The 70,878-nt window shown below is 32.0% G+C and overlaps 8 protein-coding genes across 26 annotated transcripts; 5 read left to right on the top strand and 3 right to left on the bottom strand.

The window, feature by feature from the left end:
• Positions 1–10,080: 10,080 nt before the first annotated feature.
• Positions 10,081–11,141, top strand: LOC140816714 (protein BIG GRAIN 1-like E). The gene has a single exon (XM_073176135.1). The coding sequence runs from the start codon at positions 10,140–10,142 to the stop codon at positions 11,046–11,048; it is 909 nt and encodes a 302-aa protein (XP_073032236.1). The 5' UTR covers positions 10,081–10,139; the 3' UTR covers positions 11,049–11,141.
• A 10,031-nt stretch (positions 11,142–21,172) lies between these two features.
• Positions 21,173–24,994, top strand: LOC140817400 (uncharacterized). Of its 8 annotated transcripts, XM_073177067.1 has the most exons (6): positions 21,173–21,299; positions 21,861–22,049; positions 23,078–23,161; positions 23,754–23,911; positions 24,389–24,464; positions 24,685–24,979. In XM_073177067.1, the coding sequence occupies exons 3-6, from the start codon at positions 23,113–23,115 to the stop codon at positions 24,897–24,899; spliced, it is 498 nt and encodes a 165-aa protein (XP_073033168.1). In that variant the 5' UTR covers positions 21,173–21,299; positions 21,861–22,049; positions 23,078–23,112; the 3' UTR covers positions 24,900–24,979. The 8 variants fall into 8 exon arrangements, with proteins under 8 accessions (XP_073033168.1, XP_073033167.1, XP_073033169.1 ...); XM_073177066.1 differs by lacking the exon at positions 21,861–22,049; XM_073177068.1 differs by lacking the exon at positions 21,861–22,049 and having other exon boundaries at positions 21,235–21,367.
• A 7,912-nt stretch (positions 24,995–32,906) lies between these two features.
• Positions 32,907–34,765, top strand: LOC140816758 (probable 6-phosphogluconolactonase 2). 2 transcript variants are annotated; one of them, XM_073176186.1, is made up of 3 exons: positions 32,907–33,702; positions 33,918–34,058; positions 34,143–34,765. In XM_073176186.1, exons 1-3 carry the CDS (start codon positions 33,530–33,532, stop codon positions 34,621–34,623), a joined length of 795 nt encoding a protein of 264 aa, XP_073032287.1. In that variant the 5' UTR covers positions 32,907–33,529; the 3' UTR covers positions 34,624–34,765. The 2 variants fall into 2 exon arrangements, with proteins under 2 accessions (XP_073032287.1, XP_073032286.1); XM_073176185.1 differs by having other exon boundaries at positions 32,910–33,702; positions 33,918–34,053; positions 34,126–34,765.
• On the bottom strand, positions 34,733–35,983 carry LOC140816759 (uncharacterized). Its single transcript, XM_073176187.1, has 2 exons — positions 35,526–35,983; positions 34,733–35,084 (listed from the first exon to the last, which is right to left on the bottom strand). Exons 1-2 carry the CDS (start codon positions 35,824–35,826, stop codon positions 34,873–34,875), a joined length of 513 nt encoding a protein of 170 aa, XP_073032288.1. The 5' UTR covers positions 35,827–35,983; the 3' UTR covers positions 34,733–34,872.
• An 818-nt stretch (positions 35,984–36,801) lies between these two features.
• LOC140817137 (cytochrome b5) lies at positions 36,802–39,670 on the bottom strand. Its single transcript, XM_073176744.1, has 3 exons — positions 39,459–39,670; positions 37,423–37,489; positions 36,802–37,282 (listed from the first exon to the last, which is right to left on the bottom strand). Exons 1-3 carry the CDS (start codon positions 39,543–39,545, stop codon positions 37,029–37,031), a joined length of 408 nt encoding a protein of 135 aa, XP_073032845.1. The 5' UTR covers positions 39,546–39,670; the 3' UTR covers positions 36,802–37,028.
• A 6,581-nt stretch (positions 39,671–46,251) lies between these two features.
• On the top strand, positions 46,252–50,699 carry LOC140816553 (cytochrome P450 85A1-like). Its single transcript, XM_073175896.1, has 8 exons — positions 46,252–46,442; positions 48,746–49,067; positions 49,149–49,538; positions 49,625–49,714; positions 49,933–50,011; positions 50,104–50,210; positions 50,290–50,414; positions 50,574–50,699. Exons 1-8 carry the CDS (start codon positions 46,252–46,254, stop codon positions 50,659–50,661), a joined length of 1,392 nt encoding a protein of 463 aa, XP_073031997.1. The 3' UTR covers positions 50,662–50,699.
• A 715-nt stretch (positions 50,700–51,414) lies between these two features.
• LOC140816551 (squamosa promoter-binding-like protein 6) lies at positions 51,415–54,719 on the bottom strand. Of its 5 annotated transcripts, none has more exons than XM_073175892.1 (4): positions 54,626–54,719; positions 53,306–54,008; positions 53,073–53,164; positions 51,416–52,948 (listed from the first exon to the last, which is right to left on the bottom strand). In XM_073175892.1, the coding sequence occupies exons 2-4, from the start codon at positions 53,884–53,886 to the stop codon at positions 52,272–52,274; spliced, it is 1,350 nt and encodes a 449-aa protein (XP_073031993.1). In that variant the 5' UTR covers positions 53,887–54,008; positions 54,626–54,719; the 3' UTR covers positions 51,416–52,271. The 5 variants fall into 5 exon arrangements, with proteins under 5 accessions (XP_073031994.1, XP_073031993.1, XP_073031992.1 ...); XM_073175891.1 differs by having other exon boundaries at positions 54,553–54,683; XM_073175890.1 differs by lacking the exon at positions 54,626–54,719 and adding an exon at positions 54,383–54,546.
• A 10,729-nt stretch (positions 54,720–65,448) lies between these two features.
• LOC140816705 (UDP-glucuronic acid decarboxylase 6) lies at positions 65,449–69,185 on the top strand. Of its 7 annotated transcripts, none has more exons than XM_073176116.1 (13): positions 65,449–65,537; positions 66,576–66,688; positions 66,974–67,060; positions 67,169–67,256; positions 67,333–67,424; positions 67,523–67,587; positions 67,673–67,761; positions 67,957–68,034; positions 68,114–68,207; positions 68,302–68,368; positions 68,456–68,519; positions 68,606–68,646; positions 68,766–69,185. In XM_073176116.1, exons 2-13 carry the CDS (start codon positions 66,599–66,601, stop codon positions 68,949–68,951), a joined length of 1,041 nt encoding a protein of 346 aa, XP_073032217.1. In that variant the 5' UTR covers positions 65,449–65,537; positions 66,576–66,598; the 3' UTR covers positions 68,952–69,185. The 7 variants fall into 7 exon arrangements, with proteins under 7 accessions (XP_073032217.1, XP_073032221.1, XP_073032220.1 ...); XM_073176120.1 differs by having other exon boundaries at positions 65,489–65,537; positions 66,589–66,688; XM_073176119.1 differs by lacking the exon at positions 65,449–65,537 and adding an exon at positions 65,594–65,808 and having other exon boundaries at positions 66,589–66,688.
• Positions 69,186–70,878: the final 1,693 nt, after the last annotated feature.

The following is a 70,878-nucleotide window of genomic DNA, read 5'->3' as shown; positions in this document are numbered from 1 at the left end:
TCCTGTTTCTTGACAAAAACGTGAAGGTTGTTGTGCTGGGTATTCAAACTTCCCTCTGAGTCGGCATTACGGTAGAGCTTCACTACTTGAGGATGAAGGTTTCGGAAATTATATGGAGGACGCTAGAGAGAATTTCGAAATTTTAAGGTGTGAATTTCGAATGAGGGGAGTCCTCCTATTTATAGGGCGAAGTAAAAATCGTATCATAATTTGGTTGATATTCCTCCCAAAATTGCGAGATAATTATTCCTTGATTTATCGATATAACATTCCATACTTAAATTGTGCCATAATTAATAAAAACATGTATATACATTGTAAATTTCGAATTTATGGCTTCTGGACTGGATGGTTGAACGTAGACAGCTTTCTCGTACATGTTCATTATATATCTAGACTGTATTGCAAATTTGCTAGCTTCCTTTGTTGAGAAAGATGTCTCGCATGCAATATACTCTTCTAAATAGGTTGATAGTCTTCCTAAATTCGAAAATAATGTGGATATTTTGTATTGAATTTCGAAATTTAGGTAATTATTGGCCGGGAAACTTTTTGAATACCATGTATTATTCATTATTTTCAAAATTTCTATTATTTACAATTTCGAAAAATAATATCCTATACATGCCTGTAAATAAATAAAATTTCACAATTTCCCATAATTTATGGGTTTTCACATCCCTCCCACCTTATTGGAAGTTTCGTCCTCGAAACAGAACGAAACTTGAGTTGGCTTGGTTTCCAAATAGGTAGGGATATTCCTTTCATATCTTCTCTTCAACTTCCCAAGTTGCTTCTCGCTCTATGTGGTTTGACCACTGCCATTTGACGTATGGAATGGTACGTCGTCTAAGAACTTGTTCCTTGGTGTCCACAATTTTGATGGGATTTCTTCGTATTTCAGTTCTTCTCCTAAGTTTCTTTTGATTAAGAGCGGTTCTACTTCCAACACGTTACTTGGGTCCGGAATGTACCTCTTTAGTTGGGATGCGTGGAACACGTTGTGGATTCTTGACATGCTTGGTGGCAGTCCCAGTTTGGATGCTAGCGTACCCACTTTTTCCAAGATTTCAAAGGGTCCGGCATATCGAGGGTTTAGTTTCTCGGCCTACTAAGTCAGACGACTCCTCTCATAGGCGAGACTTTCACATAAGCCTTCTCGTCCACGTTGAACTCTACAGGCCTTCTTTTCAGATCCGCCCAGCTCTTTTGTTGGTCATGAGATGCCTTGAGATTTTCCCAGACAATCTTAACCTTGTCCACGGTCATCTGTACTAGCTTGGGTCCCACCACAGTTTTTTCTCCCACTTCATCCCAATACAGGGATGATCGAAATTTCACTCTACAAAGGACTTTGTATGGAGCCATTTCAATGCTATTGTGATAGATGTTGTTGTAAACAAACTTAATTAAGGGTAAATGAGTGATCCAATTACTACTGAATTCAAGAACGCATGCTCGTATAATATCTTCTAAAGTTTGCGTGGTTCTCTCGGTTTGTCCATCGATTTTTAATATCCATAGCGATACGAGATCTTGACTCCCGTGATCGTTAGGTAATATTTATTGGTTTGAATAGAGTAATCACACTATGATCATATATATATATATATAACAAACAATAGAATTTTAATTACATTGTTAAACATATGTCGTGAATGTAATACTAATTTTTTTTAACCATGAAATTATAAAAATTTAACAATAACATTAATAATTTAGTTACATGATTTTAAAAAAATGTCAAAAATTGATTATTAAAATATAGTTATACAATCATAATTGATTCAATAAAAGATACAAAACTAAAAATATCACACTTCAATACATACACGATTAAAATCGACGTTACCTAAAATTTAAATATCCTATGACAAGGTTTCCAATCACCAACTGCGGTATAAAAAATAAAAAAAAAAAAAAGGAATGCAACTTAATGTTTTACCCTATACTAGAATCTAAGGGCATGAACTCACGGACCTATTTACAACAGGATATTCAGAAATTTTATATAAAAGAAAATATGGAATTGCCACCTCTCTCTCTTTTCTTTTTCTCCTTTTTTTTTTTTTTTTTGGAAATCATTCGAGCCTCTCATCTTGAGAGAAAAATCTAGCCGTCGCCTATTAACAAAACGAGCCTGCACACTTTCGTAGATAAGTCATTCAAGAAAATGGACCTAAAAGAACAAAATGACCCAAAGTCCAATAGCTATTTAGAGGTTGAATAAAAGCCCATGAGTAATTATATTTTTTTCAACAGTTTTAATAATCACTTTTAATCGAGGTTCTAAAAAGTGTGAAACATCTCGAAGCGTGAATGTCGAGGTCCAAGCTTTCCAAGCTTAAACGAGATTTGCACGAGCTTAAGCGTGAAAAAACGTTTTTTATCTTTAATGTAATTGTAATTATCTCAAATCAATAAATATGATAAATTTAAGTCTGATGTATTAATTCTCATATTTATAAAAACATAAAAATCTCAAAATTACAATCTTTATTTGTTTTTGCAACTAGACTATATTAAAAATTGCAAATTATTTGTCTTTGTTAACTCATTGTTAGACACACTTAATCATAATTAAAATTACAAAATAAACATCTAAATTATAAACTTAATTTATTATTTTAAAATAAAAAACATAACTTCAAAATAAAAAAAAAAAATTAAAAAATAAACAGATACGATTAATTGTGCTTAAACACGCTTAATTATACACTTTGATTACGTTTAATTCGATCAAACTACAGTTTCATCGTTTTTTTCGCTTTCCTCGAAACAAAGCGTTTTTGTCGAGTTTCAAACTTAAACGTATTTAAACGGAGCTTGCTTTTAATAACACTGCTTTTAATTACAAGGATCCTCATATTTGTTGTACTTTGTCGTCTGCAGAATCCGATCATCACCAAAACTCCACGATTGTTGATTACTTTTAACATCGACGTACGTGAGACATAAAGTACAACCAACGTGTCGAGTTCCCTTTGGCTTTCTAAATTCTACTCCTTGGGTACATAAATTTTATGTAAAAATTCTTATTAATGACATTAGAATTATAAATTTTATAAACTATTTTTTTATATATAGAAAAGTTTAAGATTTTTATCATAACTTTTGGATGAGTATTGATAAATTGTCATTTAAAATTGGATATGATTTGAATAAGATTGAGATAATTTATATGTTATGCGTATAGAAGGTACGAAAATATTATGTTTTTCTTACATCTAGTATAAGACAAAAATTTGTGTGAGACGGTTTCACCGGTCGTATCTATGAGACGGATATCTTATTTGAGTCATCCATAAAAAAGTATTACTTTCTATGCTAAGTATATTATTTTTTATTGTGAATATCGGTAGGATTGACCTGTATCACATCTTAGAGTTCATGAGACGGTCTCACATGAGATTCAATCCTTATATAAAATAAAATAAGTGTGTTAAATAAGAAAGCATACAATTATAACACCCACGTTAGTTAGCATAAGATGTTCATGTTGACTCATATATACCATAGAAGTTCAATTTAATAGCTCAAAAAATTTAACAATTTACATTACCTCCGGTGGTCAAACGCATTGAGGTAACCCAAAACTAGATGATAATAATAATAATAATAATAATAATAATAATAATAATAATAATATTATTATTATTATTATTATTATTTTATGTGTTGTATTTATTTTAGTAGCGTTGATATATGAATAAATAAACCTTCAATAACGTATTTTTATTTGTGTTCAGTCTTTATTAGACAAAATATTTTTCCGTAATATGGTACTAATATATGATTTGTAAGCACTTAGCTAGACATGTATAACAAGTATTTGTATTAATAACATTAGTCGTTATTGGATGAAAATCAATATGAATCGTTAAAAATTTGGTACTAATATATATACATTATTTCATAAATCAATTTTTCAGAACTGCTCCTAGTATATGATGTTTGAGTACCCAAACAAATGTAACAAATGTTCATATTAATATAGTTGTTCTAATTTTATACTCAAAATTTTATCGTTTGTATCATATATATAATAACTAGTATTTAAATATGGCAAAAACTTGTGTGAGACGGTCTCACGGGTTATATTTGTGAGACGGATCTCTTATTTGGGTAATCCATGAAAAAGTATTACTTTTTATGCTAAGAGTATTACTTTTTATTGTGAATATGGGTAGGGTTGACCCGTCTCACGGATTAAGATCCGTGAGACGGTCTCACATGAGACCTACTCTTTAAATATAATATATTAATATCAGTTTTTCCATATTTTGTATCAATTTTATTCCGAAAAATACTTGTGGACCTAGTAAAATGTAAATGAATAAATATTTTTTGTGTGAATTAGAAAATGCGGACATTTTTTTTTTGTCTAACAGAGAGGGAAAAAAACAAAAATATATTTTAATTTAGAGATTTAAAAGAAAATCTCATTAACATTAATAAAATTTTAAACATATTGAAACTTATTTTTATTTTGTTTTCAACATATTTATTTTATTGTTTAGTATGGGCCTTTATTTGTGGCCCAACATTGGGGCTAACGGATCGTGTCCATGGGATCTCGAACAAATAGTGTGTGTGCGTGACATTCTTTATAATCAAAATTAAAATAATTTTAATGTTTTCATGCTTTTTCCGGAGGTACGGAGAAATCTGAAATCAATAAGATTTACTAATTTTTTTTTTCCCGAAAAGAAGCGTGAAATTCCTTTTCTTTTCCACATAGATTATGAGATTGGATCTAACAGTAAGAAATATGTTTGGTATAACTAAATAAAAGAAGAGTGAGTCTCATGTGAAACCGTCTCACGGATCCTAATCTGTGAGGCGGGTCAACCATACTCATATTCACAATAAAAAATAATACTCTTAGCATTAAAAATAATATTTTTTCATAAATGACCCAAATAAGAGATCCGTCTCACAAATACGACCCGTGAGACCGTCGCACAAATTTTTGCCATAAAAGAATATGCAATCAAAATTAAAAAAGAATAATATATTATTGAGATGATAAAAATCAATCAATGATCGGGGAGGGTCCCAGGTTTTATTTTAAATATTTAATATTGAAATAAATATATTTAATATAAAAACACATAAATACACATTTTATTAATTATATAAAAATTGATGATTAATTTTTAATAGAATAAAAATTGATATATTTAATTTTCGATAATATTTTTATTAAATATTATTAAATAAATAATTTTTTATATTTTTATTTTGTATTTCAAAAAAATAAATTTTCTGGGTCCACGGATTTAACTCAGATTGGACCAACCGGGTTCGCAAGTTGGTACGAGGCGGGTCCCATGTTTGGGGGTGGAGTCTCGTGTTTGTCCAAATCTTATACGAACCCGGCCCGAACCATCCCTATCAATGTTATTAGAAGTAAAAACAAGAGATTTAAAAATATAAAAAAAAATATTGTATTTTACAAATAAGAAAATAATATTAATCACGAAAGCCGCATGAATTTTGAAGATTCAAACTAAACACCCAATAAGTAGTTTTATTTAATATAGAACTGAGAAATTGTATCGACGAGTTGAGATATCATTACCATTTTAAGATCAAGGAATAACTGAGGATGTTTTTGGCATTCAAAAATATTAAGTAGTTCGCATATGTGTGTGTTCGTGTGTATATATATATATATATATATATATATATAGACACACACGTATATATATACACACATATCTCGATTATTGATGATGTGTCTAATATTGTTACATGAATACTCGAGAAAATAACTAAAATTGCAACATTGAATGTGAGGACATAATACTTCTGTTAATCAACCTTGTAATTAATATTTTCAAGGAAATATTAGGATATTGGATTCTTGGCATAAATGTGAATTATATTGTAAATCTTTGTATGATTTAAGTGTCAAATTTAGCTCCATCGTCCTCCCCTATAAATAGTCAACTACTCCTAGCATTCACTACAGTAAAATTTGAAATCCCTTGCTGCAAAGTTTCGAATTCCAGCAGCTTTTACCTTGCCAAAACTCTGCTCAAAAATCGTCCCAAATTGAGATTAGAAATCGAGCCGAAGTGCTGCCCGAACGAGGAGCAAGAAGCAATCCAATCCAAAGCCGTGCAATCCATGTTTTTTTTGCATTCAAATATACAGTAAGTGAGCTTGTTTTAAAGATTAAATATCATTATGCATGTTTCTTCGTGTTTTTGAAAATACGGTCGAGTACACATTCTTTTCTCACTCCATTTTTTGTGTTGATTGTCATACGGTTTTGGGTACTGTGAGGAGTCTATTGTATATGGGTGGGGATCCCAACCATAACATGACCCTTAAGCGGTGGAGATATAACCGCTATATGACCTTGCTCCCTTAGAGGAGAAAAATTAGGGACTGATATCAGTCAACCATATAATTAGAGGTATTATGCATGTGATATGAATGATGTTATGCAAGTCATGTGATTTTCGAAATTATGCATGTTGTTATATTGTGCTCGATATGGTCCTCACTTGCTGAGTATTTCCCAAAATTCTCACCCCCTTACAATCCTTTTCTAGATAAACCTGAGGAAGAACTCGACAAAGAGATGTTGGACCAGCTTGGGGCTGGTGAAATTCGAGACTTGAGGTTTTAATATTTTAGATTAAGTTTAATTTATTATTATTATTCAGTTTTTAACGCTTCCGCATTAGATTCTGTCATTTTTCGATTTTGGGATTTTAAAGACAATTTTTTTTTTCGGTTTGAATTATGATATATAAACTGGTTTTTGTTTACAATGTGTTACGAGACTAATTGTTTTTGATTGTGTGATTGTTAAACAACACTAGAGTCAACCTTGAGTTCAGAGCGTGACATTGAAAATAAATTTATTACATTTAGATTGAGATTTGAGTGATTAGATGGCCAAAATCAAAATTAGGCCAATTTATAGTAGGTATTTTTAACACCTTGTTTTGTTATGGCCAATTCTATCCTACTCTGGGAGATTTACTCCCTGTCACTAAATAATATATATGTCTAGCATTTAAAAATAGCTACAATAATTTTATTAACGTTTATAAGTAGGTAGAATATAGAATTTCTTATAATAATTAAATTTTAAAATATTGATTTCTTACAATTTATATGATTCTAGCACAAAAATAAAAATAATAGAAATAAAAATCTCAAACCTCAAACGTAAAAATTTACTATCAAATAAAAATTTCACGTAATTTTTAAATATAAAATATTAAGTTTTAAAATTGAGAATAATAATAATAATAATAATAATAATAATAATAATAATAATAATAATAATAATAATAATAATAATATAATAATATAACACATGTTATATACATGAAACGAAATTAGTTTGGTTGATTTTTTGTTAAAGTAGTGTGAAATGTAATAATAATAATTAAAAAAAGACATGTGTAAGAAAAAAAAGTAAAGGGGAGTAAATCTCTCGGAGTAGGATAGAATTGGCATTTTGTTATTATGTCTTGTACGAAATCATATTTAGTTAGCTTTATAAGTTTTTGTTTGGATGCAATAATTGTTCTGTAGAGCAATCAAAACGTGGTGTTTCGGTTATTGTATGATTCAAAATATTTGAGCTACATTGTTACCACCAGCTATAACTTTTGGTAAAACAACTTGTGCTCGTTCCTACAATTGATATCAGAACTAAGATCACAAATTCAATTTTCATTGATCGTAACGAGTGCAATTATTTGGATGAAAATTTTAAGAGTGCAATAATTAACTCTTTTTGATGGAACAATTGAAACATGATGTCTGAGCTATTATAGGTTTAAAAAAATTGAGTTTCGCCATTATCGTCATCTATAACTTTTTGAAAAGGCTTGGGTCCTGCAATTTTTTCCCCCAAAATAGATATTACCTTTTCATCTTGATTTCTATACTCCATATCTAGTAATTTCCATATCATATACATATGGATTATATCTATACTATTATATAAAAAATTTATCAAATAGAGACAAAAAAATGACGTCATCATAGGTTTCTCAAATGAGTAGATCTCTGGTGAGACGGTCTCACGAATCTTTATCTGTGAGACAAGTTAACCCTACCGATATTCACACAAAAAGTAATACTCTTAGCACAAAAAGTAATATTTTTTTCATGTATGACCCAAATAAGATATCCGTTTCACAAAATATGACACGTGAGACCATCTCACACAAGTTTTTGTCTTTCCAAATTGTCCTTACACCAACATTTTTTCTCGAAATTACTATTACATGCAGCTTATTTTCATTAGTACCGTTCTCAAATTGCACCACGACCTTTCACAAATTTATATACTTATGATATGACCTTTATTTTAATATCAAATTAATTTTAAAAAAATATACATCGAACGCAATGCATGCGCGAATGCACTAGTAATTGATAAATTTGTAAAAATGTATCACATTTCACATCGACTCTAACTTCCAACGAGTATATACGACCTACGAAAATACTGCTCCTAACTTAGGTAGACAACGTTACAACTCTTTTTCCAAGGCATATCCCGTTTGGATCGGATCAAGATTGAGAAAGTTTTGGGATATCATGTTCGCCATTGTCCCATCTTTATGACAAAAAAAAAAAAATGGGGCCATGCTCAGCTGCAAGAATGGTGGCTTGATTTCAAATAAAAATCTTGATAAAGTCTCGTTTTGGGATTCTCTTTTTCTCTGGTTCACAATTTTGATCTCAACATATCCCCAAAGTGTCGTCTTTTGCTTTTAATATTCAAAATATCATGAAGGATATACAAAACCTGAAAATATAGGGCCACACATGGAAAAACTACAACCATTGAAATTTACTTTATGCGTACCAACTACATTACATTAGGAAATTGGATAGGAGGATATATAAAAAGATCTGTCCCAATCCCGATCAAATTGGTTAAAAGTTGATCTTGATATAATAAATTGACTTTTCTGGCATTTTTTTTCTTTTCAATTTTCACCCGAGCGATAGTATGACGCAAACTGTTGCTGATATCGTGCTAGATATATATTTATATCCAATTACGAAAAAACTCTGTGTATGTCAATTTACTGAACCAAAACTCACTTTTCTCCCAAAATTTATTCGTCGACTATTTTGTGAACTAGGTAGGGATCTCTCAACTTTGGAGATTATTGGGTAATTTAACTTGTGGCTAATCAAAATAAATGAAAGGATTGATTTTCAATAAAAGTATATTTTGGGAACAATGTCATGGTATGGTACGAAATTATCCTTCCCTTGATAGCCAACAATGTATTAATCCGAGTCTAGCATTCAAAATTTTTTATTCTTTCATCCCCACATTACACGACAACCTTTTAATTTGAAACAGGATAAGGGATAAAAAGCTATGTTTATCATTCTCCCCCACATCTTATATCACGTGTAGGTTCCCTTAAATCAATTGGGAATTAAAGAAATAAATAATATTGTCTCCTATAAAGTTATACAAGAGAATCATTATGAGTGGATTCTTTATTGCTATACATTATTATTATTATTATTATTATTATTATTATTATTATTATATAAAAAGAGTGACACCTACAAGCTCATTGTTCTTGATTTTTTTGAAGCACCTAGATCATTTCCACTTTTTAAGCTAAATATATCCTCCGTTTTTAAAAATCAAGCATATTTATAAACCACTATGTTAACAAAACTCAAGCACATTTACATTATTTTTAAAGGTTTTTATGTCTAGATTTTACAAACACGAGGTATTTTTGAATTTTTACAAGGAATGCTGATTCAGATTTGTCCCATTTTGGTAATTTTATAATTTAAAATGTTTGAATGTACTGTTATCAATAATTATAACTTTTGATAAAATAACAAGATATTATATCTTTAGTATATATATATATATATATATATATATATATATATATATATATATATATATATATATATATAATTTTTAGATTTCTTGCATTGAGTTAATTGTAGTTGAATTAATTTATTATGCAAACTCACAAGAGTTGTCCTTTTTTTATGCATGTATAATAAATAATGCACAACCCTTTTTTTAGTTATAAATAATCAATAAAAATGTCCTGACGTTCATAAACCTTTCATTCTTCCTCCTCTTTAGTACCAACTCTAAAGCCATGTCGACTACAGAATTTAACGAGATTAATAATTACTCGTTCCGCCGGAGGCATGATTCCGGGGAACTGGACGTTTTCGAGGCAGCCCGATATTTCTCCGGTGTTCATGAAAATTTAGACGATTACAATATGATCAATGTTTTTCCTCACAAATCCATCATAGAAGAAATTCAAAGACCTGAAAGAATGCGCCTCGACTCGATGATGCGCAATCCAATCCCTCCACAGAACCATGCAATGCATCAGAAGGAAATCAAGAAAAACAAGCAGCCAAGTTCCCCAGGTGGCAGGCTTGCAACTTTCCTGAATTTATTATTCAATCACACGAGTTCAAAGAAGTTTAAATCCAAATCAATCGGCACGATTAAGGATCTTGAAGAGGCAACCCAACTTCACGGTGGAAGAAGGATAGGAAGAAGCAGCAAGATCTACTCAAGAAACCCTAAGGATACTACTTCTGCTGCTGATGCTGTTGATTCGAAATCCATGTATTCATGTTCAAGTTCTGGTTTCAGAACACCTCCACTGCCATTTTCAAACGTTCCCACAAAACCAGACGAAGAATTTGTCCGCTTTTTTTATCCGAAAAACGGTGGGAACATGAAGCCGAAATCCCTGCATGATGCATTTTATTTTGACAAAATAAGCACGGATTATTTTGCCTTGAGTATCGAGGATAAACTGAGGATATTCAACATCAAGAATTCTGCGGTGAACTGGATTGATGATGAGTGTCCATCGGAAGAAAAGGGATTCAGGAAATTCAGTGATGCTGATGATGGAGCGGACACCGATTCGAGTTCTGATCTGTTTGATTTACCAAACCATGATTTAGATGTTCATGGAAATGGTCTGCCGGTTTATGAAACAACCTATATGAACATAATCAGGAGAGGTGCTCTTGTTTAATCACGTTTACTTATTTTAATGTTGTGATTTGCGTTTTCCAATTTCTATATTTCACTATTTGCTATCATAATTGAATTTTAAAATTGTAGCTTTAACTTTTTTTTTACAATTCTGAAAATTTATTATGCAATTTTAGTCTTTTGTACACGAACATGTTCACATGTGCACGTAGAAAACATACTAAAAATACAAACGAAAAAAAGATAATAGACTAAAACTAAAATTTCATCATATAAATTATCAAAAACGCAAAAGACAAACAGAAAATACATTACAAGAAAATTGATCTATAGTGACGGAAAATATTGTCATTAGATGTCCAAAATCTGTCGTAAATTAATTTTAATGATGATAAGTTTCCCGTCATATACTTTAATTATAGCCCTCTTAGGTAAAAGTAATTAATGACGATAAAGAGAGTCCGTTGTTTTCGTGCATACTAGGGGTGAAGGTTGAGCTCTATATATATATTCATGATTTATAATTAGCTATATAGAACTTATAAGTGTTCTAGTTAAATTGAATGGTCATTGAAATTAAATATTTTGTAGCTTAATAGCTTGAATTTTTTTTAAAAAAAAAAGTTATAAATGACATCATCATTCTATGATTCTTTTCTTTATTTTATTGTTGGAACGAAGTAATAATTTTAAAATTAAAGTAACACAAGGTTTGATTAATCCGTAGACCGTACGGTGGTCGAGTCATTAAAGACTTTAAGTCGTGTCATAAAAAAGACCAGCGCAACGTATCACCAAGTATATTTACTTTTCAGAAAGAGAACCAGTTAAATAAAATTAATATTATTTTATAATTCTGGAATTCTCATATTGTATTTTGTTAAACTTATGTATTTTCACATTATTCCAAATTATCATGATTATTTTATATTCAACATTTTAATAACTCCCAAAAACTATTTTATTATGATTCTATATTATTATAACATAATAATAAATTTTCAAGTTCTTAAAAATTAATCACATAATTCGATATAATCATTCTTTTAGGTTACTCTTGTTATAATTTTTGCGATTTTATATAATAATGATATATACTTAGTTTATTTTCTTCGATTTTCTTTCATTTATATTATTTAAGAGAGCTTTGTCTCATATTGCATTGTGCTTTACTTATTTCATTTGCAAATCAGAAAATTCGAAGGTAACTTTTTTTATTAATTAAGTTATAATAATTAGTACAATATAATATGAGATTATGGCAAAACTTACTCGTTAGTACTAGTATTTGAATGTTCGTTAACGTGTAATCAAATGCCGAAAAATCTTGTTTTGAATCTTCGTGTTTTTGTTTTATCGGTTGAGTTTGTCGCATATAATTATACAATATAATTTATCTAGTATTAAAAAAATGTCGTACGTGTTAAAATAATTTGTAATTTCTAGAGTCACATTCTAGAATATTTTCTAGTACTTTGAAAGTCATCTAGGAAGTTTAATAACTAGTTAAAGTGTGGAGTTAATAAGCCTAGAAAATTGTGAGACTTGGTCTATAAATATGCTTATGTAATCTCCATATTTGTTAATCCAAAAAATACAATCAAGTGTATTGCATCACTTTAATTCCTACTACAAAATTTTATTCCGTTGTGCCCTTCAAATTTGGTATCAGAGCTACCATTTAAGAAGATCTTTCGTTCCAGAATCTCCTGTTGCCTCCAACCTCTTCTCACGTAAGCAAATTCCATCAATTTACTTGCAATTGGTTGCATCCTTGCACGGGTCCCGCATAGAAGAAATTCAAAGTCCACCTTGTTCTCATTTAACAGTAGCAATTCCAACATATGGCTGGAAATTTGCAGATCACGATGTTCAAATATTCTTCGACGGAAGTACCTATATTTGAAGGAGAGCATTATGATTATTGGAGCACCGAAATGATGGATTTCTTCATCTCCGAAGATTTATGGGATATCATTGAAAATGATTATCCAGAACCACCTACCGAAGATGGTGCAGATTGGAGTGAAGTTCAACAAAATAAATACAAACAAGATCAGAAGAAAGATGCTACTGCACTTCGATATTTAAAGCAAGGGGTTAGTAAATCTATCTACCCTAGAATATTCAACAAAATAAAAACAAAAGAAGCTTGGGAAGTCTTGCAAAAAGAATTTCATGGAAATGATAAAGTTGTGTCTATCAAGCTTCAATCTCTATGGAGAGATTTCGATAATCTCTTGATGAAAGAAAGCGAAAATATCAGAAGTTTCTTCTCCAGATGTTGCAGAAATTGTGAATAATATTCAAAGCCTTGGAGATAATATTCAAGACAAACGAGTGGTCGAGAAAATCTTGAGAAGTTTACCACCAAAATTCGATCATTGTGTTGCAGCAATCGAAGAATCGAAGGATCTTTCCAACTTGTCGATGTTTGAATTAATGAGCTCTCTTCAAGCACATGAAGAAAGAATTAATCGGTCATCAAAACAACCTTTGGAGCAGGCATTTCAATCCAAAGTTGGATTTTCTGATAAGAAACCGAATAATTTTGGAGCTTCAAAGAATTCATGGCAGAATAAAAATCAAAGTGGCAAAGGAAAGTGGGAGAGAAATGATCGAGGAAAAGATGAACAAAGAAGTGAGGTGCGAAAAAATTCTCATGATGGTCCTTATTGCATCATATGCAAGAAAGATAATCACAATTCGAAAGATTGTCGTTTCAAGTGTACAAGATGCCGGATTCCTAATCATTCTCAAAGAGATTGTTGGCATCAAAAGAAACAAGGAAAAGAGCATGCCAACATTTCAAAGGAAGAAAAAGAAGATATCATGTTCTACACTTGTATGAGTGCTGAAACTGAAGATCAAAATGTTTGGTATATTGACAGTGGTTGTAGTAACCACATGACGAGTAAGCTTGACAGCTTTGTGGAACTTGACAGAAATTTTTCTTCTGAGGTAAAGCTTGGAGATGGCAAGATACAAAAGGTGGAAGGGAAAGGAACCATCGAGATTTACTCCAAGCAAGGTAACAAAAAACACATCTCAGATGTTCTTTATGTGCCAAATCTAGCTCAGAATCTGCTAAGTGTTGGTCAACTTATTCAAAAGGGTTATTTGGTTCATTTTGGTGACGATGCTTGCATGATTATTGATAAGAAGCAAAATTTGACTGTTGCTAAGATTGACATGGCTAGAAACAAAGTTTTTCGTCTCATCATGCCTTTCGATAAGAGTTTTGCACTTAAGCATGAAACATGTCATGATTCTTATTTGTGGCATTTGAGATATGGGTACTTGAGTTATAAGGGACTACATTTGCTAAAGTCAAAAAATATGGTTGTTGGAATTCCGAGTGTTGAGAAAGACAATAAAATCTGTGAAGGGTGTATATATGGGAAATTGCACAGGTTTCCATTTCCCAAATCTGCTTGGCGTGCAAAAACTCCATTAGAATTGGTTCATGCCGATATTTTTGGTCCTACACGGACTAGTTCAGTAAGCAACAAGAGGTATTTCTTATTATTTGTCGATGATTTTACTCGGATGATGTGGATATATTTCTTGAGTGAAAAATCAGAGGCATTCTCAGTTTCCTTCAGTTTAAGGCTCTTGTTGAACGTCAGAGTGGTTATTTGATAAAGACTCTAAGGACAGATCGTGGTGGAGAATTTATATACAATGCATTCATGAATCACTGTAAGGAGAATGGAATTCAAAGACAGCTCACAGTGAAATACACTCCACAGCAAAACGGTGTCGCAGAGAGGAAAAATCGAACAATTGCTGAAATGGCTCGAAGCATGCTTGAACAAAAAGGTTTGCCAAAAAAATTATGGGCAGAGGCTGTTAATACAGCAGTGTATATTCTTAATCGTTCACCTACGAAGGCGGTTTTGAATAAAACACCAATTGAAGCATGGAGTAAGAGAAAACCACAAGTCGATCACTTGAAAATTTTTGGGTGCATTTCTTATGCATTAAATCAATCCTCTAGCAAAGATAAGTTTGATAAGAAAGGTGAAAAAATAATTTTCATTGGTTATAGTGATGAATCAAAAGGTTATCGATTGTGGAATCCAATAAAGAATCAGCTTGTTGTGTCTAGAGATGTTGTGTTTGATGAGATGGCTGCATGGCAATGGAATGAAGATGTTTCTCAAAGTCCACCAATTCACGACTTCGTAGCACCACCATTTTTTCAAAATCGTGAGTCACATCCAAGCACTTCTCAGCAAAGTCCTCAACCTACTACAGTGGAGTCAGATCCCGAAATCTCGGATCCAGATTCTCCAGTAAGAAAGGTACGATCCTTGCAGGAAATTTATGATTCTTGCAATCTTGCGTTATTCTCTAGTGAACCGCAGTTCTATGATGAAGCAAAAAATAATGATGTTTGGATTCAAGCAATGAAAGAAGAGATTGCAGTTTTTGAGAAAAATAAAACGTGGGATTTAGTGGATTTGCCAAAAGGAAAAGATGTGATTGGTCTAAAGTGGATTTACAAGACCAAATATGGTGAAGATGGGTCAATAAGAAAGCACAAGGCTCGTCTCGTAGCCAAGGGTTATGCTCAACAGTCTGGAGTGGATTTTAATGAAACTTTTGCTCCTGTGGTTCGAATGGAGACAATAAGATCAGCTCTTGCAATTGCAGCACAATTAGAGCTCAATGTGTTTCAGTTAGATGTTAAATCAGCTTTTTTGAATGGGGAACTTGAAGAGGAAGTTTATGTTATCCAGCCACAAGGTTTCGTGATTGAAGGAAAAGAAGATAAGGTTTACAGACTACGAAAGGCCTTGTATGGTTTGAAGCAAGCCCCTAGAGCTTGGAATTGCAAAATTGATGGGTATTTTCTCAAGAATGGTTTTGAAAGAAGCAAGAATGAACCAGCTCTATATGTGAAAAAGGATGGGAATGATTTCATGGTGGTATGTTTATATGTTGATGATTTGATTTACTTTGGAACTAACAAGATTTTTTTGAAGGAGTTCAAGGAGAAAATGATGGCATATTTCGAAATGACTGACCTTGGAATGATGAAGTATTTCCTTGGTATTCAAATAAGACAAGCTAATGGAGAAATTTTTCTCTCACAAGAAAAGTGCGTAGAGGATTTGCTCAAAAAATTCCGCATGGGAAATTGCAAACATGTTAGCACTCCAATGACTCCGAGTGAGAAGTTGCAGCTCGATGATGGGTCTGGAAAAGTGGATCCAAAAATCTATCGAAGTTTGGTTGGATCACTTATTTATGTTACTCATACGAGACCTGATATTTCATTTGCAGTTGGTGTTGTTTCAAGATTTATGCATGATCCTTCCAAAGTTCATTTCACTGCAGCTAAAAGAATCCTGAGGTATTTGCAAGGAACAAAGAAGCTTGGACTGCATTATGTCAAAGATCAAGACAACAAATTGGTTGGGTTTACTGATAGCGATTGGGCAGGATGTCAAGATGACAGAAAGAGCACTTCTGGATACATATTCTGTCTTGGCTCAAAAGTGATTGCTTGGAGCTCAAAGAAGCAAAAGACGGTTGCTCTATCATCAGCTGAAGCTGAGTATATTGCAACAACAGAAGCAGCATGTGAAGCAACTTGGTTAAGGAGAATTCTTGGTGACTTGCAGCAAGTTGAAAGTCAACCAACAAAAATTTATTGTGATAACATGTCAGCTGTGGCAATAACAAAGAATCCAGTGTTTCATGCTCGTTCAAAGCATATTGAACTTCGACATCACTTTGTTCGAGAATTGGTAAGCAAAGAGCATATTCAAATGGAGTTCATTAGCACTGATGATCAAGTTGCAGATTTCCTAACCAAAGCAGTTACGGTGGAGAAATTCGAGAAGTTCAAGCAACAATTGAAAATTACAAATTAAGGGGAGTGTTAAAATAATTTGTAATTTCTAGAGTCACATTCTAGAATATTTTCTAGTACTTTGAAAGTCATCTAGGAAGTTTAATAACTAGTTAAAGTGTGGAGTTAATAAGCCTAGAAAATTGTGAGACTTGGTCTATAAATATGCTTATGTAATCTCCATATTTGTTAATCCAAAAAATACAATCAAGTGTATTGCATCACTTTAATTCCTACTACAAAATTTTATTCCGTTGTGCCCTTCAGTACGGTTCTTCTGAAAAAGGTTCCATTCTAAACCTTAAGCGCACTTAAAGACTTATTTAATAAAATTTAAGAGTGGGTCTCATGTGAGACCGTCTCACGGATCTTAATCTGTGAGATGGGTCAACCCTACTCATATTCATAATAAAAAGTAATACTCTTAGCATAAAAGGTAATACTTTTTCATGGATGACTCAAATAAGAAATCTGTCTCACAAATATGACCAGTGAAACCGTCTCACACAAGTTTTTTTCCTTAATATAATGTTTTCGGTTAGTGAGAAGATTAGTTTAAAAATGATTATTTATCACCCTTTTTATTTGAGATAAAGCATCAAGTTTTAATGTTTAAATAGATAAATATAGATAAGCTTTATGAGTTAATAGGGACAATAAAAAAGGTAAACATAATATTGATAGGATTATTAGTATAATCATATGCTTATCATAGCATATAAACACAGTCGTGATATACATATAGAATAGACCTCTTGTGATACGGTTTCAAGAATCTTTATCTATGAGACGGGTCAACCTTACTAATATTCACAATAAAAAGTAATACTCTTATCAAAATTAATATTTTTTCATGGATATATAACACAAATAAGATATCTGTATCACAAAATACGACTCGCATACTAACGTCAAACCAATTACCATACATGACTGAGATTAATATACTTAAACTTGAAATGTATTGACGAAATTTGTTAAAATGTGATTCAAATTCCAAGCTATCTGTATAGAATTTAGATTCAATCACCACAATTTGGACAAAAGAAACTAATTAATAGTTAAAAAACTCACGAGTGGTCTCTAGTGAAACGATTTCACGAATCTCTATATATGAGATGAGTCAACCTGGTTTATACCTGCATTGAAAATTAATACTTTTGATATAAAAGTCACATTTTTCATGGGTCTGAAAATTGATCTGTTAGACAATTTAATAATTTATTTTTATACAAAACACAAATAACATGTGTTTGATATATGTTTAACTCTTTTTTATGAGATTCCTTTTATATGTGGTCAGAAGTTAGAATTAGGGTTGGTGTATCGTACCGTATCGAAAATCCTATACCATACCGAAAATTTCGGTATAAGAATATTCGTACGTAAATTGCGATATACCAAAAATCCGTATACTGAAAATTTCGATAAATATAAATAGCATACCGATCATATCGACATTATAAGATATACCGAAATTTCGGTATGGTATCGGTATATATCGTTTATATCGAAAAAAAACATTACATTTTAAAATTTTATATACCGTTTATATCGAAAAAAACATTACATTTTAAATTTTTTATGAATTTATTGTTTTAAAATATTATATATTTTAATTTTTTTTATATATTTTTTCGGCATTTCGGTGTATATATATATATATATATATATATATATATATATATATATATATATATATATATATATATATATAATTCACGTTAAAGATTTACTTGCTAAACACTTGAGTTTAAGAGACGATTATGCCATATATATTTGTATAATAGGAAATGTAGCACAAAGTTAAGTAGATGATTTTATTCCTCTTTTTTATTCCTAGTATTAAATTATACTCTTTTCTTAAATAAATTTATAGAAGATTTTAATGTCATTTTCTTAAAATAATATAGAAGCTATAAGTTCTAGAAAAAATAAAAATATTATATTTAAATATATAAATTTCAAAACCCATAAACAACCATATATATACATTTATATATATATATATCAAATTCTTTCAAAATAAATTTAGCCAAAAAGGGAATTTTTTTTAAATTCTATTTTTAAGTCTGTAAAAAGATTTGTATAAATATATTTAATGCACATGTAACCTATTTACCACGATTATTTAACTTACAAAATTAGATCTTTTACTTGATTGGGTCGAGATTCGAGAACCTGTAACTTTTTGTAACATATGACCCTTATACTTTGGCCTAATTACAAAATTGATTCCAAATTTTCACAAATTTCGTAAATCATCCTTCAGTTTAGGAAATAACTTCAAGCAAGGAAGATGTTTTTTTCAATCATTTTACAGAGCAAAACAAACGTATCTTTAGGGGTGAGCAAGATTTCGGTTAAACCGAATTAACCGACCGAACCGAGCCAATTCGGAAATTCGGTTCGGTTATTTCGGAAATTCGGTTTTCAAATTAAAAAAATTCGGTTAATTCGGTTCGGTTACGGTTTTCAAATTTTGAAATCGGTTAACCGAATTAACCGATATAAATAAATATTATTATTTAATAAATTTTTTTTATTTATCAATTTCTAAAAATATTTTAATTTTTAATTTTAAAATCGATATAATATGTATTAATTATGTTCAAATAAAACTTATATATTTGTGATGTGTGTGATTTTATGTTTTTATGCATTTGTGTAAAGTGTAGTGTTAAAAAAAAATTACATATATAATTAAAGTTAAATCACAATATTTTTTTAAAACTAATCGGTTAATTCGCTCACCGACCAAATTAACCGATTTTAATTCGGTTCGGTTTTCATCGGTTATGAAAATTAATTCGGTCGGTTCGGTTATGCCTAATTATTTCGGTTCGGTTCGGTTATGGCTAATTCGGTTCGGTCGGTAACCGAATTAACCGAATGCTCACCCCTACGTATCTTTACGATCAGAAACTTATATAATAAGAAACAATAGCCCGATAACTTTGGTTATAGAATTCGAGCCAGACGTCGCATGAAATAAAGATGCAAAAACGATGATACGATCAGAAACTTATATAATAAGAAACAATAGCCCGATAACTTTGGTTATAGAATTCGAGCCAGACGTCGCATGAAATAAAGATGCAAAATCTCATCGTTTGCGTCAAATATTGTTATGTTCTATGAAAAAGTAAAGAATATTATGTAACTTTATTTTACTTTGATGGTAAGAAATAAAGTTGGAAAATAATTTTTTTTTTACCTTGATGGTGAGAAATAAAATTAAGAAAGAATATTATATATGTAATTTTTCATGTTGCTGGTAAGAAAGAAAGTTAAGGAAAGCTCTTCCATTTTCTAACTTTTATAGATTGTTTAAACAAAAAAAAATTCAAGAATGCATATGCACACACAGAGTAAAACTTTTATGAATTAATAATATTAGGAGCATTAAATTTTATTAATTTAGAGAGGTATTAATTAATTGATAAATTAATAATATATTATTTTAAGGAGTTTTTTTTTTTTAATTTCAACAAAGGTAAATTGAATTACATAAAAAAAAATCATTGTGTTACATCGATATATGCATCATATATATTCTTTGAATTAATATAGACATAAATTCATTATACATATATGTTTATAAAAATAAGTAAATTATATTATTTTTTTAGTAATTCAATAATATTCATTGTATTGACTAATCAAATATAATTTACCATATAAAATATAATTATTTCATAAAAAAACAAACAACAGTATAATCATATTTTAATAAAGTTTTTTAGTTATATTTGTTATTTTAGAGAATTATTAATTTATGATATTGAAGTAACCATATTTTTATACATGAGTTTCTGAAAAATTATCATCTTATTAATTTATCGAAAAACTCACTTGTTCAAGTCGGGACCGAAAATAGTATTAATTTGTAGAAATTTTTAATTTATCGAATATTAATTTATAGAAGTTTTAGATACATAATTTATGCTATTATTTTTTACCCACATAAAATATTATTTCAATTATACTAAATTTGCATATAATATATAACTATATTGGAATAATTTTTTCCACATTGAATGTAATGTTCTGGTTTTATGTTATTACAACTTATTTCTCATCAAAGCAAGCAATTTAATCAAAGAAGTGCTTGCAAAAACTTATTTTAAATTATAATAACGACGTAAAAATGCAAAAATATTTAAAATAAATTATTGCAAACACTAATGAATATTACAAAAATATTATTTGAAAATGAAAACAATTATATATTTTAGATTTAAAAATAGTTGGTTATATATGTATTATTCAAAATATCATGTCAAGAAGAGTGGAGATGTCTACATTTGACAACCACAGCAAAAATTTAATCCCCTCCCTCGTATCAAACGAACTCCCCGAATTCCCAATTCTCAAAACTTTGTGTTTTGGTTGGGCGTAGAAGCGGCAGCTTAATCCCAATTACAGGTACTCTCGCTCTCACCTCAATCGATTCTTCATCTTGGTTTTCACCTCAATCGATTCTTCAATTACATGTAATAATCATAAGTTTGTTGCCAAAAACTGAGGGTTGTTCTGGCTTCCCATGTTTTGAGATTTGTTACAGAAATCTTGTGTTTAGGTTGTTTCAACATCATAAAGAATCTGTTGTCAAAAACTGATGTTTTTCAGATGGGATTGTTTATTGTGTACTCGATTGTTTCCTGTGCTCCCACATCTCTGATTAATTATAAATCCACTCTTTTGTTCTTAAGGTTTGAGCTGTCTTTGGATTACGTTTCTTTATTGGTGTTTGACTTACGCATTTGAGGTGCCAATTAGTGTACACTTTAATGATCATATTCCAATATTCTGTGTGGCTAAAATCGTTTCTGCCAAGAGTGCTCCACTTTTGGGTTATTCTATTATTAATGATTTGCATTGTAGCCAAAATATAAACAAATTTGGTCTATGACATTGATTTTACCGTCAAAACCCTGGATTGCGTCACGTTTAAGATCATTTCTTTCTATTCGTGGATGTTTCCAGTATCCCAAAATAAATAACCACAGTAAGTGCCATGTGCCCGAGGATATGGAGAAAGGATTGTATGCACCTATATCATATGGCTCGGTTGACAGTGGAGTAAAATTATCTGAAAGATTGAACCACCCAGGAAATTTCCATGTTCTGATTACTTCTGAATTTCGGGGTTATCTTTTTCAAATCTTGTTTCAGGTATGGTTTGTATTTGGACAATTCTTAAGGGCACGGCTTCTAAATGTTGCTATTGGAACTATGCTTTATGGTTATCAGTTTATGCAAACAGCTTCTACAAGTGGGATGGTCATTTTCAGTTTCTGTTATTCACTTTTGGTTGTGAATCTGAAATAGCGTCATCACTTAATTTAGGCATGAATTTAATATTCAGTTTTCTTGGTTATATTTTTCGACTCATTAAGTTGATCTGATTATCCTTACCCACAAACAGATGACAGCAGGAGCTCCACTTTTCTATAATATAATCAATCGTTTATTTATCTCATCACTTGTACCAAACACACCCTAACTAGATATATATACAGTTATTTATAATAATAGAATAACCCAAAAGTCAAGTGCCAAGCGCCACACAATCTTCTTATGTAAGCTTCTTCTCATCGGCACCTCCTCTCTCGTTTCCTCCCTCACTAACTGCTCCCACACCTCACGACCGGCTCGTTCTTCTGCTCTTATGAATAATTTGAGGTGCAGTGAGTAGCTTTAAAGCTTCTTTTTTTAAAAGAATTTTTTTTTTCTATCCTTTTTTTTTTTTGAAGATTCCTCAAGTTTTCGGAGATTGTTAATGTGTTAGTTTTCGAGTAAAAACACGATGATTTTTCCTTCGCTTTTCAGTGTTTGCAAAATCTTGATCTAGAAAAATATCGTGTCAATTCAGGATGTGAACAAGAAACCTAATTTTGTATTATTCAACCAGTTCTTTTTTTAATATTGTAGTTATCTAGACGGCTTTGTCGAAAAGTGTGAATGGTATTAATGTATGATAGTATCTTCATGTTAATAATAGTGTTAGGTCTTGTTTGCTATATCTATAATTGTTATCTGTTGGTTTATTTTCTATTTTGTGTTCTATACTGGTTCGAAACTTTTGAAGATGTGTGAAGGCTCTCTCAGAATGCGAACTGATGATTTTTTTTTGTTGTTGGAATCAACAATACACCAACACGAAGCTTTATAAATACACGTCTTTTCATCTTGTTGAACAGCATAATTTATTTCCTCGTCATCACTCGGCGTTGAGATGTCACTAAGTGCTACTTTTGCCAGCCCAATTACAAGTTTATCAGTTGGTATGTAGTTCTCCGCTCATTTCATCTAAAGTTCTCCACGTTTTATGTATATTGAGTGTGTGGATCAGTTGGACTGCTATTATTCTGATAGAATTCTTTCGTTGCAGTGGTTCAACATAAGTTTACAGGAACTAGTTAACTTTAACTTGAAACATTCACAATGGTTTGAAGCTTGCCCTATATTCTTGATACAAGGTGTTGTGATACGCAAAACCTGGGCTTGTGAATTTATTAGATAACCACAAAGTGTGTGATTTTTGCTTAACTTTTTTGAAGTTTCATATGTTGATATTTCTAAAATAATATACATTGGTTTTTTGAGTAAGTCTGGACATAACAAGCGCTATTATATGGAGGGAGTAAAGAATGCCTCAAGAATTGGTTGCCTAAAATGCTCATTTCCTTCTTTGAATGACGAAAATTTCTGTTGTCTGCTCCTTTACTTGTGTACAGATTAAATGTTCTCTGCCTAGTAACTCTGATCTGTTTTCAATCATTTAATTGCCTGTGGACAATGTAAAATGAGGGATGAGCCATACTTGAGAGTGCATATATATTTAATGGTTGATGCTTTTGTAATACATTTTCACAGCTGGATCAGAAGATCGATGGCTAAAGCAAAAGAAGAATGTTTGTTTCATTCCAGCTGGGCTTCGGCCACTTCACTTACATTTTCAGCCCTTGCGAACCAGAGAAAGTGCTAGGCCTGTTTTCCGAGTAAAGTACACATCTATATGTGCTGTTTCACTGGTAATTATGTTGTACTGTGCTTGAGATCGGATTTACTCTTTACAAAATTGATTTTGTAATGATGACTTTAAGAGAGGGTCTTCTCTTTTTATAGAATCTCTATGTTTGGCAACAAGAGTTCTTTTTTGAAACAATCATCGACTGTAGGAAAGATGGACTGTTTTACTGAAAATCAGTGATAGGGTTTAGCCTTTTTTGGCCTTTCAGTGGTTGTCGCTATGTGGTCAGCGAGGAAAATATGTTACACGTTATAGTTCTTTATGATCAGAACTTGTATATTTATTTCCAAAAACTTCTTGCTCATGTTTGATTCCCTGTACAAAATGTGATTTTTCTTGGAGGATGTCATTAACTTATTTTCTTGCATCCTAGCACTTCCTTGTACTTCTGGAAACTTGTTCGAGGATATCAGAAACTTGGAGAATTTCTTGGAAGCGCAGTTTTTAAATACGTACTGATTCTTACCTTAAAATGCAGAATGCCACTTGTGCCGCACAACAGACACAAACAGTGACGAGGCAATCATCTACCGTTACCATTGCACCTATTCAATGTAATAATCGCCTTCTTCATTCTTGATTCTTCAATTTACGATTTGCAGTTAGTTTTTTTTTTTTGCTTTTTGTTCTGTTTTTTTTCTAGGTGCATTCTCGTGGAAGAACATAATTTTATTTCAATTTACCTGCTTCCCATGTTAATCGTTTAAGCCTCTCTTTTGACAATATTAGACATCCGTTTCCGAGTAAATGAGACAGTATTGTAATGGATTCCAGGGAATGAGAAGTCTCGGAAACTTGATGATGGTGGAATCGGCTTTCCACCACTTGACGATGATGGCGGTGTAGGTGACCGAGGCGGCGGCGATGACGACGACGGAGGCGGTGGAAGGGGTGGCGACGGCGGGCACTGGTCTGGTGGATTTTTCTTGTTCGCCTTCCTTGCTTTCTTGAGCTTCTTGAAGGACCAAGAAAGTGAAGAACATTACTGAGTGATTATATGGATAGTTGACTAGTTGACTATGAATAGCAATTTCGATTCAAAGGGTAATATAGACAATAGCAATTTCGATTCAAAGGGTAATATAGAAAAATTGTTAATGAGTGATTTTCATTTTTAGTTTTCTTTCAAATTTCGATTTATAAACATATACATATATGTTTATAAAAATAAGTAAATTATATTCATTTTTAGTAATTCAATAATATTCATTGTATTGACTAATCAAATATAATTTACCGTATAAAATATTCAAAAATATAATTATTTAATAAAAAATAAACGGTATAATCATATTTTAATAAAGTTTCCTAGTTGTGTTTGTTATTTTAGAGAATTATTAATTTATGATATTGAAGGGACTATATTTTTATTCATGAGTTTTCTGAAAAACTATTATCTTACTAATTTATCGAAATTATTAACTTAGCTCACTGGTTCAAGTCGGGATCGAAAATAATATTAATTTATAGAAATTATTAATATATCGAATATTAATTAATAGAAGTTTTAGAGACATAATTTATGCTAGTATTTTTTACCCACATAAAATATTGTTTCAAGTATACTAAATTTTCATATAAAATATAACTATATTGGAATAATTTCTTCCACATTGAATGTAATGTTCTGGTTTTGTGTCATCACAACTTGTTTCCCATCAAAGCAAACAATTTAATTAAAGAAGTGCTTGCAAAAACTTATTTTAAATTATTCAAAATTTTTAGTCAATGAAATATTTAAAATTTGTATGTAAAAATCGAAAAATATTTAAAATAAGTTATTGCAAATACTATTGAATATTAAAAAAATATTATTTGAAAATGAAAACAATTATATATTTTAGATTTAAAAATAGTTGGTTATATATGTATTATTCAAAATATCATGTCAAGAAAAGTGGAGATGTCTACATTTGAGATGCCATTTTGGCAACCTCAAATAATTGGTCCACAGCACAGCAAAAATTTAATAGTGGGTCTCATGTGAGACCGTCTCACGGATTTTAATCTGTGAGACGGGTCAATCCTACCCATATTCACAATAAAAAGTGATACTCTTAGCATAAAAAATAATACTTTTTCATGGATAACCCAAATAAGATATCCGTCTCACGAATATGACCCGAGACCGTTCACACAAGTTTTTGCCAAAATTTAATCCCCTCCCTCGTATCAAACAAACTCCCCAATTCTCAAAACTTTATGCATTGTGTTTGGAAGTGTTGTTTCGACCGTACTTGCTGCATCACCAAGACCCCATCCATTTTTGTCCATACTTACAAATTAAAATATGTTAAGAAATTTGTCGATTCATGGAGTTTGTGTTGTTGAACGATTTAAAAATATCTGAATGATTTCGTTTCTATCGGTCATAAATTTTTGTGAAGAGAAGAAACATTTCACCTTACAATTAATATTAGAGCTAATACCAAATATTTGATTCTATGCAAATGTAAAAAATGCAAATACTGAAAGAAAATATCTGCTAGAAAAGTTATTTAAAGTTATGATTGAGCTGTTATACGATTTAAAATTTTTAAAATTATATCATTTTCACCTTCTATAATTTTTCATGAAATAACATGCGCTCTATCCTAAAAACTATAAGATTTAAATTTATCAATTCATGGAGACTATATTAATTTTGTGATGAAAAATTTTTCGTTTGGAAACAAGCAACTACTTGGCCTTGCGTAATTCACTAGGTTTGCTTCGATGTACGAAATAATATATTTAAATATATAAGGAGAAACAAAATTAAAAGGACATGTCAAATTTCACCAGAAGAGACAAATTGTGGAGGGGGTCATGTGATTAGTTATGTTTATTATATTAATTGAATTTTAATATAATTATAAAGTTGATAAATGGTGTTTGACAGAACTTATAATCTCTGAAAAAAATAGTTTATAATTTGTTTTAGATCTTATAAGTTCACATAATCTCTTTGATATCCTATTTTTTTTCAAAACGATATATATATATATATATATATATATATATATATATATATATATATATATATATATATATATATATATATATATATATATGACAAAAACTTGTATGAGACGACCTCACAGGTCGTATTTGTGATACTGATATCTTATTTGGGTTATCCATGAAAAAGTATTATTTTTTATACTAAGAGTATTACTTTTTATTGTAAATATGGATAGGGTTGACCCGTCTCACAGATTAAGATCCGTGAGACGGTCAAATGAGACCCACTCTATATATATATATATATATATATATATATATATATATATATATTTCACTTCTCCAAAATATTCTTCTATATCTTCTTAGATCTTTATTTTATCATCATTTTTTAAATCACCACGTTATCACTTTATTTTTTTTAATCAAATATGAAATAAAAATGTCATCTCTTTTTATTAGAATATAGAAAACAAGAGTGTTAATATTTTATTGAGTAAATTATTAATTAAGGTTTTTTAAGTCATCACTTTATTTATATACATTAAAAATAATATTAAATATTTTTCTTCAAAAAACATAAATTTTTCTAAACGACTTTGGCTTTACAAACTGTTCCAACAATCCACTCCAATCAGGACTTTTCGCACTGTTTATTTTGGAACTCTTGGTGATCACTTAACACTTCTAGATATTTAAGAATCTTCGGTTCATCAGACCACTTAGTGAATCAAATAATAAATGTTACTGATAAAAGAAACATTATGTTTTGAGTAGCATGGGGTTGATCTTCCAATGATCAGATATATTTATGATGAGTGTGTGCTTGATGAACGATGAAGTATGGAACTTTTAGTGTACTCAAAATATTCAAGTATGCAATCTTAGTGATGTGGCAATGTAGCGGTTGAAAAGCTTGTAAGTCGTAGATTGAAAAAGTCAGATATTATTCCATCTCTCTGCATTCTTCAACTCTTCATTTATATAGACCATCAATCCAAAAGTCGACAAAAGATTTGTAACGTAAACATGTAGCGTGAAATGATGTGTCACTAGCTATCAGCTGCTAAAATATTTAATGTTCTCTTTACTTGTGTGACTTTGAATCATGTTCAACTAAAGAGTTGTTGTTATATATCCTTTTTTTGTAGGAACTGTTAGCTTCATCAGAATTTGTAAGATATTTGAACGATCTTTCCATTTTGAGATAGTGACATAAATGAATATCTTTTTCGGGACTGGAACAATATATGATTGACTTATAGCGTTGCAAAATCATTGATTGTCCTGAGCCAGTAAGAGAAGGTTCTTCGTTAAGTGTTCAATAAGTAGCTCATTTAAATGAAGCGGTTGAAGCATTTAAGTAGCCAATTAGAAAACTTTTAACGATTGAAACTCTTCAAGTTGCTGCAAGCAGTTGAAGTGTTCTTGTTGTACAAGATAGATTGCGGTTTTTTCCTAAAAATCACCAAAATTTAAGAATAATAACAATATCTTAACATATATATATTTATAATTACTTACATTAACTTAACTCATAGTATTATATATTTTTAATAATTTTTACAATAAAAATATTTTATAATATCAAAACATTAACATATTTAAGTTGTTTAAAATAAGTTTATTCAGATATTTTAACAATTGTTTATAAATTAGATTTCACAATTTATATATAAAATTTTATATGATGTTTTAAATAAGTTTAGTCAAACACTCATAAACGACCAAAATCCAGGGAAAAAAATTGGACAAAATGTCAAATGAAACATTAATTAACAATTGATAATGTCTTATAACTATGTAAAATGGGTTAATTAAATACAGTATAGTGTGTGTGTGTATACAAAATTAATACGAAAGAGAACCCTACTTATAATATTGATTTTTTTTTTTTTGCACGAAAGAGTCATAAAGTTGAATTTGATTGGCCACAAAAGAATAATTCACTTTTGACTAATTCTTGCCTCTAATTTTGATCGATGAATAGAATATGAGGTTTATTTTTTTATTTTATTTTATTTTGTTTTACTTTGACGAACTCGAAAGTATTAAGAAATCAAAGAATGTATTCTCGTCATATTTTGAACAAATTCGAAAGTCAATAATTGGTGCATAGAAATATAATAATATTATATTTTTTTCCCTTTAAGAATCAATTTTTTTTTTCAAATAGCGTACGAACAAATGAGGATTTTTAGACCAGATACAATTAAATGGCAAAAACTTGTGTGACGGTCTCACGGATCGTATTTTGTGAGACGGATCTCTATTTGGGTCATCCATAAAAAAATATTATTTTTTATGCTAAGAATATTACTTTGTATTATGAATATCGGTAGGGTTGACCCGTCTCACAAGAGACTTATTCAATTAACAAACTCTTGAAACAAAATGCTAATTAACCATTTAAAATGAGAAATTAATTTAAAAAATATAGGGTTGTAAAACGCCATTAATTTTGTACAAGACATTTTTTTATACACTATATTTTATTGGGGTGATAAATGAAATTTACCCACAATAAATAAATTAATGAACTATTGTAATGCCCGGAAATTTAATCCTAGTAATCTATAATTATTGATATATAATTTGATATGATTATGAATGGATTAATCGGGACATGAAATGAGATTAAATATGACGGGTGCAAGTGTTGGACAGAACTAGTGGCGCCCGAGCGGTAAGAAATGACCGCTCGAGCGCCAAAGTTCCATAAAAGCACATATTGGACAGAAGGTGTGGCGCCCGGGCGGTAGTTTTTGACCGCCCGAGCGCCAAAGTACATTCGAAGAATTCTTGGACAGAGAGTGCCGCGCTCGAGCGGTATTTTCTTACCGCCCGAGCGCCGACCGAAATGCATGAAATATAGACACATATCTTACACATGCAACTTGAATATATATATACGTTAATCCCTTAGAATTCAGTAGAAATCGAGAAAGAAGCTCGGGAAAGTTCACCGAAAATCCTTACGCCTTTCCTGAGAAATCTGTCCGTCAGAATTGTAATCCGACTTCGGTACCGAGTTCCTAGCAACGTAGGCTACAACTTGACGTAAGTTTTGCTACGTTTTGACATGCTTTGAAATTATGATATTGTCAGAATTGAATGGAACTCCTATATGATGTTCTTGACATGTTAGACATCGTAGAATCGAGGTCAGATTAAGAAACATATTGATTATGGAATTGTTATGAATTTTCTGGAGTATATTGATTTATACCGGACAGATTTGAATTGTGACGGAATTACGGATTGTATGGGATATGAGTTATAGATTGTAACTGTTATCTGGTGAATTGGTATTGACTGGGATATTAAAATTGTACCGTTATACCGTTAATTTTGAATTAAATCCAGATTGATCAGATTGTTATGGAATTGACTAGTATATTGATATGAGATTATTGATATTGTCAATACCAAACAGATTGTGAGTTCAGGACTTCGACTGAGCCAAAAACCGACGAAGGAAAGGTATAAGTCAATGTGGTATTGGGAGATGGACTTGAGTCAGTTTAGACTTGGGTTTCCCTAAATCACATACTTTACTTTATTGCATTGATATTTGCATTGAGTTGATTGATATACTTGTTCTCTTGATTTTAGACAGCAGGTATTAGAGGAGTCATCTTATGACAGAAGTGCCGTTAGTGGTGGGATCACCACGGGCACATTGCACGATGTCATAAGATGGTGTATTGGCGGATGTGCCAAAGACTGTCACTGGATGTTTGGCTATCGATGTGGATATGATGGTGGCTTTTTCTATTACTGTTAATCAGTATTGTATCGATGTGGATAGATTAGTAGCTCTTCTATTACTGTTAATCGATGTCATATCGATGTTGATAGAATTAGAGTTGCTTCTATTACTGTTAATCGGTATTATATTGATGTGGATAGAATAATAGCTTCCTCTATTACTGGTAATCGATACCGTATCGATGTGAATAGAACTAGAGTCTTTTCTATTACTGTTGATCGATACCATATCGGCGTAGATAGAACTGGAGTCTTTTCTATTACTGCTAGTCGATATACGCATGCCAACTTCTGGAATCGGGATCCCTAGACTAGGACTGAGTCTAGTCTGAATGATGTAGCTACGAGTATTGTCGACAGTTTGATATTGATTATGTTTCAGACTTTGTTACATATATCCGTTACCTGATTACATGCTTTATATTGTTTATATGATTGCATGTTTCGTTGATTTATACTGGGAGTATATTCTCACCGGTTTATCCGGCTGTTGTCTTGTCTATATGTGTACTTGACAACAGGTGGGACAGGATCAGGGTCCAGGAGATGAAGAGAGAGATCGTGATTAGAGTGGTGGCACCGGACTTGGATTAGAGATAGGGTTGAACACTTGATAGTAGTTGTCAAACCCTAGTTTGAATAAATGTTTGTAATACAGGATGTGTATTTTATATATACTGATATGTATATATATGTCTTGATTTCACTACGTTCCGCACTTTAAAAAAAAATTTTAGACCCTGTTTTTAATTGATTAATTAGTCCCAATTATGATAAAGAACTTGATTAGCGTCTGGATCCCCACAACTATGATATAGATAACCTAATTTCTCAAAAAATTAAGAATGATAAATATCCTTCTTATTAGCAAAGAGTTTTAAGTCTGCCTACTCTATCAACTGGAGAGAATATGCCTAAAGATAGCATAGACGGACACAAACACACGTATATATAAATATAATATTCGAAAAACCAGTATTGTATAATTTATATTTTTTTATAAATTTTTTTATCGAGAGCGCTGAAGTTGCATTACACATTTTAGAGTCACATTAGTACTGTATAGATGTCACATAAACGTTGCATTAGAAAAAAAAAGCTAAATTCACCGACGTTGAAAACTAAAATCGTAAAGAAACAAATATATGGGATAAAAAATACAATACATTTATTTTCTAATAAAGGGTATCACTCAAGCTTCTGGTCATGGTGACGAAGGATTCTTGAAAACTAGGATCAGGGTTTGGTAAGAAGTCTTAGTGTGGGGCATTGATTTGATTTGTTTGTGGAGAACTTTTGCATGTTCGATATTCTTTTACTTGGAGCCCTCCATTTCTTGATAATGATTGCTTTAGATTCCAAATTTTTATATTTCAATGCTTCTTTATAATAAATTAGGAAATATAATAGAGCAAGTAGGGAGCGATTGTTGATTATCTTTATCAAACTATCCAAATTTTACATTAAATCTATCTAAAAGTCTACTTTGTATATCTGTTTATAGAAAGCTCTTTTTATTTATTTTAAAAAAAAAACTAATTTAAATTCTTAAAAAATTAACCAAAAAGTATGGTCGATTATTTTATGTTGTCTTGATTTTTGAATAAATTAAAACCCCAAAAAATCCATACTTAAAAATCTTTATTAATAATTTTTTCAGGTTCTAGAAAGATAATTCTTTTGTCCTTTTCTTTGGTATCCCAAAATTTCAATTTCAACGTGATTATTTCTTAGACATATAAACATTACACATACAAACATATATATATATACATATATATATATATATACATATATATATATATATATATGGATGGATAATTAATCTTGTAGATACATAATACATACATGAGTATCATTGAGGTGACGTTTACATTTTGGATGTGGTGAAATTATACATTCAATATGTGAACGTCATATCTGCAGTGCTCACATAAATGTTCATAATGGATGTGATAAAATCAATATATGTACGCATGGAAAATAAATGGTATCTTTGCCATTTATTATGTATCCTTTCCAAAGGGAATACAGAAGGAAAAAAGGGTAAATATTTATTGTGGAAGGAGTGCGGGCATGATATGTTATCAATTTACTATTAAATTAAATCTCTTATTAATGAATTATCCCTTATTTAAACTTCAGGGACACTTAAAAATTAATATTGTTTTTTTTTTTTTACTTCTATAATTATAATACACACGCACACAAATGCAAGTGCTGCACGCAAACTGTATATTATATAAACCATAGAGTTGAAAATCCAGCCTCTATTTCATTCAATTTGCTTCATTTTTTGACACCCGTTTTTGTCTCTTTTTGCCTGTAAGATTCTCTTTTCTCCACCCCTCGTTGTATTTTATATTGAGCTCATTAATTAATCAAATAAGTAAGATTCATTTTCACTATAACAAAAACTACTACTGTTTTTTTAAATAGTTCAAAGATGGAATTTCCTTGTTTGAGTTGTTGTGGGAATGGATTTTTGTGTTGATATATGAACATTTTGCAGGCATGAAACGAGAAGATTTTGCGGATTTTTTCTTCCCACATGTAGTATTGTGATAATTTTGTTCATGATTTTCAACAGTATGCCTTTAATATTTTCTATCGGAGTTCCATTTTCTGATTATGCATAAGATTAAATTAATCTGTGTGGTAAATTTAGATGAGAACTTTGCATGCTCATGTATTCAGACATATAATATGATTTTTTTAAACAAGGAATTTGTGGGCGATGAAATGTTTGGATTCTTGGATCATTTTCATCAAATATGAGTAGTGGGTTCTTTTCAGAAACAACAGCAAGAAACAGTGTTCCATCTTAGAGATAGAAGTATTATTGATCCATTTTCATGAATCTTTTGAATTTGAAGCTGTGTGCTTTACAATCTTTGTGAGAAACATGTCTGTTTATGTGGCGAAAACGGATAAAGCAGAGCTAAGAGTTCATGAAACCGTGGATGTATTGAGCACCAATTTGGCGGAGTACATTTCAGAATTATCAGAGGCTTCTATAAAAGAGAGGGGTGTATTCACCCTTGCTTTATCCGGTGCTTCTATTGTTACTCTGATGGGGTATGTAAATGCGCTCTTCTATTCGATTTTTTCTATGCTACACTCGGTGATGTTCTTAGATTTTGTCGGGCTCGACTAAGAATTTTTATCGAACTTATTAAGCTAGATGGATTTTTATCCTCAAGTTTATTAGTACTGTTTGTCCATTGCTTGTTTTGGTTTCCTTTTTGTAAGTACAGAATTTGAGTATGGATGAATTTCTGGTGTTTGAGCAGAAAACTTTGTGAAAGCCCTTACAAGAGGACAGTTGATTGGGCCAAATGGTACGTATTTTTCGCTGATGAGCGTGCGATTGGCAGAAATCATGCTGATAGCACTTGTAAGCAAGTGAGGGACAATCTTCTGTCCAAGGTAAGGTATAAGTTCTAGGCGTTACCCGATCGATACATTGCATTAGTTCGTTCTTTAGTATGTTCATTCCAGGTACCCATCGTTCACAGTCATGTGTATTCCATCAACGACTCGGTACCAGTAGAGAAGGCAGCTAAGGAGTACGAGTTTGTGATCAGACAGCTAGTCAAGACTCGCATGATTAGTGTTTCTGAAATCCACGACTGTCCCAAATTCGACCTGGTCCTCCTCGAAATGGGACCCGATGGGCACATTGCATCTCTATTCCCAAATCACTCCGTGCTGAATTTGGAAGAAGAATGGGTGACTTATGTCACAGATTCACCCGAGCCTCCACCTGAGAGAATCACTTTCACCTTACCTGTTATAAATTCTGCCTCCAATGTCACGGTGGTTGTCACGGGTGTGAACAAAGCCGAAGCTGCACGAATGGCAGTTGAAGATACCGATCAAGAATCTGCTGATGTACCTGCGAGGATGATTTGTCCAGTAAACGGGAAATTGGTGTGGTTTCTTGAAACAACAGCTGCCTCAATGCTCCAAAATGTAGAATTTTCCGAGCAGACTTGAAAATTGCGACCAACTAGAAGCAGTACAAATAGATATGTATTCGATATAAAAAAAAATTATCATATGTTTTGACTGAATATTTACTTCGGTGTCACTTTAGGACACAAAATCAATCAAACAAAATGTCTCAAGCCATGAAATATATCAGGTAACAAAAATCTTCTACACGGTGTTTGATGCTAAAACTTTTAATAAACCTGGCAACTAGAGATCCAAGAAATAAACTCTTGGAAACTGTTGTCGGCTAACTTAACTCGACGCAGCAGCGTTCTGTTTCAAAACCTCAGCTTCAGCTTTTGCCATCGGATCCGCCTCATCTTTTTCGCCATCTCGTTCCTCAGTCATTTTCTTCCTGTGCAACTCTTCAGCTTCCTTCATTGCGGCTCGCTGCTCCTCTTGAAGCCGCAGCATTTCCTGTTCTTGTTGCTGTCTCTCGAACCATGTGTCAGCATCCGCCCAAACTGAGTATTAACCGATGTAAGAGTAAGAATTTAACTCAATACTAGCTTGAATTTCTAAGTTGTTACAAAGACTAAATTCAACTAACAGTAAGTCATGCAAGGCAATAGATAAGACTCCGATTTTCCGAAAAAATCAGAAGAGTTTATACAGTAAAAACTCGTACGACCACCAGGAAGGATTATTCAATTGCCTAGATTAGATGATGAACAAAGTTATGGTAAATGCTTGATTGCCAAGTATTTTGAGATAATTTACCCACAAATTCAACCATCACTATTATATAGTTATACAAAATCAGCATATAAATCACAAGAGAAACCCTAATTGAAAAATCAGCTGAAAAAGATAATTTCGAAATTAAGCAAACTACAGACAACAAATTCTTCCTAATTTTCTCAATTAAATATATAAAGTAAATAAAAAGAAGTATGCGATTTTACTGGGTTGAGCTGCCCATCCTTGTTCGCCACCCTTGATTTTCTCCGGAAGTGCGTAATTAACAGTTAACACGCGTCCGTACAGCTCGGCGCCGTCCATGTTGTCCATGGCTGCGGCGGCGTCTTCTCTCTCCAGAAAGGTAACGAATCCAAAGGAGCGGTGCTTCTGTGTGGCCAGGTCCAGCGGGGTCTTCACATCCTTAATGTCGCCGAACGGTATGAACGCCGCGTGGAGTATGCTCTCGTTCACTTCCTCCGCTAAACCGCCCACGTATAGTGTGTTCTTCTGCACTCCCTGATTCATTCTCTGCGAGGAAACAAAGAAGTAACGGGTGTCGTAAGCGAGCACGGCGGCTTAACTGTCTCCGGCGGAGGCTATACGGTGGCCGATGGTGTTCCACAACAGAGTAAACTTGTATTTATGAAGCCAATTAGCCAATAGGGCGGGCTTATTTGCAAGAACCAATTATTGTTATTTTAAATTATATCTTTTATAATAAAATTAATAAAATCTTGCCATTATATGTTTTTAAGCACCTCTGCTGCTCTGCATAGATAGTTTTCTTTCTGTTTAGTATCAGTAAAATATAATTATGAAATATAAATTTTGGAAGAAAAAGTTGTCAATGTAGTTAAATATAGATTAACTACCATTTTCTTAAAAGATAATATGATTATTGCAAGAAGATATTTAATTTCTTAAAATAGTATATCTTTGTATTTTAGATCAGACATATAAACGAATCGAGCTCATTTATTAGTCTTTCGAGTTGACTCAAAAATATTTAATCTGTATTTAAAATTATCAAATGCAAGTCAAATTCAAATATATTCGAACATTTTTCGAGTAAATGTCAAGTTTAAATTATTATATTCGATAGTTTACCAGTAACTCTTAAGCTTTAATATTTTATTGATATAATATAAATAGATTTCGACCTATTATTTTCAAATAGCTCCCGAAAATGATTTCGAACCAAACTCAACTTGAGTTTTGATTCCAACCAAATTCCAGCAAAACATATTAACATTCCGAGTGTCTATTCGAACTTGAGCTCAATATTCAAATATTAATATTTTCTTTATATTCAACTTAATTGGTTTGTCTACGCTTCAAGTTTATATATTATGTGCTTAATTTCATGGTATCTTCCGTAAATCTAGAATTTAATTTTTGCCAAATCATACATTCATTTGTACAATAACTTAAAATAATTTCATCTAAACAATATTATTTAAATCATAACACAACCACCAATACTACCATAAGAAAGAAATAAACTCACCCAATCCGACTGCTCGATTCATAAAAATAAATGACTCATCGTGCTTTACATTTGCGCTAAGACAAATCCATCAAAACTAAAAATAATAAAATGTATTTAAACCCCAATTTTAAGGTTTCTGGAACATGGGGTAATGTTTTTCTGATACCTGTGGCATCAAGTTTCAAAACTTCAAACAAAGATAACTCTATGTTTGCAAGGAGGACTATGAATATGTCCTCTATTTCCTGCATAAGAATACGAAGCCGACGACCACTGATATGCCAACAACAGCAACTGGAACAGCCCAGTATTGCTTACTGAAGTTCAAGATTTTATAAGAGAGGTCCTCATGTTTTTGTTTCTTGGAAACGATCTCCATTTTAGGAATAGCAGGGACCGTGGGATCAAGTTCCCCGATGAAGAATTGCCCCATCAGTTCCCTTGCAGTTTTGCTGTGCCCCGCATCTTCAAATTCATCGGTGGCATCTTTGCCTTGAAGAAAAAAATCAAAGAAACTTTCATTGTGGTATCAGGTGTGCATAGAGTAATCTTTTGGATGAACAATTTATATCAGGCACTTGTGTTTCGAATAAGCAAATTAAACAGATTTGAAGCATGTAACAAGCTCGTACCTGTAACCTCAAGTAAAATATCATCTCCACCTGGGTGTTCTTCTAAATACGTTGTCACATCGTACACCTGGTGACATAGAAGCAAAACATTCTGACATTTAAGTATTTTTAAAAACAAACATAGATTTAAAGGGAAATTGCAGGAGAAAAAGAAGAGGACGAAATCCTGAAATTTATGGACATCGTCATGCAATATTCACAGGCGAGGTAGATGAGAAAAATGCAAACAGGAACTCATATCACTCGTATAAAATTAACATCCTAGTAAATCAAGCTTCTGTTATCAAGTAGTTCTTCAAATTGTACGAGTATAAGAGAGTATGAAATGAAACCAATTTCATCATCTCGAATCAGAGGAAATTTAGCAGGCAAATGAACTTCCCCACAAAATTAACAAAATTCTTGAGCAATCGCTGAAAATACTGCTCAGATTTTGCAAGAACATACAGAAAGGGTTATCCATAACCATACAATAAAATATACTGCTTAAAAAATGCAAGCTTTTACATGTATTTTGAACACCAATATCAAATAGTCAATCAACTTGCAGCAAACTCATTGAACCATTGATTGATAAACCCAAGCCAACCAGATACTTCAATACATCCACTTGTTTTTCAATCAACTGAAGCAATGAAGCTATATCTATGTTTTTGCATACCCTTGGGAGCATAACCAAGGTTTCAAGTTGAAACAAGAGATGTGCATAATAACAAGAGTATACTAGTTGTCAAGTGCAAAACAAGTTATCTCAAGCGCATTAATTTTGGAGAATTAGTCACATGATCACTGTCCATTTCATCCACACTGTATATTAACCAAGAACACCCTATCAATTTTCCTCGGTCTTTTCGGTGTACTGCCAATCAAATTTACAAAAATAAACTTAGTTTTATTGTTTATATAGATAGAGTTCGAATTCAGATTATATGTTTGCATAAAAACATTATTCAACCATAGTTAATAATCATGCTTTTACGGGAAGATTTTCTCAATTTTTTATCTGATTTGATTGATTACATGGCTTATAACACAAAATAGTGCATAGCAGGAATGCATTTCGTGTCCTATGCAGCAAGCAAAGGATTATTTATTTATTAAAACAGTACACCTTTTTCTGATTTAATAACATGTCAGCTAAGGTGGTCCAAATTCTATTGCCCCACCTGTATTTTTTATTTTTCATAGAAAACATAACCAACCTAATGATTTCTTATGGGCCGAACATGAAAATTCTCCAATCTATACCAAAGAAAGAGAGAGAAATCCACTCATGCATTGAGAGATTGCACCAAATCCAAACTAGTGTGGTTCTCTAACCTAAAAAACATAGAGTGGATTTCACCTTACAACTGAATCCTTCCCCAAGTCTGAACAACTTTCGAAATATGAACTTAATAGCAACAAATAAAGTTGTAAGATAGCTAAGTAATTTTCCTTCAAACATTAGGCATACTCAAGTCAAATCTTGATCAAATTCAGAGGACAAAACTAGCTCGATGTCGGAGGAAATTGAAAATAGATGGCAGTGGGATTGAAGAAAAAGAGCAATCTGCCGAATAGGCCGATCAGAAATCACATAGATCATTAACACATGATTCAATACCACATTTGGGCTTCTGTTAAAATTACGCGTTCTTCATATACTCTTTTGAGCAGCTAACGTTCACATAATTGTTCTAAAACCAAAACTCGTCAATATCTCATGATACCTAACACCAAAAGCTGAACTAAACAAGTTAAGGCAGCCGCCACAATTGAAAATAACACTGTTTCACGTGTAATTAATTCAATTAGAAACGTAATTCAATCTCAAACCATGTCGATGGCTCATAACAAAGATCCAATTCCAAACAACAAGCTGAATCATAATTAAGACAAAACACCAAAACTGTCACCCAACGAGACATCGTAAAAGCCAATATGTTCCAAAAACAGACCAAAAGCTCCCCTTAAATCGGAAATAAAAAAACGAAACATGAAAATAACAGTTAAAACAATCATAGCCACTTCAAAAAGCAGAGGAAAGGGAGAACCTTTCCATCAATAACGACCCAACAATCTTCACTGGTGTTGTGCTCAGACGCTTCTTCCATTGTGAAAAGCTTTGTTATTGTAGGCATCTTCTACCTATTTCCGCCGCCGCACCCGCCGCCGCTATTCTGCGCTCAAATGTGTTCCGTGTCCCGGGTGTCTCAAGCATATTCCTTTCTATGGAGGGTCCATTAAGTTGCACCAATTATCAAATTACCATTTTACCCTCGTGGGTTTTAATTATTTGTTCTTCCACCGACTCTATAGTTCGAAAAAATAATTTTAAAATGGTATGAAAAAATAATTAAATTTTTTACTTTATTAAATAATTTATTCTTTTAAAAAATACATTTCAAAGGAAATTTTTTTTTATCGATTTTATATTATTTAACGTAATTGTATTCTTTCTTTATTCGTAATTGTATTATGACAAAAATTTGTGTAAGACGGTCTCACAGGTCATATTTTGTGAGACATATCTTTTATTTGGGTCATTCATGAAAAAATATTACTTTTTATTATGCATATCGGTAGAGTTGACCTATTTCACATATAAAGATTCGTGAAACCGTCTCACAAAAGACTTGTTCTTGTATTATAATGCCATTGACATACAATTCATGCATATATATTATTTTTTTTGTATTATATAAATTTTATTTAAACAATCTAGAAATTATAATAAAATTTAGGATTTTTTTATTGTATTGATGATATGATCATTTAAAAATAAAAAAATATAGATGGATACAAATTTATTAAAATAAGGATATTATTATTAAATAAAATATGTAAACGAACAAAATAGCTATATTGATGCCACAAAGTGAACAAATTTACAATATAATCGGGCCAGCCTTGAGGTGTAAAAGGCTTCCGTTTCAGGTCCAGTATTGATGGAGCCCAAAATATTTAATATTTGAATTAAATATGATATTATATTTTAATTGAACTTCAAATTATTATCGAAATATTCCTAGAAGAAATAAATATTTGAGTATATCTCCTGTGAGATGGTCTCACGAATATTTATTTGTGAGACATGTCAACCCTACCGATATTCACAATAAAAAGTAATACTATTAACATAAAAAGTAATATTTTTTCATGAGTGATCTAAATAAGGGATCCGTATCACAAAATACGACCCGTGAGACCGTCTCACATAAGTTTTTGTCTAAATATTTCAAGACGAAGTTAAATAACTTCCACCAATTATGTCACAATTAAGTGAATTTCTTAAATAACTTATATAATATACTTTTACAACTAAGACGATAACACGACACTATTTAGGGAGTGCATGCAATCATTAAAAAACATTAATTTCTTTATTTTTGCGTGTATTTTATTAATTTATATTTTATGTTTGATTCTATTAATTTAATTGAAATTCACAAACTAAGGTCATCTCCAACCCAACACCATGTTGGTGCAATACTCCATCATGGTGTGAGTTTTTCTTCTCCAACCCAACACCATTTCCTACTCTATTTTGGTGGTGTGCTACAGTATTGCACCAAATTTGGTGCAATACTGTAACAATAGCGTTAATTTTTTATTTTTTATTTTTTTATGTGATTAATTAACAATTATTACATTCAATTAAGTATTAAGCTTAAGTATTTAAAATAATAATATTAAATACTAAAAAATTTAACGTCATTCAAAAAACATTATTTAATTAAATTTTTTTAATTCATGTATATTTATAATGAATTTCGATATATACATTATTTTAGATATTAATGATATTTTAATTATTGTGTTTAAAATATTTTGTGAAATAAATTATTTGTTGTGAATAAAATAATAGGAAATATTCTGAGAATATTCTTTTTGATGTAGAGTTTAGAGTTGATGGGTTGGAGATGAGTTTTAGATTTAGTGTAAGAATTACACTATTTTAAAGTTAGTGTGACACTAAGATAGTGTAATGGGTTGGAGATGGCCTAATGGGATACTGATACTGTTTTTACAACCGTGATTATGGTAAAAAGTTAATATCAGAATCGCTTATCATTTCTGATTTTTTATTTTAAATTTTTCACTTTTATTTTCAAATACTACATACTTTGATTTTTCTCCACTTTTCATAATTTATAAATTTAATCATTTTTAAAAAGTAAAAACTATTGCAAATACTCATTTTATTATTTAGTTGTCTTTAATATTTGTGTTTAACTCCATGTCTACAATTTTTGATATAAAATATTCAAGTTCGCGAATGACTATCAAACTATCGAACAATTTAATTTTGGTTCGAGTTACCTCAAATTTGAGAATTTCGAATACGAATAATCGAACTGACTCGATTCGTTTATATTCATAATCATGATGAGTCCCTTTATGTGCATATTTGTGATTAATTATCATAAAAAAACTAGATTAGTAGGTATCCAATTTTGGTTTAAGTAATTGAAACATAATTAAGGTCTAACATTCTTGCAAGAGTCTTAGGTTATAACTATTCTAATCCAAACTTAAATATGTTGGAAAATGATACACAAAATATATAATGATAAATTGATTTAAGTACTTAATCTTGCCAGAAGATGATATCGTCGGCTCCAACTATTCCAAAAAAAATACAAAAAAAAAAAAAAAAACCTTGCTAGAAGATGAGAAAAGTTTAACCCCTGACACACCCATTTCTATAAAACTTGATCAACATTCAAAAACTAAAAAGAGGACAGTGTGCTTTACATGGCCACAAACTTTTCAATATTCAAACTTTATTTATTTATTTTTTATTACAATTCACACGGAGAGGAGAATCGAACCTGGGGAACCGGCTAATCGGGCAGGAGGTCACTGTGGCATTAAAATAATAATTTTTCATTAATGACCCACATAAGTGATTCGTCTCACAAAATTGACTCATGATACTGTCTTACAAAAGTTTTTATGTAACATATATTATCATACATAACATAGAATTTATCGTTGATGATATTGCACATATTTAAATTTTAAAAATGGCCTCCATATCTTAAAATGGAACTATAATGGGTTGTATATATAAAGTTTTTAGCGGAAGATCAGTATCAATTTTATTAAATGATAAAAATTTATGTGAGACGGTCTCACGGGTCATATTTTGTGAGACATATCTCTTATTTGGGTCATCCATGAAAAAGTATTACTTTTTATGTTAAGAATATTACTTTTTATTGTGAATATCAGTAGGATTGATCCATCTCACATATAAAGATTCGTGACACCATCTCACAATATACCTACTCTTATTAAATAGATTTGGGGGGAATATCATAAATTTAAATGACACTATTTATTTTTTCTTATGTTTACAAATATATTCCGATTAACTAAATTTTGGAAATATGTGCAACAATTTTTTTGGATGACGTAGGAACACACAGTCGTTATCTTTGAGTACACACTTGGTAAATCATTGGGCTAACACAATAGCCTCAAAACCACGTTAATCAAGTAAATTGTTGTGGACAAGCTTTGTGTGATATGCTCATCCGCGAAAGTGTTGTAGGAAAATCGAAATCTTAACCACTAACCAAACGTTCACCCAGTCCACCAACTTGGACATCTTTTGGAAAGACGTGCAACAATTTTTTGAATGAATTAAGTAAAGATAAATTAATATAAAATTTGTTGTGGACAAGCTTTGTGTGATATGCTCATCCGCGAAAGTGTTGTAGGAAAATCGAAATCTTAACCACTAACCAAACGTTCACTCAGTCCACCAACTTGGACATCTTTTGGAAACACGTGCAACAATTTTTTGAATGAATTAAATAAAAATAAAATATAAAATTTGTTTTTTTAATCATATTATTAATGATAAAATAAAAAGATGGGAAAATTGTAATTTTAGTCATATATTTTTTTTTTAGTTTTAAATGTAAATTTTCAAAGTTTGGTTTTTATATAGTAATTTAAATTATTTTTTTGGTTTTGGTCATTTTATCGTCCGAAAATACTAAATCCACAAAAAACTAACTTATAATTTCATATGTGACCCATAGGGCAATAATAAAACTTATATTAAACACATTAAATTTGCATAAGCAAAAATAAATAGAAACAACAAATTTTTTTCACTAATTTTGAAGTGTTGAGAGTCATTTTACTTTATTTTTCTCTTTATTTTTTGTTAGATTAATTTAATTTGAGTAAAATGAATTTAATTCTTGTCACTTATACCACGTATGAAAGAATCAAAGCGAAAAAATCATATTCAATGGATTTATAGTTTCAGGTATAAAAAATGGCTTAAATAAAAAACAAATCAAATTGTCTATATGAAAATCAAACTTTGACAAATTATATAATTAAAACCCTAAAACATATCAACTTACGTGATTAAAATTACAATTTTCCCTAGACAAACATATATATATTTGTGTGTGTATTTAATTTTGGTATACTATCCATGCACTGTTTTGATATACTACTAACTCATGTAGTGTAAAAAAATCCAACAATTGGATCTCAAGACAAGGGCTGGGCCACGTGAAAATATGTGGAATTCATGTAGTATAAGTTTTGTGAATAAAGGCTTAAAATTAATAATCACTTTCTGTATCAATTTATACAAGATACGAGATCTTACTGATATTGCTAAAATCGGTGATACTAACTGGGAGGTCAAGTCTTTGCTTGGAGAGCTCGGATCTAACCGTGATACGCTGGCTGGGAGGTCGGCACGTCACCTGTGGAGCTCAGATCTAACACCTCGAAATCAAGAAACACAAACAAGAGTGTTAGAAGGGGGGTCGGAAGGTTGTTCCGGCGTAGCCCCTCCGACGCTCAAGTCAGAGTATAGAAAACTGAGAGAACGTGTGTGCTGAGAGAATGTGTGTATATGAATCAATAAAACAATGAACGGAACCTGGTATTTATAGGAGAACAATAGAGTCCTAGTTTGGCAGATTAGGATCCTCAGAATCTTCGGAAGATTTGATTAGATCTTGCCCAGATTTGGTTTAGATATCGTGCCAGATTTGATTAGATCTTTGATGGGCTTTACCTTTCTGGGCTTTGATCTCTGTGGGCTACGCGCTTAATATCTGAGTAAGAGCTCTCGTAGGTATGAGCCCGCCTGAATCCAGGACCTTATGGGAGCTCGGCTCGGGAGCTCGGCCAAGAATCTCCAATCGTCCCGATATCACCTTCTTGGAGGTCGGCCAGGGAGGTCGGCTTGGGAGCTCGGCTGACCTTTCCGATCGTCGTAACTGCTGATATGGGAGGTCGGCCAAGGATGACCTTGGGAGGTCGGCATGGGAGGTCGGCGTGGGAGGTCGGCTGACCTCCCCGATCGACGGAACTGCTGTTATAGAAGGTCGGCTTGGCATCATCTTGGGAGGTCGGCATGGGAGCTCGGCGTGGGAGGTCGACTGACCTCCCGATCTACGGAACTGCTGTTATGGGAGGTCGGCTGGCCGGATGACCTCCCAAATGACCTCTCGCGCTTCCCTGAATGCCGAGTTCTCAACTAGATGGGCTACCGAGAGCGGGCCGAGCCCATCCTCAATCCGGGGGTATCACTTACATATAAGTACAAATATTTATAATCCTAATATAAACGCCAAGATACAAGGTAAATGTCACGCCTCGAGTCCGGACGCACGGCTGCTGACTGCACAACGGGCCCCTATTCGTATTCGTCCTCGTTTCTACGAAAATGATTAACTCAAGTTGCTATAGAAGTCCATTGTAAGCCATTATAAACTCAATTTAAATCTTTCATTTTTAAGATGTGGGACAAGGGTATCACAATCACCCCTCCTTCAGTACGCGACGTCCTCGTCTCGGCCTGAACCCTCGATCCACCAGCGCCGAGAATCTAGAGGTGGCTCATACAGGTTCAAGAGGTGGGTCCCGTCATGTAGCACATTGACCCGCAGGTTCAAGAGATGGCTCCAATCCATGTAGCATTTTGCCCCGCATAGCACTTATTTCTCGGTGTTCCATGCCGGTGATCGGCTCTGATACCATTCTGTCACGCCCCGAGTCCGGGCCCGCGGCTGCGTGACTGCACAATGAGCCCCTATATCAACTATTTCGTATTCGTCCTCGCTTTTACGAAAATGATTAACTCAAGTTGTTATAGAAGTCCATTGTAAGTCATTATAAACTCATTTTAAATCTTTCATTTTTAAGATGTGAGACAAGAGTATCACAGTAAAAAAAAAGATAGTCAGCAAAATAATCTTGGTCAGATATTTCAAATATACTTGAAAAGATTCATTTTTTAAAAATGAAGTTCGACTAAAATTATTAACCCAAATATCCCAGTAAAATAAACAAACCACTAATCAAATCTTTCAGAATTAATCGTGTGTATGCTAACAGTCCAATGGTTTTAAGACGATAAGCTCTAATTCTCGTGGAGTTGCCTGGACATTGCCTAATAACCTCATGCACCCGGTGGATAGGAAGACTTTATCTCCACACCCGTCATTTATTACAAAATCTCCCAAGAAATGCAAGTCAACCCTCATCCAGATTTTCCTTAATCTTTTCGATTAGGTGGCATTCAATTCCCCTATATGTCTTATGTATATTTTGTTTGACAACGTTCGGAGATCTTGACAGTGTATATATAGATATTGTTGTATTTGCGAGTATTTATTACCCTGAGGCCTTTGAAAAAAAGTGCCCACGACATTAATTATTTAGCGGTGCATGGTTTTAGCCTAGCTTTATCTCCATTTACTGCATGCAATATAGCTAGCTAGGGCCACAACCCCATACTATACATAAACAGAGAAGGAGAGCAAGAGTTTAATTCCAAGCTCTTTCTTGGGGGGATCAATGGAGGTTCTCGTGGGGTTTTCTTGGATGGTTATGGGCTCCATTTTCTTCTTTCTTTTGGCCGTGAAATGGAATGGGATTAGGTACAGGAGAAAAGGGCTGCCTCTGGGAACAATGGGGTGGCCATTTTTTGGTCAGACTTCGGAGTTCATCAAGCAAGGACCTGAGTTCATGAAAAAACAAAGGGAAAGGTAAAGCTTTTTGAGGGATCGTTTTGATTTTATTTTTTAATTTTTTCTTTTTGGAGAAATGCATGTTGTCTTCTATTATCGTGAGGTTGTTTCATTCTTTTCTTTATTTTTATTTTCTTCCCAAAAAATGATTTTTTAATTTAAAAAGACCGTGACGTTTGAGAAATTGTTGGATATATATAATATTAATTGTTCATGCTGATAGAGAAATCGAAACGTGGTGTGCTTCTGTACTTTAAAATATTTGATTTACACTATTATGACCAATTGTAACTTTTGATAAAACGACTAAGGATGTAAACGATCCAAACCAAACCAAACAGTATCAGGTTTGATCTTGGTTTGTTTAAAATTGTTTGAGGCTCGAGCTCGATTCGAGCTTCTATTATCGGGCTCGAGCTTAGTTTGTATTAGAAATTACTGAGCTCGTTAAAAGCTCGAGCTCGGCTCGTTAAAAGCTCGTTTAGCATGTTAATCAACCCAGGCTCGACCTTGATTCATTAGTAGCTCGTTTAACATGTTTAACAAGCCTGGCTTGAGCTCGTCTCGTTTTCGAGCTCGATAAGCATAGAATTGAGCTCGAGTTTGAGTTTGAATCGAGCTTGTTAAAAATTAAATATATCTATAAACTAATTTAAAATCAGACATAAAAATGTAAATTCATTCATAAATAACCAAAACGACACAAATAAGAGCAAAAAAAAACATAAATAAGTATATTATTGAACATTCCAAAATCATGTTTGCGAGCCACCTAAACAAGCCGAGCTCGAGCTCGAGTACGAGCCAAGCTCGAGCTCGCGAACTTATTATCGAACATGTTTGCGAGCTCATGAGCCGAATACCTTTAGGCTTGAGCTTGGTTTGATTAAATTTTCGAGCTCAAAATCGAGCTTGGGCTTGGTTTGATATGATTAACAAACAAACTCAAACGAGCCTTTTATCGAGCCGAGCTTCGAATAGCTCGCAAACCGTTTGGTTCATTTACATCCCTAACAACGACAAACGTTCAATCCTGATTCGATTCTCATTTATTGTAATGAGTATAATTTTTTGGAAGAGAGATTGTTGATTACAATAATTATATCTGGTGGTAGAGTAATCGAACATGATATGCTTGATCATATAAATATTTTTTAGAAAGATAATTGAGAAAACTTTAAAAGTTGCAATCTTTAGCCAAAATTCTTCTCACTAATTTTTTTTAGAGAATAAAATTAATTTTCACTCTTTATATCCATTCATTAAAGAATAGATATGCGATGAGACGTTCTCACGAGAGGTCGATCTCGACCATATATATAATGAATTTGTTCATTGGTTGTCTCATGTATCTATTTTACAAAATTGACATATAAGAGTTTATATGTTCATTATTAAAATTAAAAAATAAAATAAAGCTGTGGCCAAATGGAGCTTATTCATATGCGCCTGTGGGCAGTGATCTTTTATATGTTCATTATTAAAATAAAAAAAATCAATTTAAAGCTGTGGCCAAATGGAGCTTATTCTTATGCGCCTGTGGGCAGTGATGATCCTAATTGTATTAATGAATTGTATAAATATAAATTTTCTTGCTAGTTTAGAGCATTCTAAAAGTTTCAGATATTTTTACAAACAAAATCTTGCAAATCCCACTAAAAAAATTTCTACCTTTATTTAATTTAATATTGTATTTTTTTACTTTGAAATATTTTAATTTGAGAAAATCTAATGCATAGCTTATAAGAATATCATGTGCCAAAAAAACAAAAAATCATTGAAATGAGTGTTTTGGCTATCATGAAATTATTAGTTTATTGATTTTTCAAAAAATGGTCATGGGTTTCTCTGTATATAATGACGTGTCTATATGTACTCGAGTATATTTAGTTATTTTTTTTCTTACAATTTTATTTATCAATATATTCAAATTTCAATTTTAGTTGATTATTTTTTGATTACTATGATTTTAATATATTTTTTTATTGATAATGTATTGATTTGAAACTATAAATGTCAACACCATATCAACTCTGTATTAGTATTACATAAATGTCACATCAAAAGTATGACTAAAATTTAAAAAAAAAAAAATAGCGGGCTACGACCGAAAATTTGATCATATGTATAATTAAAATTGCCAAAAGGTAAATATAGATGACAAAAAATACGATTTTCCATATGTATATATAACAACAGAAATGATGATTTTTCTTTATCGAATATCCAAAATTTAAAAGTTTTTTCATAGTAGAATACATTCTTCTTACCCTTTAGAATTGAACTAAAGCATTTATATAAATTGAAATACGCCATGGTAGGTATGGAAGTGTATTCAAATCTCACATATTAGGAACTCCGACCGTTATTTCAATGGATCCAGAGCTCAACAGATACATTTTCTTGAATGAATCCAAGGGATTGATTCCTGGATATCCACAGTCAATGCTGGATGTTTTAGGACACCTTAACATAGCCGCAGTATCCGGCACGGCTCATAAACACATGAGGAGTAACATGCTGTCGTTGGTCGGGACTCCGCTGATCAAGGACCGGCTTCTGCCTCGCCTTGACAAGTACATGAGGATTCATGTATCGAATTGGGATGGTTTGGTTGTTGACATTCAAGAGAAGACTATGGACGTGAGTGTAGATTTCTTGATCCGTTATGTAGACAATTCGACACGATTAATTCTTATAAATTACTTGTTCCTTTTTTTGCAGATGGCATTGATGATTGCCTTTAAACAGATTGCAGAGGCGGAGTCGAGCTCGATTTATGAGGATTTTAAGTCTGAGTTTGAAAAGTTGTTTGCAGGGTCACTTTCTCTGCCTATCTATCTTCCAGGAACAAAATACTATCAAGGAATTCAGGGAAGGAAAAATGTGATCAAAATGCTGATAGATATAATGGAGAAGAGACGTGATTCTAAAGCAGTTTATGATGACATCCTAGAGTATTTGTTAAGAGATATGGATGGAAAATTGAATCAGGACGAAGTCATCGATCAAATAATCACAATACTGTATTCGGGATTTGAAACGGTTTCGACTACTTCCATGATGGCTGTGAAGTATCTCCATGATCATCCACGAGCCCTGCAAGAACTGAGGGTAAACCATTCATTGCGAATTCAAGAAATGGATGATAAACATGTAGATTTATCATACCTCGTGTTCTTGTGTCGTTTTTCTTTAAGGACGAGCATTTTGAGATCAGGAAAGGGAAAACCTCTGCTGAAGAGCCACTCGATTGGGAGGACATTAAGTCCATGAAATTTACCCGTGGGGTAAGCTAGTTTCTTCCACATTCTACAGTTCTGATACACAATGCTGACACCGATCAGACATTACTTCGTCTCGATTAAGTCTTTTAAGTTGTGAGCTATGCTGAACATCGAGGGTGCAGCAATAGATTTGAAATAGGACAGATGCTTGGACAAACGATATATACATGTATAGTTCCTCGAATTCGCCAAGAGTTTTATGTTGTATTTGTTTTCTTTAGGTCATCTACGAAGCGTTGAGGTTGGCTACTGTTATCAACGGGGTGTTGAGAAAGACAACCAAAGACATGACTTTGAATGGTAACTACGAAACATTGAGGCTGGCCAAGATATTCGCGATGTTCGCAGTTTTCACTCTGTTTTTCATTGAAACTCTATTTTTCTTTCTTCAGGATTTGTCATCCCAAAAGGATGGAGAATCTATGTGTACACAAGAGAGATAAACTATGATCCTTTCCTCTATCCGGAGCCCTTCGAATTCAATCCATGGAGGTGGATGGTTAGTTGAATCCATCAAATTTCTTCCTATTTTTCTTGCTTCATAGATTTGATTGTATATATTTGTGGAATATTCGTAGGATAAGAGCTTAGAATCACATAATTATTGCTTCTTGTTTGGAGGAGGAGGCCGGCTGTGCCCCGGGAAGGAGTTGGGAATAGTTAAAGTTTCTACTTTCCTTCACTATTTTGTTACTACATATAGGTAATGCGAAATCTCTTGAATTTTAACGTCTTATTTTGAACAACAAGCTGTATATGTGTGTATATATATATTCTCCGTAGCTTGTTCATACGAAATTCGCCACGAATTATTGACTTCACAAGTCTAAATTATAGTTTGCAATCTTGTGAAATGATGCAGATGGAAAGAAGTTGGAGGAGAAAAGATCCTACAGTTCCCTAGAGTGGAAGCACCAAATGGCTATCATATTTGGGTGACCAACTTGTAAAGTAAATGAAAGATATACTGATATATCTAACTATATATTAAGGAATCAACTATATACTGAAAAATATTACAGCCAATGTGTCTGTTACGCCCCGAACCCAGAGCCGCACCTAAAATTTGAAACAAACTTTCAATAATACCAATCCCCTGTATTACCGAATAACTCAGAAAAGTTATTCTTATTTGCATGATGAAATTTTAAGATAAAAGTTTGGTTTCAAAACGTGCAGGGCATTCGATCGATTTGACACATATATTAATTACATTTTGAAAACAGTAAACCCACTTACCGATTGATGCTAAATAATTTCGGTAGCTTTGAACTTGTTTGGAACGTTAGAACTTCCTCAAAAGCAAGAGTAGGTCTTTTGTGAGACGATCTCACGGATCTTTATCTGTGAGACGGATCAACCCTACCGATATTCACAATAAAGAGTTATACATTTAGCATAAAAAGTAATATTTTTTCATGAATGACCCAAATAAGATATATGTCTCACAAAATATGACATGTGAGACCGTCTCTCACAAATCTTTGCTTAAAAATAAAATAAAAAATTAAAAAATAAGTTATTAATTCTATGGAACGAAAAATTAAATTGATATAAATATGAACTTATAGTGCCTTTCAAACAAAAAAATACAGTCCAAATTATAACAAAAAAATTTAGGTCAAATAATAATCAAGATCTAAACTATGCAATGAATGCTCTAATAAATATATAATGGAATAATATCACTATTTTTTAATCTTTAATAATTATTATTCTAACTATACGACGAGGTCGGTATGGTTTCTCATTGAAATTACAACCACACCATTATATGATGTGTGGTTTGAACTTTTCATATACAATAACGGTTTGGTTAATAAATCGAATGCGTTTCCGACTTCCCCGGAGCTTCTGGTAGCACAGTGTTCGGTCTGGCGAAACGTAATCGAGAGATCGGTGTAGTACGATTCGATTTGGTCGGTTTGAACGATTTTCCATCTAGTTAGAGAAGACAACCTGACAGGTCCAAGATGAAACTGCCAGACCTGCAATACATTTGAATGGGCATCGCCATCCCTATTTATGGTCTTTTACCGTATCGCCTTATCCGTATCGAATACGATACGATATTCGTACCCATATCCATGCAACATAGGACACCTCAGACAAAGCCTTCCTCATGTAAGATGGCGAGGGCCGTGAGTATGTCATCACTCCAGGTACAACAGTTCAGTTCATTCAGCATTCAGCATTCAGCAATTGTGCAACAAGAACAAGCCCGGATCGATCAGAGTGATGAGGGTAAAAGGAATCGTTGGAATATTATATCATCCTTTTCTGCAATATAGGTTGGCGTGGAAAATGAAAAGAAACGCAGTTTCACAGAAAGATTGCTTGTCTGCTACGATGAAGCAGTACCTCTACTTTTCACTCTTGTAACTTTCACCGAAAGAGAGAAATATATACACGGTACGTAGAGTAATTCACACCCTAAAATAACACATATACACTCATTGCCTATTTACGCTCCTATGCAAAAGGAAATTTGATCAGCACGAATCGACAATAGTAGGACGAGATGATTGAAAGAGATACCAGACTTGTGTATTTTCATTCCTTAACAGGGAGGATTGAGACTCTGTAGATTTCTATCCTCTTCATGGTGCAACAACGTGACAGAAGACACCGTTTCCAGCTTGACTTGATCGGAATATTTCCGTTCTTCCATTCTTTGCAGATGTAATGACAATTGTACTAAATCAACGGTGTTTGCACCTGCAGGAGCGGAATAATACTCGAGATTTTGAGCAAGCATATTTCGAGTAATTTCAGTGCCAATAGAGGAAGAGATATCAGGAACTACAGGGAATGATTCTTGAGCAACACCATAAGATGATTTATCAACATTCTGGTCGACAAAATTCGTGTGCTGATTTCCCTGGAAGATCAGAGGATAAGCCATTGATATGCCAGAAGAATTGCTTAACAAGTTCTGCGATTGAGCTGACAGAAGAGAGAGAGCACTGCTGGAATTTGAGTCCACAGATAACTCTTGAACCGAAGATGGGCCACCGGGAGAATTTTCAGAAGGATATCGCAGATGGAGAAGAGATTTTGGAAGTGAAAGACTGAATTTAGTTGGCACTTCTATTCGTGGTATTTGACATAGTTCGTGTTCCAACTTGACGTGCCAGTTCATTAGCTCTGCACCTTGCTGACCAAAGAAACCACCTTCAAATATTTTCGGGGAAAGCACTGGTGAGTTCGATAAATCTGTTCCAGGAAAGACGGAACCTGTAAAATAGTTGAAACACAGGTCATTGAATTAGGTAGTTACCCCAGGCAAAAAGCAAAGCAGTCAATAGCATGTCTATATTTTATTTTTCTATCAAATGGCTACAAGTATACCAAAACTTACCCAATTGAGGCTTCCGCCGGCGTTGATTGTGGCCTGCGAGGCGTTTACGACAACTTCGCTTGCTTTTATCGAACTCTGGCAATAGGTGAAACCTGCAATGCAAATGTTATTTAATACTTAACTACAGAATATCTTATAACCTTACTATACTCAACTACTTGGTATTTGTACTCCATAAAAATGATTTCCCAAGTTGTGGAATGAATCGCGAATTTAAAGTTAAGAGGTTGTACCTGCTGCATTGCTGACAAAACCTTTGCTGGAGACCATTCACAATAACTACAGCAGTCTTTGAATGAAGACCACATACTCTGTGCCTTTTGTGGTAATCCTTCGATGAACTCAAATCCTTGTTGCAGTCAAGAACTTGGCAAACAGGAATCTGAGACTGCAAATTTGTCATCCGTCCTCGTTTTGCACGCACTGAAGGCTCCATAGCATGCAGAACTGAGTTCTCTACACTACACTGTTTACTATTCGGTTCTCTAGGAACAGCCAACACCTCTTCATTTTGGGCAGAACGTGAAAATCTTGTTCCAAATTCGGCTAATGAGGTCGGCGTAGTGGTAGAAAAAGATGGAATGGATATGCAAGAATTGTAGTTTACGTCATATCTTAGATTTTCGAAGCGTTGACTGCCAAGAATTTGTTGTCTCATCTTATCCGGAAAACCAGACTCTACAAAATCCATGATTTCAGCATCACAAGAGGGAACGGTATGAGACTTTTTGTCACATTCCTTCGGAAGATTTATGCTCCTCACAAAACCATCATCTAGACCCTTCCCCTCAAAAGTGTAGCTCAAAGACCCCATCTCAGGACAAAACTAGAGTTCTTAAGCTATGGAACAATTGTTATATAACACATGAATCATTCATTCTTAGCACCGATATAAGTCCAATTCTGAGCTTTGTTCTGGAAGCCAAACCTTAATTTCTGAACGCAAATTAGGAAAAAAAATGAAACATCCCTGACCTTAAACAAAGTAATAGCATTACATGAGACTAGGAAAAACACCAAATCGCTCCTGGAATAATAATAATAAACAAATTAACATCTGAAACTGAGTCTTCACCAAGAAATTCAAGAACAACCTAATTCCAAGAATGAATGAACACAGAAATCCCACATCTGAGACGAGTCAGGAAAACGAAGTAAGCACAAACTCTAAAAACATCAAGCCGCCAAACACAAACATACCACCCATTTTAGCATATACAATAACATCTTCAAGCTATAAACATTTCCGACAAAAATTAGGGCAACCATCCAACAAGAAGATCAAATGAATCAACAGCAAGAATACCCACCTGGGGAAATTGATCCAGAGACGGCCCAAGATTAAAACTTCAGCAATAAACGCTGAACATAAGAAAAGCCCACGAAAATTTTTCCCAAGAAACGACAGTGCTTTGGTGATTTATGTTTCAGATTTTACATAAACGACAGAAAAAGAAATAAAAGAGCTGTTTGCGCTTACCTAGTGAACAGCAACAGAGATCTTAATATATATGTATAAATGACAAGGAGAGTAGTGGGATGAGGTAACGCACAGTGAAGTTGTTGCCATCTTGTATAGTCGGTGTTTCATCTCCATTATTACCACTTGTCATTACAAAAAGGCCAAATTTAGAAAGCTGATTAAAGTGGAAAAATCGAACAAAGCAAATTAGGTACGGCATCTTTAGAGCATGTTGAATGGTTAGACGAAATTCATGATGATCATGTGTTGAACTTTGTCTCATATTCTAAGGGTGAGATGAAGTTGTAAAAATTTGTACAAATATTATTTTTTATTTAATAAAAAAATGTAAGAGTAGGTTTCTTGTGAGACGCTCTCACGAATATTTATATGTAAGACAAGTCAACCCTATTGATATTCACGATAAAAAGTAATACTCTTAGCATAAAAAGTAATATTTTTTCATGGATGACCCAAATAAGATATTTGTCTCATAAAATACGACTCCTGAGACCGTCTCACACAAGTTTTTGTCAAAATGTAATTAAGAACAAGTAAATTTTTTTAAAAAAAATTACAGTTATATACAACTAAAATATAAAATCTTACAGAAAAAACAAGAAATAATTTTTTTATAAAAAAAATTCAGATCATCCTAATCACTTCTTTGTTTTTTTATTTATTATTATTAATTTTTATTTTTTTAGTAATTATCTGAGTTATTTAAATATTGAAAAAGTAGGAGAACTTCACCGCGCGGAGGGAATACAGGCAGGGCCACCTGCACCATCGTGCGAGGATTGCTTTCTCGCACAATTTTCTTGTCCTTGTACACGGCCTTATATCGAACACTTGTGGTATATTTGGTGTCAAACCAAAATTTCGAATTCTATATTCAATTATAACAAATTTCATAACTACGAAAAAGGCTATTCGGTACCAAAATCTAAATTTCCGACGAATTTTTGGATTCGATACTCAATTATAACAAATATCATTACTAACCAAAAAAACGAAAGCGAAGGTGACATGTTGTTAAGTTTTCCATGTCTTGGCCGCATCATATTATACAAATGCTAAATTATACCTCAACAACTTTACCAAACATGAATTTTTTTCATTAATAACATAGAAAATAAAGTTGAGTTTGGATCGTCAAACATTCAAAAATATTCAATTTTACGTTTATGTGATCCAAAATTATTTGAGTTGAGATTGAGTCGTGCGTCGAGCTAAATTAAATTGATTGTGTTGAAATTTTTGCACGACAAAAGGCAGTAGATGAGATCTTTCTATCTATGTGGGTATTACCCTCACTTCATTTCAACAGGTAAGATCTTGTCACACATACAATTTCAAAAAAAAAAAAAATGGGTCATATATATACATGAACAAATCTTGATCATCCATCCTATTATGAGAGCAATGTCCACCCATGAAATAAACCACAACGATAACGTGGTATTTAATTATCAAACATTTTATATTATTATTATTATTATTATTTATTAATGCTAGTGGTAAGAAAAAGTCACATCATTTCATTTTGAGGGTTCGAACCTCTGTGCATTGAGAGGACTATGCTACTGGGCTAATATGTTGCTATTGATTTTGAATATATTTGATATATTTTAGTATTTTATAAGAATATTTCAGGAAATGTATTTTTTAGAAATGAATTGGAGAATAAAAAGAATTTATAGATATCATGTAATATCAGAATATATTGGAGCCTTTAGTTTTAGATTTTATATAAATTTTCGAAATATATTATAATATAATACAAGATTTATTCTTTGGGTGATGAAGAATAATAAATAATGGCTGCCTTTAGGAACGTAAAAGTGAATTAAATTACAATTGGGAAAGAATTTTGAAATAATCTTAATATCATTGGCTTTTATTTTACAGATACAATTCATGGAATTTGTGAGACCTTATGATCTGATTAATGTTATTTATGTAATTACGAGTAGTATAACAACTCATCGAAATTAAAATTGAAAATATCATAGAATTACGAGGGATATGGGACTCTTGTATAAAATAATCTTATAAATTTTAAAATATTCAATTAAATTAAGGGCAAAACTGTAATGCAATTTGTGTTAGTTTACTTCCATAATAAACAAAATAGTTGCCAATATCCCACTTGCCACAACCACCTTCAATCAATTACATGATTATCTACTTTTTGTTTTGCTATAAACAATGTATGAAATAAGCCAAAAATTCGTGTGAACGGTCTCAGAGATGGATATCTTATTTGGGTCATCCATAAAAAAATATTATTTTTTTATGTTAACAGTATTACTTTTTATTGTGAATATATTGGTAAGGATTACATGTCTCACAGATAACTCTATATTTGCTTTGAGTTTAAGGGTCAAATTTCATGATTTTACAAATCTGCTGCAAATATATGCTTCAGGTGTTGCTCATGGATAACTAAGGTAATTTCCCTTGTGTTTTAGGATTTTAATCGAGCAATGCCATGTAGGAACACTTTATGTGGGAACTAGGATAATTTTAATGTCTAAATTATTTACGCTAGTTTATCAAGGAACTAAATTGATGTCTGAAAATATGAGAGTGTGTGAATTGCTTGATATTGACATGAAGGTTTAACTCAACTTATTACTGTTTTTGAAATTTAATAGATTTAAGTATTCATGAAGCAATTATACGTGATAAATTTTTCCTATAATATTAGTGCAACAAATTTCATTGATCTCTTGAAAGATATCGAGAATAGACGGAGAAACATAATGTAAGTTACGACAGAGAAATATAAGGCATGTTACGAACGACGAATATATGTGTTATATGATATATGATTGATTGATTGATTTGACTGAAAGTATATGTCTATATGTCTTATTTGTTGAGTTGACGTGACATATATGGTATTCATATTAGTAGAGCGATGTATAAAATAAATATTTTTTTAGAACACATCATTTTTTTATACATACATCGATTTGTGACATATATGTTAAGTTATGATTCTTGGATATCTTGATATCATTAGATTTTGAAATTGATTATGGAGTTTTGAGTATGATATTATGTTTGATATTATGTTATCCGTAAAAAACACAGTCATTCGTGACCTCTATGATTGATTGCTTGCAATTTGAGATTTGATGGTATTTTTTTGACCCTATCATATAGATATTCTCTTAAACTTGACTGAGACTGGTGTGCATGCTCGAGTATTTTTTAGGTAGCGATTCGATTGATTCTAATCCATGCTCAATAGATGGGCATTTTATTTGATACTTTCACGACATGTCATGATTGTTTCATACGGAGCGTTTGCTCACCTTGAAGAGGGATGTTGTTGTATTTGTGTGTCAACAATTGAAAGTACTTCATGTTATCAGGAGACCAAAGATGACACTTCTGAAGGGAGTCACATATGAGTTGATGTTGATTAGTCTATCCCAGTGGATATATGTATCTACGTAACACAGCATGTCCCGATGATATGAGTTGTTTGTACGTAGTTAATTTCAATATGTGTGGACTTGTTTTATACTGTGATGTGTTTAGACGAAAAATTCGAGTTCATTGTAAAAAAAAAAAAATTGTTCGCTTTTCAATGTAATTAATTAACTCTAATCAAATTGTAAGATAATCATGATTAGCAGTTAAAGACCCCAAAGAATTGCAGTGGATATTTTTTATATCTATAAAAGAAATATGAAAAATTTACAATTTATTAAATATAAATTAATTACTTGAATTAAATTATTTAGATTTTTTAAAAAGAAATATATTGAATTGTTTCATAAGTGTCCTATCTTGGGTAGAAACTAGAAATTAATATGTGAAGGCCCAACTGAATCTGGGCCCCAAACGGCCTGATTTCAGAATGGTATTAAGTGCGAATTAACATAAGCAGTTTTTCAGATAATATTTTTTTAATTTTTGGCAAAAATTTGTGTGAGACGGTTTCATGGGTCGTATTTGTGAGACGGATCTCTTATTTGGATCATCCATAAAAAATTATTATTTTTTATGCTAAGAGTATTACTTTTTATTGTGAATATGAGTAGGGTTGACCCGTCTCACATATTAAGATCCGTGAGACGGTCTCACATGAGATTTACTCATACTCATATAGTCACATATGATTAAGTAAACACAGCCTATATATATAATTCATCTAATAGGTTCATATGACTTGAGAAGTGGTGATACAGAGATATCTAGATTCAACCTAATTGGAAACCTTTACATATAAAGTACGTCTCTTGTGACACGGTCTCACGAATCTTTATCTGTGAGACGGGTCAACTCTATCGATATTCACAAAAAAGTAATATTTTTTCATTGATGACCCAAATAAGATACCCATCTAACAAAATATGACATGTGAGACCGTCTCACACAAATTTTTGCCTCATATATATCTTTTTTCTTTCAAATTAACCTTAAAAATCTACCAAATGTTGAAAATATAAAAAAATTGTATATCAGAAATTTGGTCGAACAAAGATTATATCTTAAAATTTCTCATTGAATAATTGAATAAGTTTAGCATGATAAATGCAGTGTTTGCAAATGCTTAAAAAAAGTCATTGTGAACTTTTTCTTTATAAATTTTTGCAAATTTCTGAAGAAAAATCCGCAATCACTTTTTTTAATAATTTACAAATACTACTAAAATCGTTCATCTTTTAAATTAGAATCGAGATAAAAATTCATAAATTTATAATCTTTATTCAAATTATAAAATTTTGAGTGGAAATAAACCTGAACAAAGATTAAAAAATAATAACTGGATATTAGAATTTAGAAGGTTGGATGGAACATGTCTTCTGTAATTGAATTCTATTTAGGCAAGGGCAAAAGGAGGGGGAGTAAGCAAAATAGGACTGGAGAGAGAGTTTTCTCTTACGTAGAGGCACACCGACACTCTGAAAGAATTTCCACAGAGAACCAACCCCATTAAAGTGAAGTTCATAACTAATTGATAACTTGAGCCCTTAAATTAAGAAAAATATCAGAAGACCCCTCCGGTTAGTTTGGTCAAATAGTAGATTCGTCCCACAAAATTATTATATGAAACGAGCTATTAATAGTTTTTGTGAGAATATCCCTATGTTTGGAAGCAAAGATTTGGAGGGGATTTTTAAATCCTGGTTTTAACAGTTTGGTTAGTTGGATTTTAAAAATAGAATTAGATTTTAAAGGATTTGACTGAATTTCATTGTGTATAAATAAATCTTCTCAAAACTGATCAGATTTGATGAGATTTGGATTTGAATAAAACTAAAAAATATCCGTAACAAATTTTTTTAATTATTATCCTTGTATCTTTGTTACAACTTGGAAATTTTCGTAGCTAATCAACGGCTCCTTTGGTCACTCGATCAACCCAACTCAAAAAAACCCTTTTATATTCGGTAGATTATGGTTCGAGTAATTATATAACACTATAAAAGAATTGTCTTAGATTTCTTGCTTCTAAAAGTTTTGAGTTAGTCTCTCGAACGCTACTTTATATATAAATGATGGCAAAAACTTATGTGAGACGGTCTCACGGGTATTATTTGTGAGACGGATCTCTTATTTGGGTCACCCATAAAAGAGTATTACTTTTTATGCTAAGAGTACTATTTTTTATTCTGAATATGGGTATTGTTGACCCGTCTCACAGATTATGATCCGTGAGACGGTCTCACATGAGACTCACTCATAAATGATTGACTAAAAAGTTAAAAAGCATCAAAAGATTAGGAAGATACACCGTTGTTTATGCGAAATATCATATTCGTATATATTTTTTTCATTCCCAATTTTGACTAGATCAGCGTAGAAGTTCAGTTGGGACACCCATGACCTTCGGGTTTTTTTAAAAAATATTATAAATTAAAAAAATCATTGTAAAAATGTGGCAAATTTTGAACATTTGCAAAACTATAACAATCCGAGACTTACGGTCCCAGATTCATATTTTTTATTTTTTTTAAATAAAAAAGGAAAAAAGAAAGTGGAGCAGGAGCACGGATTTTTTTTAAAAAAAAAGAGATCGGCGACGGTTGTGTAAAATAGCGACGGTAAAAATAAACCGTAGCTATTAGCGACGGTTTGACCACAAAATGGTCGCTAAGGGAAATCCGTACAAATCTGTCACGGATTCTAAGAATTAAGTCCGTGCCCATCTCTCTTTAAGTAAAAATGCGGGTATTCTTTCCATCAATGTCGAAAATAATTGTTCCTCGTATTCATTCTCGCAACCCATTTCTTTCATTTGATTTATATGTGTAAAATCCATCTTTTTTACTTCGATTATATATTAATATTATTTGTTGATTTTATCGTCCATTTCATTTGAAGAGATACGAAGAGATAATATTTAATTTCGTTGATAATATTATAATTATATATTAAGAAGTAATTTTTTGTGTAATTTTTTTTAATACTTGTCATTTATTTCAGATATTAGCATCGTCACTTGATATTATTACAAGTTCCGTATAATTACGTCTGAGAAGGTAATTTAATTAATTTTTTTAATATTTTGTTTATATTATTTATATTATATTAATGTCATTATAATTTTATTCACTAACATTATATGATTAAGTATAATTTAGTTAAATAGTATATTTTTAATATTAATCACGATATTAAAAAATAGTTTGAATATTAAAAAAATAATAAATATGATTTTTTGATTTTTGAAAATATTTCAAGGTTAGTATTTTTAATATAAATAATTTAATTTAATATAAGAATGAGTTAATATTAGTGTACTTAATACTAATGAAATTATAAAATATTTTGTTATGTTTTTAAAATATATTGAGAATAAGTTTTAAAATTTCACGTAATTTTAACTTCCGTAATTTATAATACAATTAATATTATAATTATACATATACTATACATAAAATTTCACGAAAATATAAAGTATGTATTTATATACATATTCTAATTCCAATAAAACAACTAATATTATAATTATTGTAATTATTGTGATTGTTGTAGATATAATATTATATCACTTAAATTAAATATAACTATTGTAATTATTATAGATACAATATTATATCAAGTAAATATAATTATTGTAATTAATTTAAGTATATTAATTAAATTTTGTAATTGTTGTAGATATAATATTATATCACATAAATTAATTACAATATTAAAATATATTATTTAACTAAATTATACTTAACCATATAATGTTAGTGAATAAAATTATAATTACATTAATATAATATAAATAATACAAACAAAATATTAAAAAAATCAATTAAATTATCTTCTCGGACGTAATTATACAGAACTTGTAATAGTATCAACGGAGGATGCTAATATCGCAAATAAATGAAAAGTATTATCAAAAAAATTATACAAAAAAATTACTTCTTAATATATAATTATAATATTATCAACGAAATTAAATATTACCTTTTCGCATCTCTTCAAATGAAATGGACGATAAAATCAACAAAAAATATTAATATATGATCGAAGTAGAAAAGATGGATTTTGCACATATAAATCAAATGAAAAAAATGAGTTACGAGAAGCAATTATTTTCGACAATGATGGAAACAATACCCGCATTTTTACTTAAAGAAAGAAAGTGAGATGGACTTAATTCTTAGAATCCGTGACAGATTTGCACAGATTTGCCTTAGCGACGAATTTAGTCAAACCGTCTCTAATAGCGACGGTTTGGTTTCACCGTCGCCGATCAATTTTTTTAAAAAAAAATCCGTGCTCCTGCTCCTGCTCCACTTTCTTTTTTCGTTTTTTATTTAAAAAAAATAAAAAATTTGAATCCGGGACAGTAAGTCCTGGATTGTTATAGTTTTGCAAACATTCAAAATTTGCCACATTTTTACAACGATTTTTTAATTTATAATATTTTTTAAAAAAAACCCCATGACCTTCTACACAAAATTTCTCGTGGCCTTCTATACAAAAACTTTTGTGAGATCCATCTCACGGGTCGATTTTGTGATAATAATCTCCCAACTGATCCGATCCATTAAAAATATTATTTTTTATGTCAAAAATTATATTATTCATTACAAATATAGATTGAGTCAACTCATTTTACGAAAATAAATCCGTGAGATTGTCTCATAAAAGACATACTTGACCTTCTAATATAATTTCCTCTTGATTTTAATTTTCTGAGATTGATTGAATTTATTGATCGACAGATTTATTTATCACTTGATAGAGTGTATCATCATCATGATTAGAGTCTCCAATTGTGTATTCTCAACCATTTTTCATTTCCTTTGACATGATTCTCTCAATAATTAACAATCTTTGTCAAGATATGTTAAACTAATTCGACACGATGAATTAATTATTTATCAATAGTGAATTGCATGCACGATTTATGGAGACCCCTAACTTTCGACCTGTTAGATTACTATCAACTTGTATTCAATTTTATATACGTATATAAATTGTAAATCTATGAAGTAAATTACTCGTTCCTATCACAATACAAAATAATATAAAAGTTAGCTAGATAATAATCAAAGAAAAATAATAACATAATCAAGAATAAAGCAAAAGTCAAGTATTTAATTAATTCAAACAACGGTTCGGGGTAAGGTTTCTTAAATCCCAACAAAAAGAGTTTAGCTACTAGAATTCATACAGAAATGTGCAATACAATAATTAAATGAATGTTCTTAAACTAAAAATACTAGTGTGGTCGAAGAACGAAAGGCACGCTGCTTGAAAATGCCGGATTCTTCAAGTTTTCTTGACTCATGGTGTTTTCTCTTTGTGTGCAGCTGTTTCTCTTCTAATAAAAATTGATCTCCTTCTTCATAGTAACGTCTGCTCAGGATTTATCAAGTAATCCACATCCAGAAAATGGAAAAAATACGCCGCCCCAGCGTGTTTGTCAAATTGAAAATTTTCTCAGGCGCGCTTTGGTGGGAAAAAATCTCTGCCCTAGCGCGTCTACCTTGCATTTATTCCTTGAGTGCGCTAGGGTGGGTAGAAACCTCCACCCCAGCGCGCCTGTCTCAGCTTTCCTGTCCATATTTCATCATGTGCATGCTAGGGCAGACATTTTCATCCGCCCTAATATACCATGCTCGAATTAATCGATTTTTCTTGCTCATATCATCTGCGAATCAACCTAAACACATGAAAAATAATACTTTTACCTAATATATAACAAAAATAACTAAATTTACACGAAATCTCATGACACGTGCATGAATGTAAACTAAATGACACAATAACAACACGTAAAACGACATTTATCATGTATCAAATTTGATGATCTCAATCAATTTAAAATACAATTTTTTTTTAAAAAAATTAAGTATTAAAACAATATCGTAAATTTTTGAAGTTAAAAATTTCATTATATATATGACTTTACTTCGAAATATTCTATGATAAAAAGTATATTTTAAAGAAAAATTATCATATATTTATTTAAGTTATAGTTGATTTTATTTACTCACACTGATATGATACATCACCCGGCCCCCATACATTATTTATTTATTTATGGAGCAATACATTAATTTTTATTAATAAAGAATCAGAATGTGTACTTTCATAATTTTTTATTCAAATTAACATGAGATATTAATGCACTTTTGGACAATATATAACTCGAATTTATTAGAAAATTACACGAAGAATAGCTTCAAAAATAATCTCATCTACTTTATTTTGAGCACCAATTTATAATATCAAAACTAAATTTAATAACAATTTTTTTTTAAAAGGTTTTGACAATAATTCAGAAATTAAATATGTTACACCTTTATTTCCATTTCTATAGGTAAAAAATTACTTCATAAGAACCAAATTTGACTTTTCAAAAAAAAAAACCAAATTTGAAATGTAATTATTTAAAACTAACTCAAGTTTAATTAAAATTATAAGGAAAATGGTAATTTTTAAAAAAATATTTACATGTAAAAGTTATCAATAACAAAGTATATTATTCCATAACAAAATTTTAAACGTCAGCAACAGGTAATTTTTCACTCTATAAAAGTTTAATTTCTTTTAAAAAAAATTAAATAAAAAATATAGAAATAATTTGTTACGTGGGTAATAATGGGTTTTCCCTTCCTCTCCCCAATCAATCCAATTCCCGGCTCCACATGTTCGTTCTCTATTAAAATTCCTCCAATCCCAAGTAATTATGATGCATGCGGATTGCTTAGAAGTTGGATTTCAACTAATTAATGACTAACTAAATTATTGTCCTTTCCCACACCTTAATAATTAAATAATCACAATAACAAGATCTCGTTTTTCGATTTATTTATTTATTTATTTATTTATTTATATAAAGTATAAAAACATATATATATATATCAATTGTCATGCATGATAGTTAGATCTTTTATTGTATAAAAAATGTTAGTCAAAGATCCAAGTGCCCGATAAGAGAACACATGAGTTTCACATATTATTTTTGGCAAAAAATTATGTTAGACGGGTTCACGGGTCGTATTTTGTGAGATATATATCTTATTTGGGTCATCCATAAAAAAATATTAATTTTTGTGCTAAGAGTATTACTTTTTATTATGAATATCGGTAGGGTTGATCCGTCTCACATATAAAGATTTGTGAAACCGTATCACAAGAGACATATTCATTATATTTAGATTAAGTAATTTTTTATCCCTAAGTCAAGTTGGGACAGAGATCTGTATCACAAAATTGATCCGTAGAATGTCTCATATGAGTTTGTTTTTTATAAATTTTTGTAATAATTATCATTATTTTATATTATTTGATTAATTTCTTGATCACATAGAACTATAATTAAGAGTCCGTAACGAACACAAACACTAGCAAAGATAAAAGTATAGATTTGACAAATTGAGTCAGATCCACATATATCACAGTTCTTATCTAATTAAAACTCTTGTAATATATATATATATATATATATCGTATAAATATTTAAGCGTTTGTTCAAGTTTTCCTCTCTCGCGGGTTTTTTATTTTATTGAGTGAAGGTTAAGGTACGCTGGAACATCAAATCTCTCCATATTCACGGCTCTGCGTGATTTTTAAGATTTATATATATTCTCCATCTCTCTCCAGTTGTCTTGTTTCGTTATGCTATAGTGTTTTTTTTAAAAAAGATTTATTTTCTTCCTAAATTGGTGGATTATTTACTTTTTTCGATAGTTGGGTTTGAAGCTTTGATTGGTTATGTATAGTATATAAAGGTCAAGTCTTTGTAATTGTTTCCATCTCACTGAGAGAAGGGTTTGGGCCGTTGATTTACAGGTAAATATTGCATATTATTTTTATTTCTTTTTTGATTTTCGATATGGGAATTTTGTCTGTATATAGCAAATATCTGTCCTCATTCATGTATTCGAATCCGTGTTTTTGAGATTTGTTCAGGGCGAGGGAACGATTTTTGGTGCGTTGGAATCGTTTTAAACGTGATGAATTGCTTTAGGATTGTGAAAGATTATTATTTGTTGGGGGGTATTCTTTTTGTTTTGTTTTAAGCTTGATTTGAATCGAGTTGCGGAAAGGATTAGATTTCCGGGTCGTTTTGCTGATAGAAGAGAGATTAAGTTTTGTCTTACCCCCTTGACTAAAATCCTGGATTCGCCCCCCGTTTGTCTGTCAGTTGAAATCTGTGCCTTGCTTGGTATGATGATGGTGCATTGGTCTTAAGAGACTGGAGTTTGTTTGGCTTGATTCAAAATGCCTTCCAAGTTTTTATTTCTTTAAGCAGTTCGATGAGTAAATAAATAGATTAGTCCCCTTTTTAATGTTTTCTACTTGTATGATAAATGTGTAATGAGAATCTGAAAAATGTTGGATAGCAGCTATTTTTTCGCTGTAATTTCTGTAGTCGTTTTTCGAAACCATGAGTTTTGCAATATTTCATTGCTAAAAGAATGTGTTTAAATGTTCTGGGTAAATCAGGGAATAGACTGGTTTAAATAATAGAACTCATGCTGTTTTTTAGGACACTGACAGTTGGATTTGTTTCTGGTATTTGATTTGATATTGATCTTGTTTAAAACTGAATTCAGAAACCGAAAACAGGATCATAAAAATGGCCAAGGAAGCATCAAACGGAGGAAGCCATATCACAACCAAACCACCTCCTGAGCCTTCACCTTTGAGGAGAGCAAAATTTTTTAAGGTGCGATGAAACTGATTCTACTTGACAGATCAGTGTTTTTTTAAGCTAATTTCATTTGGAAAGAACGCCCTTCATCTTATGGGCTTGGTTGTATTTGTAGATGTTTCTAACAAAATTCAAGAAAATGTAAGTATGATTTGGATCTTGGAAGTTGATCTAAGAGCATTTGAACCTGCTTGGTCTGTGTACTCTTTTTATAAAATAAAGAAAAACATAGAGCTCAAAAGTATCTGGTTCTATTCTGATATGCGAGACTCTGTTTTATTAACGACTCATTAATGACAGGCAAACATGAGAATTTTGGTTACTGGTGGAGCTGGATTCATTGGCTCTCATTTAGTTGATAAGCTGATGGAAAACGAGAAGAATGAGGTTCGAAATTTCTATTCTATAAGTTTTCTTGCACACTACCTATGTGAACGACTAAGTTTGCAAATTTGAAGATATTTGTTTGCTGAATTATTTTTTTGATCTACTCAGGTGATAGTCGCGGATAACTATTTTACGGGATCAAAGGAAAACTTAAGGCGATGGATTGGTCATCCTCGATTTGAGCTTATTCGACATGGTTGTTTTCCAGATATCCCAGTTATGTCCAGTGTTCTTTCCAGATCCCTTCTTTTGCTAATCTTTATATTTTGTAGATGTCACCGAGCCATTATTAGTTGAAGTTGATCAGATATATCATCTTGCTTGTCCCGCCTCCCCGATTTTCTACAAATACAACCCTGTCAAGGTCAGTCACTTAAACCGTGAAACTTTTTCTCAAATACAGCATAATGTGACGTTAATAGTCTGTTTTCTTTCCTTTTCCTATGTAATGACTCTTGACAGACTATAAAGACTAACGTCATTGGGACACTAAACATGTTGGGACTTGCCAAGCGCGTTGGAGCTAGGTTTGACGTCTAGTTCGATTTTGTTTTATTCTCCTTTATTTCATTACTCGTGCATGTTGATTCACAAACACATTTGTTTTACTAGGATTTTACTCACGTCGACTTCAGAGGTTTACGGAGATCCACTCGAGCATCCTCAAAACGAGAGTTACTGGGGCAATGTGAACCCTATAGGTATCCCGTCAAGTAACCTAAACTTATTCATCTCAGATAGTTTGTCCTCGATATCTTGGTGTAACTGTACAATTCGAATGACACTTAAAATTGTTCTCGACTAGCGATACTATCTGATGAGTGATGACATGCTCGATAAAGAGCTGAGTGAGAACATGCATGTCCAATGTTTAACCACTTAACATGGCGTTGCAGGGGTCAGAAGCTGTTACGATGAAGGAAAAAGAGTAGCTGAAACTTTGATGTTTGATTATCACAGGCAACATGGAATTGGTACTCGTCCCCTTCTTTCCATCAGTTGTTGACCACTAGCTATTAAATACACCAACATGAAGTTATAATTTTTGTACAGAAATACGGATTGCAAGGATCTTCAACACGTATGGACCACGAATGAATATTGATGATGGCCGTGTTGTGAGTAATTTCATCGCTCAAGCTATACGGTAACTATCATCTCCCTCAAATACCCAGATCTTGATAGTCCCCCCAATGGTCCCCAAGAAATTTCTGAACAATATTTGTTTTCTGTATATGCAGTGACGAACCTTTGACAGTTCAGTTACCTGGAACACAGACTAGGAGCTTCTGTTATGTTTCTGACATGGTACGAAGAAACATCATGCTAATCATCTTTTCAATTAATATTCATGATCATCTGTTGCGATCCTTACTCGATTTCCTTTTTGTTAAGGTTGATGGTCTAATTCGACTGATGGAAGGAGATAACACCGGGCCAATAAACATAGGCAATCCAGGTTCATATTTATAAACTCCCTTAACTAATCCATCTATAAACAAATTCAAGTTTGTATTAATCGTTCACTGATGATACCACTCTCAGGCGAGTTTACGATGCTGGAGCTTGCTGAGACTGTGAAAGAGGTAACTTTCTCAAATTTTCCATGTTCTAGTCACATATTTAACCATAAACCCTATAGCTTTACTACGTCTCACGTTTAAAGCACCACCAATACATGAATGATGTTTGGCATGATTTGCAGATGATCAATCCGGACGTGAAGATCGTGACTGTGGAGAATACTCCAGACGATCCTCGACAGAGAAAACCTGATATAACAAAAGCTAAGGAACTGTTAGGATGGGAACCGAAGATCAAGCTACGCAATGGCATTCCTTTGATGGAGGATGATTTTCGCAACAGGCTTGAAATTCCCAGGAATAAGTGAACTCTGCAGTGCAAGCTTCATGGTTGTGATTTTTCCTTTACATGACAATTATTATATGTTTTTTGAACTAGGGATCTTATAATTGGTTTACTTTGTTTTTTTATACATATAAACATATTGGGGATTTTTTCCACTATGGAAAAGGGGATATATTCTTTATGCATTATTTTCAAGAATAATTATGGATTTGCAATGATGGATATAAGTCAAAATTATTTGATGCCTTGACTAGTTGACTATGTTGATCCTGATATTTTTCATTTATGTAGAGCATTTTGAGTTGATTTTTTCTTCCATTTTTTTTAAAAAAATTAAATAAACTTTGTTATGCTATATTTCTTCGAGAAATAGATCAATTGCAATGATTTTCAAGAATAATTATGGATTTGCAATGATGGATATAAGTCAAAATTATTTGATGCCTTGACTAGTTGACTATGTTGATCCTGATATTTTTCATTTATGTAGAGCATTTTGAGTTGATTTTTTCTTCCATTTTTTTTAAAAAAATTAAATAAACTTTGTTATGCTATATTTCTTCGAGAAATAGATCAATTGGCCGATGAACCATATTTATTTTCTTATGAAGGGGGGATTATTTTTATTAATAAGTACAATATGAGATGGTCTCATGGATTTGTATCTGGATACGAGTTGATCTGATCTATAGTTAGAGTGAAAAGTAATATTTTTTCATGAATCGGTCGGTCAAGAGACTCGTCTCACAAAAATTGATTCATAAATCAGTCTCATAGAAGTTTTTTGTATTTTGAAAGGTAATGCTAGCACAAAACATTCATGATTAACTCGATATATGTCATGAGAAATTTTGAATGTGAATGTGATATTTTTTATTACATACATAAGTAGAGATGTTATCAAACCAGATCACCTGGTTCCAAATTATGGAATAATGGAACCGAACCAATCATGCAGGATATCAGATCGAATTTACCAGATTAGGAGTTTGATTCCATACGAAACCGGAACCAAATTGAAATGAGTTAAAACATAATTGCAATCAACATTTTAATCATTTTCAGATAATTGTGTACACCTAGAAGTTATTTATGAAACAAAATAAATTTTTAAATATATCATCGAGTCATAATCAGATTAATCAAAATAGTTCCCGATCCGTTTTCAAGTAACCCAAGATCCGGTCCGATAAACATCACTATATACATATAATTATAAAATTAGTCCACGCACATGATTTTTAATTTAAGAAAAATATGAAAAGAATTCCTTTCAGTAAAATTATTTTCCGCTTAGAATTGTTCAAGTTTAGGATCCATGGAAATATTTTTGGACTTTGTAAATAAAAATAAGAGTATGTCTTATGTGAGACGGTCTTACATATCTGATGCGATCCTGGTGAAATGGACGAGCCGGGTCGGGAGCTCCACCGGATCTGCTATCAATATAATGATGGGAATAAGAGCAATGAGATATATCTCCGTAATATGGCTTCAGTTGTAACCTGCACACAATGAAAGGAACTCGTGAATGGGCGCCGGAGGGGTGTCCGGCGTGACCACTCCGATGCTTAAGTCAGCAGGGTACTCAAGCAATAAAACCAATGTAGCCAAGTGATGGCTGTGATATTGGTGTGAATGAATGAATGAATGTAAATGTAAAGAGAGAACCTGATATTTATAGTAGAAAAAGTAATGATGACCTCGTTCTCCGTGCTACCTAGCTACTAATTATAGTAGGACGGCTGAGCACACCCTATATTCTGACATGTCAACTCATCGGCACGGTGTTAGAGATGGGACAGTCGCCCACATCCTATTCTGCTAGTATACTCGAGTGCGGTGCTCATATCGAGGTGGCCGGGTAGAATGCCTCCCTGGAGATTTATACAAGAGCCCGGGCCTATGACTGCCCGGAGAGTAGAGCATGGGCTTGCACCTGCCCGGCT

This window comes from Primulina eburnea, chromosome 16 (genome assembly GCF_022965805.1).
Source record: "Primulina eburnea isolate SZY01 chromosome 16, ASM2296580v1, whole genome shotgun sequence".
In the NCBI taxonomy this organism is placed as follows: domain Eukaryota; kingdom Viridiplantae; phylum Streptophyta; class Magnoliopsida; order Lamiales; family Gesneriaceae; genus Primulina; species Primulina eburnea.
This window is presented reverse-complemented; position numbering and strand designations above follow the sequence as displayed.

What these genes read in the sequence shown, in the direction of transcription:
- LOC140816714 (XM_073176135.1), top strand. Translation starts at nt 10,140, where the DNA reads ATGTCGACTACAGAATTTAACGAGATTAATAATTACTCGTTCCGCCGG.
- LOC140817400 (XM_073177066.1), top strand. Translation starts at nt 23,113, where the DNA reads ATGTCACTAAGTGCTACTTTTGCCAGCCCAATTACAAGTTTATCAGTT. An exon ending in AATTACAAGTTTATCAGTTG is followed by an intron (nt 23,162 to 23,753) that starts GTATGTAGTTCT and finishes ACATTTTCACAG; the next exon opens with CTGGATCAGAAGATCGATGG. An exon ending in TACCATTGCACCTATTCAAT is followed by an intron (nt 24,465 to 24,684) that starts GTAATAATCGCC and finishes AATGGATTCCAG; the next exon opens with GGAATGAGAAGTCTCGGAAA.
- LOC140816758 (XM_073176185.1), top strand. Translation starts at nt 33,530, where the DNA reads ATGTCTGTTTATGTGGCGAAAACGGATAAAGCAGAGCTAAGAGTTCAT. An exon ending in TCTATTGTTACTCTGATGGG is followed by an intron (nt 33,703 to 33,917) that starts GTATGTAAATGC and finishes GTGTTTGAGCAG; the next exon opens with AAAACTTTGTGAAAGCCCTT. An exon ending in GGGACAATCTTCTGTCCAAG is followed by an intron (nt 34,054 to 34,125) that starts GTAAGGTATAAG and finishes TGTTCATTCCAG; the next exon opens with GTACCCATCGTTCACAGTCA.
- LOC140816759 (XM_073176187.1), bottom strand. Translation starts at nt 35,826, where the DNA reads ATGAATCAGGGAGTGCAGAAGAACACACTATACGTGGGCGGTTTAGCG. An exon ending in AGGATGGGCAGCTCAACCCA is followed by an intron (nt 35,085 to 35,525) that starts GTAAAATCGCAT and finishes GTTAATACTCAG; the next exon opens with TTTGGGCGGATGCTGACACA.
- LOC140817137 (XM_073176744.1), bottom strand. Translation starts at nt 39,545, where the DNA reads ATGCCTACAATAACAAAGCTTTTCACAATGGAAGAAGCGTCTGAGCAC. An exon ending in GGGTCGTTATTGATGGAAAG is followed by an intron (nt 37,490 to 39,458) that starts GTTCTCCCTTTC and finishes CTATGTCACCAG; the next exon opens with GTGTACGATGTGACAACGTA. An exon ending in TATTTTACTTGAGGTTACAG is followed by an intron (nt 37,283 to 37,422) that starts GTACGAGCTTGT and finishes TTTTTCTTCAAG; the next exon opens with GCAAAGATGCCACCGATGAA.
- LOC140816553 (XM_073175896.1), top strand. Translation starts at nt 46,252, where the DNA reads ATGGAGGTTCTCGTGGGGTTTTCTTGGATGGTTATGGGCTCCATTTTC. An exon ending in TTCAAGAGAAGACTATGGAC is followed by an intron (nt 49,068 to 49,148) that starts GTGAGTGTAGAT and finishes CTTTTTTTGCAG; the next exon opens with ATGGCATTGATGATTGCCTT. An exon ending in TATTTTGTTACTACATATAG is followed by an intron (nt 50,415 to 50,573) that starts GTAATGCGAAAT and finishes GAAATGATGCAG; the next exon opens with ATGGAAAGAAGTTGGAGGAG.
- LOC140816551 (XM_073175892.1), bottom strand. Translation starts at nt 53,886, where the DNA reads ATGGGGTCTTTGAGCTACACTTTTGAGGGGAAGGGTCTAGATGATGGT. An exon ending in TTTTGTCAGCAATGCAGCAG is followed by an intron (nt 53,165 to 53,305) that starts GTACAACCTCTT and finishes TTTGCATTGCAG; the next exon opens with GTTTCACCTATTGCCAGAGT. An exon ending in CCGGCGGAAGCCTCAATTGG is followed by an intron (nt 52,949 to 53,072) that starts GTAAGTTTTGGT and finishes ACTATTTTACAG; the next exon opens with GTTCCGTCTTTCCTGGAACA.
- LOC140816705 (XM_073176116.1), top strand. Translation starts at nt 66,599, where the DNA reads ATGGCCAAGGAAGCATCAAACGGAGGAAGCCATATCACAACCAAACCA. An exon ending in TTCATCGCTCAAGCTATACG is followed by an intron (nt 68,208 to 68,301) that starts GTAACTATCATC and finishes CTGTATATGCAG; the next exon opens with TGACGAACCTTTGACAGTTC. An exon ending in TCTGTTATGTTTCTGACATG is followed by an intron (nt 68,369 to 68,455) that starts GTACGAAGAAAC and finishes CTTTTTGTTAAG; the next exon opens with GTTGATGGTCTAATTCGACT.